At 34.7% G+C, this 70,040-nt stretch overlaps 5 protein-coding genes, 1 long non-coding RNA gene and 1 pseudogene across 13 annotated transcripts in view; 3 read left to right on the plus strand and 4 right to left on the minus strand.

Moving 5' to 3' along the window:
• The window catches only part of LOC105046061 (protein MOR1), a 56,622-nt gene extending 51,394 nt beyond the window's left edge, over window positions 1-5,228 (minus strand). For all 3 annotated transcript variants that reach the window (XM_073258383.1, XM_019850853.3, XM_010924553.4), the window contains exons 1-6: window positions 4,785-5,228; window positions 4,465-4,570; window positions 4,243-4,366; window positions 672-751; window positions 393-570; window positions 250-314 (exon numbers count right to left, since the gene is read on the minus strand). In XM_073258383.1, the coding sequence (XP_073114484.1) occupies window positions 250-314; window positions 393-570; window positions 672-751; window positions 4,243-4,366; window positions 4,465-4,570; window positions 4,785-4,947 (716 nt within the window). In that variant the 5' untranslated portion in view covers window positions 4,948-5,228. The remainder of the gene's footprint in view (window positions 1-249; window positions 315-392; window positions 571-671; window positions 752-4,242; window positions 4,367-4,464; window positions 4,571-4,784) is intronic.
• Window positions 5,229-26,584: 21,356 nt separating this feature from the next.
• On the minus strand, window positions 26,585-28,120 carry LOC105046060 (probable glutathione S-transferase). The gene is made up of 2 exons (XM_010924552.4): window positions 27,715-28,120; window positions 26,585-27,075 (listed from the first exon to the last, which is right to left on the minus strand). Exons 1-2 carry the CDS (start codon window positions 28,027-28,029, stop codon window positions 26,716-26,718), a joined length of 675 nt encoding a protein of 224 aa, XP_010922854.1. The 5' UTR covers window positions 28,030-28,120; the 3' UTR covers window positions 26,585-26,715.
• A 6,517-nt stretch (window positions 28,121-34,637) lies between these two features.
• Window positions 34,638-41,483, plus strand: LOC105046059 (uncharacterized). 5 transcript variants are annotated; one of them, XM_010924551.2, is made up of 5 exons: window positions 34,638-34,783; window positions 35,529-35,694; window positions 38,267-38,318; window positions 38,412-38,478; window positions 41,038-41,398. In XM_010924551.2, the coding sequence occupies exons 2-5, from the start codon at window positions 35,539-35,541 to the stop codon at window positions 41,126-41,128; spliced, it is 366 nt and encodes a 121-aa protein (XP_010922853.1). In that variant the 5' UTR covers window positions 34,638-34,783; window positions 35,529-35,538; the 3' UTR covers window positions 41,129-41,398. The 5 variants fall into 5 exon arrangements, with proteins under 5 accessions (XP_010922853.1, XP_019706385.2, XP_073114485.1 ...); XM_019850826.3 differs by lacking the exon at window positions 41,038-41,398 and adding an exon at window positions 40,329-40,943; XM_073258384.1 differs by lacking the exons at window positions 34,638-34,783; window positions 41,038-41,398 and adding exons at window positions 34,852-35,046; window positions 40,329-40,964.
• A 3,893-nt stretch (window positions 41,484-45,376) lies between these two features.
• Window positions 45,377-51,413, plus strand: LOC105046057 (leucine-rich repeat receptor protein kinase HPCA1). The gene is made up of 19 exons (XM_010924550.4): window positions 45,377-45,509; window positions 46,183-46,306; window positions 46,380-46,451; window positions 46,844-46,918; window positions 47,011-47,082; window positions 47,193-47,354; window positions 47,509-47,583; window positions 47,665-47,736; window positions 47,859-47,930; window positions 48,027-48,095; window positions 48,184-48,258; window positions 48,347-48,418; window positions 48,536-48,670; window positions 48,772-49,244; window positions 49,317-49,472; window positions 49,762-49,901; window positions 49,986-50,205; window positions 50,299-50,534; window positions 50,784-51,413. Exons 1-19 carry the CDS (start codon window positions 45,425-45,427, stop codon window positions 51,285-51,287), a joined length of 2,889 nt encoding a protein of 962 aa, XP_010922852.1. The 5' UTR covers window positions 45,377-45,424; the 3' UTR covers window positions 51,288-51,413.
• Window positions 45,689-53,090, minus strand: LOC105046058 (uncharacterized). 2 transcript variants are annotated; one of them, XR_012141632.1, is made up of 3 exons: window positions 52,913-53,090; window positions 46,181-47,331; window positions 45,689-46,075 (listed from the first exon to the last, which is right to left on the minus strand). It is a non-coding gene; the product is annotated as an uncharacterized lncRNA (long non-coding RNA). The 2 variants fall into 2 exon arrangements; XR_012141631.1 differs by having other exon boundaries at window positions 46,181-52,818.
• A 6,052-nt stretch (window positions 53,091-59,142) lies between these two features.
• LOC114913659 (small nucleolar RNA Z103) lies at window positions 59,143-59,251 on the plus strand (annotated as a pseudogene).
• Window positions 59,252-64,697: 5,446 nt separating this feature from the next.
• LOC105046056 (methylenetetrahydrofolate reductase (NADH) 1) overlaps window positions 64,698-70,040 on the minus strand; it is a 9,439-nt gene continuing 4,096 nt past the window's right edge. The window contains exons 6-12 of the mRNA XM_010924549.4: window positions 69,585-69,758; window positions 69,406-69,506; window positions 69,186-69,297; window positions 67,763-67,843; window positions 67,437-67,614; window positions 65,245-65,579; window positions 64,698-65,022 (exon numbers count right to left, since the gene is read on the minus strand). Of these exons, the coding sequence (XP_010922851.1) occupies window positions 64,939-65,022; window positions 65,245-65,579; window positions 67,437-67,614; window positions 67,763-67,843; window positions 69,186-69,297; window positions 69,406-69,506; window positions 69,585-69,758 (1,065 nt within the window). The 3' untranslated portion in view covers window positions 64,698-64,938. The remainder of the gene's footprint in view (window positions 65,023-65,244; window positions 65,580-67,436; window positions 67,615-67,762; window positions 67,844-69,185; window positions 69,298-69,405; window positions 69,507-69,584; window positions 69,759-70,040) is intronic.

The raw sequence follows: 70,040 nt of genomic DNA on the forward strand, positions 1-70,040 counted from the left end.
CTATCCATCAAGTCTCCTACAATAAGCAAGTTATGAGAACTACAATCCCTCTGCTACTCTAAGATGAAATTAATGTGTGTAGTTGAACAAGTGGTTATCCCTCTGCTATTCATGAATCAAATCAGAACCCGGAATCTCTTACAATAAGCTATCTAACCATTAAAATGTGATTCAGTTCTAGGAAAATGGACAGTCACAAGAGAGAAGATATAGAAAAAATTGCAACTAGCCAAATTGAGATAAAATTACCTTATTTTGCGAGTTGGCTTAGCAATCCCAGTGACATTGGCAAGTTCGGCCTCCAGCTCTTTTTTCTTCAGACAAATAGAGAGAGAAATTCAGCTGCACAGTACAAAACATAATTCATGATACTAGAATGACAAAATCCTCACCATGGTATCTCGCATTTTCTCAAACAAAATTGATTTTACAGGTTCCTTCCCAATCCAACGACATAACTCAAGCGTCAGCCCTTTAGAAGATGCACGAACATTCTGGTCTTGATGATCAAAAAGTTCAGGAAGCATTTTCAAAATTTTCTTGGGAGGAACAACCTTGGCCCCAAATTCACTTGACATAGGAAGAGTAGATACAGAAATGACAGTTAGATTATTGTAAATGACGAAATCAGAAAAATGAAGCCTCAACTAGGAGAGAAAATAAATGCAAACCTCAGAGCTTGAAACATTACATCAATAGCTGGCACAACTGCTTTTGCAACTTTATTTTTTATAGCTTTCTCCATGGCTTCCTGAAATCAAGGTGTAGCGCAAATAAGATTATCTTGCAAGAAAAAAAATGAAAAAAAAAATTGCATACTAGCAACTAAACCACTCACCCAAGAGATATCAGTCCAATGACTACAAAAGATCTATGGCAGTACTTCAAAAATGATTGCTGACCATATGAATATATTTAAAATTTCAGTCAACTGGCTGAAGAATTTTTCTTAGCTGCAATCTGTGATAAAATCTCCTTCTCTCTTGCCTCTCTCTCTCTCTCTCTCTCTCTCTCTCTCTCTCTCTCTCTCACACACACTCATACGCAAACATTTGATGATTGTAACTGGTGTAAATAAGATAAATAAGATATTACACACTCAATAAAATACTCCTTTTTCACATGCTAAACAGAGGTATCACCATGGTCCACTGGTGCAACGTAACAAATGTACTCTCATGTTGCAATGTATCCTATTTCTGATCTATATTTAGAGAACATTATTATATTCAATCCAAGCCATCCCACAAGTCTAACTCCTATGATCCATCCTGTCCTAAACCAACCTATCCTCGAATACTAAACATGACCCAGAATGACCCATCCTGTCCTGACCCAACCGATCCTATCCATCTTGACACACTAGTTAGAAATGAATTCTGATAAAAAACATGAAGAAGGAATGCACTTATAACCAAATGGAGGTACAAACTCGTGAGATAACCTACTCAACAGAAAGCCATTAAGGTGTCTAGATACAAGTAGAAAACTTGTGGTAATTCATGCCACATTGTGAAGAAGGAATAGAACATATGGACAAGATGTGGGCTGAGGTGCCTTTTATCAGGGTTCTCAATACCTAGTTTTGCTAGGATTAAATATCAACCCTAGTTGGTTACTGCAATGAGAACCATACAATCAATGACAAAGTAACAGAACAGCCAAAAAGACCTAACCAAATATGACCCAAACAAACCAGTTGGACACAATTTATAATTATTTCACTCATGATCAAAATAAGGACCAGAGATCCAAAACATGCTTGACCCATTAAAATCCAAGTCAAAGGCAATGAAATGTTTGACATGGAGACAAGCATCAAAAACAGTGACATACATACAGCCAAAACCAAAGGGAAAAAACCATATAGGGGGCAGTTATTTATATGCACAAATAAAATGAATGAACATAGCAAAAAATAATAATAATCACTTAAAAAGATATATGTTTATAAAATGTGGCCAAAATTATTGCTTTATATCTATTTCCACATCATATCAGAAGAAAAGGTAAAAGGAAGAGGTAGGAAATTCATAATACACTGTTGCTTTGTGATAATGAAAGGGCCATTGCCCAGATATGGTCAAGGCAATCCAGGGTCTTGGGAGGGGCAGACTAGGGATAGACTTAACTTTTGGCAATTTTTCTTTTGCACAAAGTGGCTGCCTCAGAACTCAAAACCGCACCATTATTTTGTGATAATGCACTCCCTTAATAATGCCAGCAAAAGAAAGTGAAGGACCATCCAACAGATATTATGGCCAGTCATTACCGATCAAAGCAACAACCAACCATAAAGACCCGATCATCCTTTTCTTGAGCTTTTAATATTGCCAGAATTTTCTTTTAGCGTCACTCTTAGAAGTTTTTGGAGTATTTAGAATGGTTTTCAGACACCAATAATGTCAGGAAAAGGGTCCGACTTTGCTTTCCTTTTTAACAGTCACTTTTCACAAATAGAACAATATAAGTGGCAAGCTAGTCCTTATAGCTGAGGCAACTGGACTGCAAAGCGTCTCATTAAGGTGTACTAATTACAATGTAATAAAGAGCTAATCAGTTAATAAAAGGGTTCAATTCAGTCAGCTGTTTATTTCCTATATTCCCTGTGGCTGAGATTTATTTCTTACTTGGAGCATCTAATCTGTGCTCAATCTTGAGTCTGAAAAACAGGTCAGCCAGACCTTTATTATAAGCCTCAGGTAGCCATTGCATTACTTATTGAAAGTCTCCTTGGACATGAAGAGTCGTAGCTAAGGCTTCTAGCTATAGTTTAGGTTGGCTGCTTAAGGTCCGAGCTATTTCCTAATTGAAATGTCATAGTTGGGTTAGGTTTTTAACCAGTTAACCCTACTAAAGGCTCTATCAACCGGTTGATTAGGTTTAGATTGTCTATTTTTAAAAAGAAAATCCCAATAGTGGCATTAGTTACCCAAACAAAAGCAGGCTGCGGACCTTTTCTCTTCAACACTTTCTTTCTTCCTTCTACTCTTCTTCTCATCTTCTCTTGTTTCCTCCACTGCTCCTTTGTTCTTTTAAGTTTTCTTCCTGCTGTGATAAAACTGCATCCTTTCCTCAGCATTTTACTGCTATAGCCAGATCAGAAACAGATTTGCAATTGATCTAAAGCAGTAATTGTTTTCATTGACTTAGAACATATCAAAGGATGATCTTCAATATTCATGGAGCAGAGCATCAAAAGTTGAACGTAATTCCGACCAAAATCTAGATCTGAATTCAAAGAGAGAAGTTGTTTATTCACCAGTAACCACCACTATGATTGCGTTAACAGAACTATAATAGAAGGTTATTATTTCTATGTTTGGTTTTACCTGGGGGCTGTATGACTATAGCATCAAAAATCATAGAAAAGCAGCCGTCACAAGTCAAAGAGGAGAGGACTGTGGATAAGGGCTGGCAATCTAAATTAACAAACTTTTTTTTTGTCAGTTTGACCGTCCAAGCACTCTCCCAGCAAATATTAACATCATTATGTGACCACTGCAAGGCATTGCAGTCATGAAAGAATATGATTTTGGGGGGAAAAAAACTCTGCTGTAAATTTGAAAGTGGCCTTAACAACATAATCTCATTCGCATTGTGCTCCATGCAGCAACCACTCCTTAATTTGCAATTAAAATATTAAAATTATTATTTATTTTTTTAAAAAAAAATCCCTGCTACATGCATAGCCAAACATAAGTATTACAGTTCCCCAGCAACACAGATATGACTTAGGCACGTATGTGAGGTACTACGACATGCACAAACATCTGCTGGATCATGATTGCAGAAACCTCAACTTAACACATTCAAAGACCCCAAAATAAGTGGCTCGTTCCTCCCTAACTCATATACTAATTAGTGGCATCGTAATTCTCATAACATGTTTCTCAGAAATGCAACTGTTCTCCGGATATTAAAATCACACTATTCTATACTCTTAAAATTAAAACCATACAACAAGGAAACAGAAAATGTGCGATAATTCTCTATGAACCACAAACTGGACATAGTAAAAAGTAGTATGAAAAGAAACTTAACCTTTTTAGCAGACTCTAACAAGAAACTCAGTTCTACGAGGGCAATTATATTTGGTTACTGCACATGTTTGTCACAATGGGTATATTGAATAAAAAGTAGTGGTTTTTAATGGGGAAAGGAAAGGGGGAAAGGTGGATAAACTATAGTTTATGCGAAAATGCCAGGGTTCTGGGTTCATGGATGCTATCATCTTCTTACCAGAAAAGCATCTGCCGCCTCCAGCTCCACCCATAAGAGAAACGCCGCCTGAGATTTCTCCACGGTCTTGGGTCTACCGGTGAGACATTTTGCAACAATTGCATCGCACACTTCCTTCGCGTACCTGCATTCACAAAATCCATCCAACAAACAATCATAATCATCAAAGAAAGCATACAACTGCTACACCACCCAATGCAGCTCAACAGGCACCAACAATACCTCCCGACATCAGCATCTGCGGCCCGTAAGAACGCAATGAGGGCATCCAGAGCCTTCTCCTGTACAGGAGCATTCGAATCCGCGACCGTCTTCTTAAACAACGGCGCTAATCCCCATAACAAAAACAAGAACCCAACAAAATTAGCAAGGCAGCCTCAGATCCAGTCAACAACCAAAACACGAAAACACATTGGGTTTCGGACAGACATTCCTGTCCTAAAATCGGGATTCATCCGTCCAAGCGAACCGATGCCCAGATCGCGGCGACCAAAGGGTCGTTCCCTGAGGGAAAGGGATGAGGGATCGGATCGGGGGCGTACCGAAGTCGCGGAAGCGGGGATCCTTGGGATCGGAGATGGACTCGCAGAGGGCGGCGAGGTCGATGTTGGCGTCGTTCCGGACCTTCCAATTCTTGTGGAAGAACCGCTCCTCCCACGGGAGCTTCTTCGCCTCCTTCAGCAACTTCTCGTCCTCCGTCGCCATCGCCGCCTCCTCTCTCCTTCCTCCCCTCTCTCTCTATCGCTCTCTCTATATATATACAAATCTACACAAGAAACGCCCTTCCGGCGATGGATCGGATAGTGAAGAAAGAGGGGCCTCGTCGTGGTCTTCTTGGGATTTGAGATCTCACTCTGGCTCCGCTGGCGAGTGGGGAACAGAAATAATTAGGAGGATGGAACTTTTTTTTGTTTCTTTTGGACGCGAGGGAGGGGGCGTTGGAGAGCGAAACTGAGGGAGGAGGAAGAGAGAGAGGGAGGTGGAACCGTGGAAGCGGAGATTTGCTTGGGGTGGCACGTGGGAAAGGGTAGATTAGGGGCGGCATTGCGGGGTTGGCACGTGGGAGGGGAGCATGCGAAGTCTGACGGCGTCAAGTGTGAGTGTCGGCTCGGGCATGGGAGCCAAAAGCGGGTTTGAAGGAATTCAAAAATCGGTGACGTTTGTTCTGCTTTTGTTTTGCGTGCCAAGTAAGGCGATTCGGTTGGAACCGTCGGAGTTGGATGGGAGCGGTGAGGAAAGGGAGCGACTTTACGGACGGCCCCCCGCCCGACCGCGATGGCTAACCGGCACGAGAGCTCCACGTGAGTTTTAATGGTGATATTTCTCCTGTTTCGGTAGTGTCACGAAAGATGACGGTTCATTAATAGATTTTATCACCGTACTTCAAAATCTCTCTTAATCATTTTATTATTAATTTTTTTCTAATCATCTATTTTAAAATGGACAGCACCGGAGGCTGGCATGAAAAATATTCAAGTGCAATGCGATAAAAATATGGCTTTGAAGTAATCATTGAAAACTACGTGATCATTTAAAAAATTTGCATGAGAAATAATTTAATCTAATAGATCATATATTTTTAATTTTTTTTAATCAAAAAAAAAATTATTTAATAATTTAATAAAAAAAATTAATAATTTAATTATCAGTTGATACAAATTCAAGCATTACATTATTATTTTTAACATAATTTCTAATAGAATAATATCTAATTTCTATATACTTAAATCTTAAATGCTGAATTAGATTTTTAGTTCGATTAATAGCACTTGTATTATTACATCTGATAGAAATTTTGCTATAAATCATACCATAATCTTCTAATTATTATTTGATCTACAAAAGTTGAGCATAATAACTTTCAACTACAATGTATCTGGCTTCCATCGTAAATAAAGCTATTGAATTTTATTTCTTACTAAACCATAAGATCAAATTTATATCTAAAAATTAATAAGTACTATTTGATTTTTTTTTATCCAATTTATATCTAACAAAATTAGCATCTAATTAACCAATTAAGTTTAAAGAAGATTATTTTGAAAATCATAAGCCAGCATTTTGTATATCAACCAAATATCTGAAAAAAATTTTAACTATTATAACATGTAATTTTTTTGGATTAAATTGACAACGAGCATACATATAAATTTTAATATAATATCAGACCTACTTGCAGTTAAGTAAAAAAGTAATCCAATCATATTTTTATAAAGCTTTGGATCTACTTACCTTTCAGATCTTATCAAGCTTATAACTTGAGCTCATAGGAGTGCCAATGTCTTTGACATTCTTCATATTAAATTTTTTTAAATTTTCTTTGTATACTGACTTTAATTTATGAAAATTCTCTCATTTATTTACTTGATTTAGAGTCTGAGAAAAAAAGTTAATTCACCCATCATGTTTATTTTGAATTCTCCCTATATTATCTTAGCAAATTCTTCACACAAAAGCTCATTAATAACATCAAATATTATTTCATCTACATATATTTGAATAATTAAAAGATCATTTAATTTTTTTAATAAAGAAAGTTGTATCCATATTTTCTCTTTTAAAATCATTTTAAAGTAAAAATTTACTGAATCATACTTTAGGTACTTGTTTTAAACCATAAAAAACTTTGTTTAACTTGAGAATATGATTTGGAACTTCATGATTTTTAAAATCTAGAAGTTGTTTTATATAAATTTCTTTCGCAATGTATCCATTTAAAAGTTTATGAAATATATAAATACTAAGAGTAATCTAGTAGCCTCAAGTCTAGCAACTGGTGCAAATATTTGATCAAAATTAATTTTTTTCTTATTATAACCTTATGCAATCAATTAAGCTTTGTTTCTAATTACAATACCTTGCTCATCTAATTTATTTTGAAAAATCTATTTAGTTTCAATAACAAGATAGTTTTTAGATCTTTCAACTAAATTTCACATATTATTTCTTTCAAATTAATTTAATTCTTCTTGCATAGCTCTAATCCAATTTGCATCCTTTTTAGCTTCAAGAATAGTTTTAGATTCAATGTATGAAATAAATATAAAGTGATTTAATGCATCTCTAATTAAAGCTCTAGTCATAATTCCTTGAGATAAGTCACCTATAATGAGTTATTTTGGGTGACTATGAATATACTTCCATTTGTTTAGCAAGTCATGTGTATCTTATTGAGTAGATGAAAAAGACTCTTGCATCTCTTCAATTTCATCTTCTAGATTTTGCTCCTTATCTTCTTGATCTTAAGAAGGAGGATTTTTCAAAGTTATTTCTGTCATATTTTTTCAAGAATACTTGCATCATCATATACATTTACTTCTCTTAATTTAAAAATATCAGTTTTATCAAAAATAATATGAATAGATTCTTCTACAACTAATATTTTTATTAAATAATCTATATGCTTTATTAGATAATAAATATTTAATAAAGATACTTTCATCACGTTTAGCATCGAACTTACCTGATTTATCTTTTTCATTTATTAAAATAAAACATCGACAATCAAAGACTTTGATATATGAAATATTTGATTTCTTTACTTTAAAAAGCTCATAGAGGATTTTCTTTGAGATAGATCTAATCAATGCTCGATTTAGCATATGATATATAATATTTACAGCTTTCATCTAAAAATATTTTAGTAGGTTGCTTTCACAAAGTATGGTTCGTGCCATCTTTTGCAAAGTCCTATTCTTTCTTTCTACCATTCTATTTTATTGAGGTGTCCTAAGAGCTGAAAAATTATGGTCAATTTTATTTTCAGAATAAAAATTTTCAAATATGATTTCAAATTCTGTGCCATGATTATTTTTAATTTTTAAAACATTACAATTCTTTTCACTTATGATTTTTTTAAAGAGTTTTATAAATAATTCAAAAGCTTCATCCTTATGTACAAGAAATAAAATTTATGTATGTTGAGAAAAATTATCATTAATAACAAAATCAAAATGTTTACCATCAAGACTAATAATCTGGATTGGCCTAAATAAATCAATATGCAAAAATTCTAATGGTTTAGTAGTTGAAATAATATTTTTAGGTTGAAATGAAGATCTAATTTGTTTATCTAAATGGCAAACATTGCACACTTTATTTTTTTTTTAAATTAAATTTTGGCAAACCTCTAACTAAATTCTTTTTTATTGATCTTACAATTGAATCCATACTTATATGACCAAATCTATCATGCTAAATCTAACAGCTTCATTGACTTTAACATTGATAGCAACTAGAAACTCAATGTTATTCTTGCCAAGATCATCAAGATCTATCAAATAAATATTTTTATATCTCTTTTCTATGCACTTAATTCTATTATCGATAGAATTACTTACAATGCAATGAGATAATTTAAATAAAATATCAGAATCTTTATCACATAATTGGTTAATACTAAGAAGGTCATGCATCAAACTATCAACAAGTAAGATATTCTCAATAAAAGTCATAGGAATAATCTTGATATTATTGAAATCAATTATTTTATCTTTACCATTATCTCTAAAAGTTATAACTCCTCCATCTTTAACTTTAAAAGAGATTAACTGAGATTTATCTTCCGTCATATATCTTGAACATCTGCTGTTAAGATACTACTTTTTTGTTAATCCAATGGGTGCCAAGCACACCTACAAAAAGATTATTAGATCTTTTTAGATTCTCAACCTAATTTGAGTTCTTTAGGATTAGTTGGAATGATTCTTTTTGAAACTCATATTTATTTAATTCTAATATTTTCATATTTAACATTTTTAACTTTATTTAGATTGCAATTAATAGCTTTATGACCTAATTTATTACATTTGAAATGCGTAATTGTATGCTTTTCAAAAGAAGATTTTACAAAAAAATATCTTTTAGAAATTTTTATTTAGTTAATATATTAAATCCTAATCTAGTTTTATCAAAAATAATTTTTTATTTTTCTAAAGTGTTTGTAAATTTTGTGAGCTTGAAGTAAATTTATCCATTATAGGCTTTAATTTATCAACTTCATTTTATAAATTTTTATTCATTTCACTCAAATCATTATGCTCTTTCAAAAGATTTTTCTTTTTTTTAAAAGATTTCTTTTTTTCAATTAGTGGCTGATTTAACTTTTTAAATTCTTTATTTTTTATAATTTTTTTTTAAAGTCATCAAGTAATTCATAACAGGTATCATGCAATTCTTCAAAAATAAAATTATTGAAAGTATTTTTAGTTACCTCATCCTCATAAACCATGAGTTAGAAATTTGCTTTCTCTTTCTCTGTTTCTTCCTCTTCTTTGGAGCTTGAGTCTTAATCGTTATTCCAAATTGTAATCATAGCCTTTTTCTTGAATTTTCTTGAGCTTTTCTTGAGTAGAGGATAGTCGGCTCCAAAGTGTTTGGGCCTTTTGTATACATAATAAATAGCCGATTGCTCCTTCTCCTTTTCTTTTTCTTTTTTTTTGTTTCCTTCCACTCTAGTGAAGCTTTTCTTTTTAGGACCAAACATTTTCTTCCTCGTAAATCTTCTGAATCTCCTTGTAATCATGGCCATTCCATTGGTATTTATAGTTTCAATCACTTTCCAAATCTTTTATAGCTGATGATTTTGGAGCAATAATTTTTTTTTCACTTCTTCCTCAGTATTCTGGTTCATACTCAACTCATGAGTTATAAATCAACCAATGAGTTATTTCAAAACTAACTTATTGAGATCTTTAGTTTCTTGAATCACTGTCATCTTGGCCTCTCAATTTTTGGGCAATAATCTAAGAATTTTGCAAATAAGTTTGATGTTAGTATAGTCTTTATCTAGACTTTTCAATTTATTAAGTATATCTATGAATCTAATGAACATATCAATGATATTTTCACTAGGTTCCATTTTAAAGAGCTCATATTTATATACAAATATATTTATTTTTGATTTTTTGACTTGATTAGTATCTTCATGGGTAACTTCAAATCGATCTCATATTTTTTTATAAATGAATATGTAGATATTCTATTAAATTTATTAGTATCTAAAGAATAGTAAAATATTTATAGCTTTAGCATTTAATTATGCTAATATTTTATTTAATTCATCCCAATCTTTTTTAGATTTGGTGAAGACATGTCATCAATTAAAATCATAAATATGTGAGGATCATTTATTATAACATTCCATATGTCATAGTCTTGTGCTTAAATGAATATTTTTATTCATGCCTTCTAATATATATAATTTATGTCATTAAATAGTGAAGGTCTATTGGTTGACTAGTTTTCAATCAAAAATATACTAATTGGGGCTATCATTAACCTTTAACTCTTGATGGTTAGATCAATTGGGCTGGGTACCTACTCTAATACTACTTGTTTCCTAGAGATAGCAACCTGAGAGGCAGGATGAATTAAGTTTCTAAAAAATTAACTTTAACAACTTATGCCCAATAACAAATTAAGAGGTGTTTGTGAAGTATTTTGCAAAAAATAAAAAAGACAGCAAAAATAACTAAGCTAAGCAACATAATCACAAACACAAAAGATTTATAGTGATTCGATGCTAAACTCAGTACTTATGTCCACTCTCTAAGTAAATCCACTTAAAAATTTTAACTATAATTTTTTTAAAATTACAGTCTAATTATTTTCTCAGATTCATAATCTAATCCAGTTAGTTTTATCTAGATCACAAACCACAATCTTACAACCAATTATTTTATCACGGACTCATAATCAACTCCAATTAATTTTTATGAAAATACCAATCAAAATCTTACACCATCCAACTTTAGGCTTGGACCCATCTATAATTTCTAAATCCAAGAAACTTGTTACGATAAAACAAATAAAGATTTATAGAGAATAAAGTTTAAAAACAATAAAACTCATTCAAACTCTTAGATAGAGGAGCCTTTAATGCTTGGACTTCTTCTTTGAATGCTTGAGAGAATTGAGATAGCCTTCAATACTTTTGCTCAAGAGTAGCTGGTTTAGATTAATGCTCTTTTACTCTCTTTCAAACTATATGAATGTGGGAAAGATAAAATTTAATGTGCTCTTGAATTCTTTTCTCTTTCTCTTTGAGCTCCACTCATTAACTTGAAGAGAATAACTCAATAAAACTTCTTAAATTTCAAAAGACTCAAAACATATATTCTCTCCATGAATCCTTCACAATTATGATCTAAAAAATATCTACAATTAATGCTATTGTAGTTGGAAACTTAAAAATAACCATTAAAATTATTTTAGATATATTTAAAAATTTTAAAAAATTAATTATTATTCTGTTAGAATTTTGTGAATCGGCTCATCTAGGTTCTTAGTCGGTTAATCTTCGACATTAAGTTGGTTAAGTGAAAACTCTGAGATGGCTCAATAGCAGATGTCAAAATTTCATCATTCTGTTAGTTCTGTCTATCTCAGACTGGATTGGCTCATATCTCTTCTTAGTTGGCTAACTTGATTGCTTAGTCAGTTAAGTGATTCTCTAGGATGACACAATAGACTTACTAATTTATATTGCCTTTTTGTATTTTTCTGTCTCTGAGATTGAGTCAGCTATTTTTTTTCTTGAGTTGGCTAATCTTCAATCTTGATCGACTAATTTGATCACAGAGTTGGCTTAAAAAAATACTTTGAATCTTTATCTTTCTATTGTTATCCTGAGTTCGAGACTTGATCGGCTATCTAAAAGCTTGAGTCGGCTAAGATTTTATTTTAATTAACTAAGATAAAAGCTTGATCGACTAAAAAATTTTTTTTGAATTTTTTTTATTTTTATTTTTTTTTAAATCGAGACTGGGTCGGCTAAGCTTCTCGCTTGGTCGACTTAATGATGTGTTAAGCGTGCTATTAAATTTTTTAGATAGCTTTTCTTGATTAATCTTATTCTAAGCTAAACTTGGCTTCTTAAACTTAATTTGTGCATATGTAGGTTTGTTGAAAGGTACTTCTAAACTAAATTTTTCTTTGAAAACTTAGTTTATTTACTTCTAACACAAAATCTTTATCTTAATAACATGAAATTTCTTGAGAAGATTTTTTTTTTAATAAATCAATTGAGCATGTTAAGAAATCCTACAATCACCCTCAAAAATATCATTAGTGAATATAATTTGTACTCAAATACCTTTGACATCAAGTAACAATGATGTAAAAAATGGATTTAAAGCCATCCTAGCTTTAAAAATTAAATATTTATATTTATTCAATCCAAAAAAAAATTGACTACTGTGCATGCTACCACATGCAAATGATGATCATATAATATGCATCAATTTTTTTCATATACAAGTATTAGTTATTCAAATTATCAAATTATATTTAAATAGCTATAGGTATTTTGGGCTTCATAACATTTATCTAATGACCATAAAAATCATCAAGTGTCTTACTAGAATATTTTGAAAATCATGATATTTTCAAAATATTTTATTTTCTCTCAATCTCCTCCTTTGTTGCATATCAATTGAATATTTTTACAATCATGTTCCTATCAATTCAGCTATTTCTATCAAGCAAAAAAGTTGTCATGAAAATAGTAAATATTAATTTAGACATATGGAGAGGGTGTTCCAAAAACTATGGGCCAAGAAAATATGGAACCATCTTAGGAACCAAAGAGTGATTGTTATTCCAAAATAAGGCATTCAAAAATTAATGATTATTAGTCACTCATGAAAAAAATAATATGATAATTTATTATTTAATTAAAATGAGAGAAATATCATGATATTACTAGATTATCCTCCTTGATGGTTGGGCAAATATTGAATGATTTTGTTAGCTTGTGTTTTGCCAAGCCCATAAATGAAGGAAAATTGAATGAATATTTAGTTGATAAATATCAAGATTGATATATTCTGTACTAAACCTCTCATAAGTTATTGGATTACTTAATAGATTTTTGATACATAATCATCAATATTTTTTTATCTACATTACTTTGTACCATACTTGTCAAGTCATTATTAACTCTACCATTCTTTTGTCTTTTTACATTTACATCTACATATACACATAAACATATATGTATATATACTGTATTTCTAAAAAATTAAAAATTTAAAATTATCTTAAAAATGTGAGAATCGAAGTGATAGACAATGTTAAATCATTTCTATTTCTCTTTGCATTATGATAGATACCCTATTAAGTGTAAATTGGACCGTTACAATAAGATAATGAGTTTAGAACTTATATCCAACATACGATTAAATTTTGATGCATCAACTAAGTACTCAGCATCTTCATATTTTAAACATGAATTGTATGTCCATCCATCATCTAAGCTTTGAAATATAATGGTAACATTTCAAAAATAAATAGTAAATCCATCTATCAATTAAGATTTGGAGGCATAATATGGTATCTCTTGGTTTATATCACACATATACAAGTATCTATAAATATACTTCATAAATATATCTAAAAAAAATCAAATAGTTATAGCATTTTAGAACATAATCATAATTTAATATTTAGTAAAGTGCATTTTGAGAAGAGTGATTGGCTTGCAGCCATTTTAGTAAAATAATATTTAAAAATCTAAATTTCAATTAGAATGGCAATGGATAAGGTATTTATAATATTTATCCTATTTATACATAGACCTATTTAAAAGCTTACTATCTAAAACCATCCAAAATATAATTAAAAATTTAACCAAAAATTTTAAAACCATCTCATTAAAAAATAGTATATACCTTGGGTACCCGTTGCTACCCGATTAATCTTTATTTGAATCAGATTATTCAGATCCGATCAGGCACCCTACCTAGAAATTTTTTTTTTAAATGAGGGGGAATAAAATTAAGTAAAAATGGTTCTAAATAATTTAGTAAACAATCTAAATATAAATAAATTTTATAACTTAGTGATAAAGATAAAGGTTAGATGAACTTGAGATTTGAGATTGAAGCCTCCTAATAATATATTTATTTTCATATAATATATGAAATTAGATATAACCAGTTTCAGGTAGTGGATATCTAAAGGATAAATCCCAAATCTATGCCAAACTTCATAGGATTTTGTTAAACATGTCCTGTTTGGATTTGAGATGGGTCGGATATCGAAAAAATCTGTTCGACAGCCATCTCTAAATATCAATATCAATTAAAAATTATAGTTTTACTAGATAAATAGTTTTTTAAAGAAACATCCAAGATATAAATATTTGACTTCTTTCAAGGATAAGTTTTTTCAAGAGAGATGCCAATCAAGCAAAAATTATTATTCTTTTCCTTAGTAGATAATATTTCAAACGAATGATGTCAGAGATTTTACTCTGCCATATACTATTTTGACCAACAATAACCATTATGTAGTATGCATAATCTAAGATCATAGCCACTCTAGGTTAATAAAGGCTTTTTTTTCTTTTTATGATGCTGGAAGAGAAGTTCATAGAGGAGTAGAGAAGTGCATAGAGGAGTCTGATTATTTGACAAACTAAACAAAAATACAAAGTTACTAGCATATGATAATAACTGTGTGGACGTCTACTATAGATATACTTCATGCATTGGACTTTATTATTACTTTATTCTATCCAAATTACAAGTTAGATATAAGTTAGGTTAGGTATGTAGGGGGTCAAAATTTTATTAATCTGAATCCTATCTGTTTGTTAAATAAATCAAAAATTGATATTTGAATCTGACTTATCTATTGAAAAGGTGCCTTAACCCCAATCTCACAATCCATTTATCAAATATGTTGAATCAAGTTAAACAGGTTAAACATGTTAAATGAGTTTTTTAATAAATTAAAAATAAATTTAAATAGATTAAATAGGTTAAGAGGATTATATTGTATAGGATAAAATGGGTTCACTAGGCTGTAAATGGAATAAATAGATCTTAAACATATTAAACATGGTCCGACTCAATTATTAGATAGATCACAATGAGTAAAATATGCTAGAGATCCAAACTTAAATCCAATCCATTAAACAAATGGTTCTAGATGGGTTGAGTTGTTTATGATTCAACCTTGTTTCTATCAAATCTAAATCTACTTAAAATAGGTTATTTATGATCGAATAATAAATTGCCTCTCCATAAGAAAAAAATGGTGGCCTGTTAACAGTGAGATCCAGTCCGATAGAAGTACCTCATTCATGTGAAGAAAGATTTGTGTCCGTGTCTCTGATGTGATTTTTCAGTTGGGATGACTAGTGGGAGATGGTCGCTCGATAAGTATTTTGTATAATTTATGGGTTGAAGACCCACCCTTGAGTTGATAGCCGACCTTCATCAGTTCTAAGGTCATTGACTCTACGAGGATTGCTGATCTCCTCCTTGCTAATGGAAGGGAGTGGAACTGGGCAATTGTGTCTGGATTATTTGGAGAGCAATTGGGGGAGTGGGTGATATCTCTTGCGATTCATTTTCACTACAAAAGGGATGTTAGGATTTGGAGACACTCTTGCATGTCATGGGTCGTGATGGCTAATCTCTATCGATACTACATGAGGAAATCGATCAGACACAGAGATGTTGGATAGGTTTGGAGGATCGAGATCCATCTGAGGGTGAACCTTTTTCTCTGAAAGATGGATTGAGATCGGTTCTCGACCAAATCCCTCCTGAAAAATAGATGTATAAATATCTAATTGGCCTGCCCTTGCTGTAACTTGGAGGAGGAGACCCTGGAGTATATTCTATTCCGATGCTCGAGTGTGAGGCTTGTTTAGTCCTTGAGGGGATGCATCTATAGACTATTCAGATAGAGTATCCGACCCATGCATTTCTAGAGCTATTGGATGTAGCACTGGCAATGACATGTCCAGAGTGGTGGGCATCCATGTGGCCTATATGGCCCTCCACATTTGGCTAGCCAGGAATAGCTTGATGTTTGATTCTAGATAGTGCTCGATGAGGTTTATCTTAGAGAGGGTATTAACCATGGCAACAGAGTTCACTAAGGTGATCTTCAGACCTCCGGATACATGAAGCTCCCATTCTACTCATGCAGCAATCCGTTAGATATTTATTTTTTGGAAGCCCTCTTCTCTATTGTACCTAAATGTCAACTTTGATGGGAGTATTAGAGGTAGATATGGTAGGGTAGGATCTGTGATTTGTAGGTCCGATTCTAGATTGGTGGCAACTGGGGGGAACCATTTATTTGAGCCTGTGGTTCTTAGTGCGGAGCTCCATTCGGCTTGGGTGGGGATCATGTTTGTAAGATAGGTCTTGAGGGTTGGCTAGCTTATTGTTGAAGACGACTCATCACTGTGGTGGCCTGGCTACAGAGCTGTGTTCATGGAGGAGCCACTCACCCCCTTCTGCATAATATTATGATTTTGTTGGAGGGACACTCTACTCTGACTATCAGACATATTTTTTCGATGGCAAACACTATGGTAGACTAAGTGGTAGCCTATGGTGAGCATTTAGTTGTAGTTCTATAGACTAAGATAAGGATGGTTCCTGAGTCATTTTAGAATCTTTTATTTTTTGATTCTGTTTATTGTATTCACATAGGTATCATTTGGTTGCTCAATTTCAGATGGAATAAAAGCTTATTCCGCCTTATTCTCCCAAACACCATAAAATCTGATGGTGGGCCATTCTGATTTACTAATTCCAATTGATCATCATTAACCCTCAAATGCAGATTTCATAGTGGACAGTGGAATTGGGTATTCTATGGTCTTTTGCTCCTGAGATAACCGTGTCATTTATGAAAAATAAAGAGAGAGAAGGGGGGCGGGGGTGCAACCCTATCTACCAGACTATTTTTACTCCTTCGTTTTCACGCTGTGGCTGCTGCTCGCACCCTTTCGCCTTCTCAGTTAGTCGATCCCCATCTGCAGCCCTCCTCCCCTCCATCCCTTGCTGCCTCTGTCCTTCTCTCGTTCTGCTCCACTCCGACGATCCTTCTATTCTGCTACTACTACCTTCAGTATAGCATTCATATTCTTCTTGCTTGATTGTGCTATTTTGTTATGAGTAGATATTGCCTTATGTATGTTAATAAGACCTGTGAATGATGCCCATGTTTCTTTTTTGATTTTTTTGGAATGTTGCTGTCATGTGTTTTTTTTTGTTGTGCTATCCTCTTCTTGCATGGTGTTTGTTTCTTATTTAATATATTGTATACTAAGTTATATTTTAGTTTTTCAAGCCGTCTTTTCTCTTACAAGGGCTAATGTGACGTTTTCTCGTGAGGGCTCTTATGGTAGTATCATGTTCTCCCTTTGCTTTTAATTCCTTCTTGACTTTGAACTTATGTTATGTACCTATTTTTTCATTGATATTAACTTTTATACTACTTTTCTTTTATTTTGTTTTGGCAATAATGATGGGCTACCTTAAGATTAACATGGTTGAGAGACAAGATTTAACTATGTCATTAGTTTTTGTATCTTATAGCCGCGATGCTCTAATGACATTGACTTCGCATGTCCTGAGCCACCTTCTAATATTTTTCTTATACTTATAAATATTTATTATTTATCTTATACAATCAAATTGCAAATGCTAAGTAGTGCAGCCTATTTTATGCTAGCAATTGATTGTCTCATATTTTTTGACATCTTTCTTTTATTTTATTTCAGCAATGATGATGGGCTGCCTTGAGATTGAGCATGGTTGGGAGACAAGATCCATCTATGTCATTAGTTTTTATGTCTTATAGCCATGATGCTCTAATGACATTAACTTCATATGTCTCGAACCACCTTCTAATATTTTTTTTATACTTATAAATATTTATTATTTGTCTTATACAATTACATTGCAAATGCTAAGTAGTGCAGCCTATTTCATGCTAGTAATTGATTGTCTCATATTTTTTGGCATCTTTCTTTTATTTTTTTTGGCAATGATAATAGGCTGCCTTAAGATTGAGCATGGTTGGGAGACAAGGTCTATCTATGTCATTAGTTTTGATAGCTTATATCTGCGATGCTCCAATGACATTAACTTCGCATGTCCTAAGCCGCCTTCTAATATTTTTTTTATGCTTATAAATGTTTATTATCTTATTCTATGAATTTATTGAGATATGTTTTTTGGTATTTCTGTATTTGACATCTTCTTTTTATATTATGAGTTATGTTTTATTGTTTTAATGCCCTTTTATTCTTGCCATTATAGGTAGCCTTAAATTGCAATCAATTGTGCCTTAATCTTATATTTTCAAAGTTTGGGTTAATGTGCAGTTAACATGTTGAAAGCCCATACGTCCAACAACTCTGAACGGGAGAGGATAGTACCATCATATAGGAGAGCTCTTAATTAGATCGATGCCCTTGATTTGCTCATGCTTGTCTTGATGAGGCAAGAAGATGATCAAGACAATTGTCAAAATGGTACCTTCTTTTAAAAAATATGAAAGAAGATGACAGATATATTTAATAAGCAAACGAAAAAAATCTTCACCTATAGAAATCTCAAGAATCGATTAAAGGTCTTGAAGAAGAACTTCAACCTATATTATAATTTAGCAAATCGATCCAGATGGGGATGGGACCTTGTGCTCAAAGTTTCTACCCTTGAGATGAACAAATGTGGGAGGTGATCTCGGTGAGTGTTGGATAGTTGTTAATATCATAGCTAGAAAGCAGTTGGTACATGATCATACTTATTTATTTATATTTATAATAAGTAAACAAGGAGTATACTTGCATTAAGGGTAAGCCCTTCCCTGTCTATGATGACATTGACATCCTTTTCTCAAAGAACACAGCTACTGGTAGGCATGGAGATAATATGCTCTTCTTGAGGGGGGTTCTGACCATGAGTACTCCGAGGATAAGGTAGATTGGATTGATGTAGAGTTTTTGAGTGCTAAGAATAGGCAATCTTTACAACCTAGTGGTCGAGTATTTGTCTCTTCTTTTAAATAGAGTATGTCTAATGTACCCCCCAGCCTGACTACCTGTGCTTCAACACTACCCACCGACTATTTTTCAAATACATGTTCATCCTCCTCCATCGAAAAGGGATCTAGGTCAAGCTCAATGACTCCTACGGCACATAGGACTAGAATAAATACTGATACTCTCCTACATCTGGTGGATCAAGGAAGAAAGATTAGAAATTGCCAACAAGATTCTTAGGAGGGATAAGCTTACTAGGCCTACACTGTATTCTATTGATAAGTGTATGATGAAGCTAGAGAGGCTTCCTGATCTTACATCTGAATGCATCCTTGTTGCAGGAGAGGTATTTAAAAATGAGACAAATCGATGGTTCTTCATGCATTACGAGGGGCCATTATTGGAAACTTGGCTTCAAAGATAAATAGCTGACTTCTACCATATCCCACCACCTATGGCAATCCCTTCTGGATCATATGTATTTTTCAAAAGTATCCCTAATATTTTCATGCCTCCTCCCATACATGGTGTGATTCAAGATGGTTATAATCTTTTCGTGGAACATTCCTTTGGGACTAGCACTCATGATAGCCCTTCTTAATGTAGTACTCAATCTTCCATACTTTTGCAAGTGCCTCCTTGCAAGGTGGCCCTCAGACATTCGTTCTAAGTTCAGCTGCACCTTCAATCCAGCTTGATGACTTTTAGAGCCATGGCTGATCTATATTTATTATTTTTAAGGAGTCCATTATGATATACTTGTACTCTGTGCTTTATAGTGCCCTTATAAATGTTTTGAAAATTGTACTTCACATTTAATCTCCATAAAGGAGATAGGTATTTGAGGCAGCCTTATTTTGGTTGTGTACTTGAACACCTTTGTTATCTTATTGAGATATGCTTGTATATAATTTATATTATGAAGTAATGACATATCTTCTTACAGCCTTATGAAGGTTGCATATCCTATGTTTGTATTTTTTTTTGTCTATGTAATTCCTTGCTTCCTTGCTGCTGGTATTAATTTACTTAGGTAGATTATAGGTTCATTGAGTTAATTGTATAAGTGTAATCATGATTTGTTGTACTTTTTTTTAGGTGGATATGTTGTATGAGCTGACAGACTTTTTGATTGACGAGGATAATTATATATCTGATGTGATAATCACACTCTTAAATAGTGAAATCATTCGTGTCGAGGATTGTAGCATAATTTTGAAGATGCATTGTCGGATCCATCCTTTTTTCGGCCATGGCCTCATAACAGACATGCTAAGTAGCCATCCAGATAGGGGTTACGATCACTTTAGGATGACAAATATATAATATTTCTCCAACTAGAGCAGTTGCTTATGTCACGTGGTCTATTAGCTAGCACCCGCCATGTGACGGTGCAAGAGCAATTAGCCTATTTTTTGTACTGTATAGGTCATAGCGTCACGAATATGATTTTTGCTGAAACTTTCCAGCACTCAAGAGAGATGATTTCATGGCACTTTAATAATATACTGAAAGTCATGTGTTCATTGAAGCAGCAGTTTATAGTTCAATCCGATGAGGATGCAGATGTGCACCCACGCATCCATGAAAACAACTTATTCCAGCCTTACTTCATGGTACCCTTAAACTTTTCTATGCTTGTTCATTAATTTTCATCTCATAGTTGATGTCTAGATCACATTATAGAATGCTATCGATGCAGTTGATGGCATGTACATACCTGCACTGATCAATAAGAGCAAACAATCATGCTTGCGCAATCGAAAGGGCACTATTTTTCAAAACATTATGGTTACAGCTTCATTCGATCACTCATTTCTTTTCATTTGTATTGGATGGGAGGGATCCGCAGCCGACATGAGGGCTCTCCATTGGTGTGTCGAGTCGGAGGGGTTCAAAGTATCTAAAGGTATCCATATTCTCTCAATTTTAGGATTTTAAATATTTTATTCATTTTTTAAGTCATTTTCACTTTGTATGATGTGGTACAGAAAAATATTATCTTCTTGACTCAGGATACGCCAACACAAATAAGTTCTTTGCCCCTTATTGGGGTAACAGGTACCACCTAAGTAGCTTCAACAATCCTCAGGCATGACGATATTTCAATTCTTGAGATCTATACAACCATCGACATATGCAATTACGAAATTGTATAGAGAAGGTCTTTGATATTCTGAAGAAGCGGTTTAAGATTTTGAGAAGTCCCATCCCGTACCCTTTCAAGGTGCAGAAGCATATTGTTATGACTTGTTGCATCATTCATAACTTCATAAGACGCAACCAAGGTAATGACAAATATTTCAAAATATCATTGGAATCCTTGCCTGTGGATCTGGAGGAGGATGATATCGATCCCTTTTTGATTGTAGGAGATGATGAAGCCCATAGAGGTGAAGAACTGTGCGGTTCGATAACCAATAAGCTATGGGTTGCTTATAACCAGTGGAGTATGTTTTCTAATTGGGGCCATATAACGAAGTTCATGTGTATACTAATTATAACATAATTTATGTTATTATGTATAATTCTTTTGATACTTGATTGCACATAAAAATAGAAAATTGAGGGAGCGTTCAGTAAGTTGTAATGATGTACTCGAAAAGATTCTATGTGATTTTCGAGAGGCGTACATGAGGAATTTATGACTCCTAGACTGAGTGTCAGCGGGAGATCTCCGGGTGTAAGCATGCCATATACAAGAAGTATATGACTAAAGATGAGACTATTATTGTACTTAATAGCTATCTGCAATCTCTCAATAATCTCTCTCACGAACACATACATGCCAATACGTTTCAAGAGGACAAGAACCTTGTTGGCAGCCCCATGAATCTATGTGTATGTGATGGTACTCTACTTCTGATTGTAGTTATCTTTGTTGTAGGCTTTTTTCTTGGGCTTGTGGTTGGATATCTTTAACTTGTATTGTGTTGGATATCTTTAATATTCGATACCCTCTTTATGGACTTTTACTCAAAGTATTCTATACTTTATTATGATATTTTTGGATTGTGGTTTTTCCTAAAATTGATGATGTATTTACACTTTAACTTGTTGGTAATGGAATGTAGTATTTTGATCTAGTATTGTGGTATTATGGTTTTTGGCAGCCCTTTATGTGCTTTATCTTTTGTTTTATACAAAAGATATATAGCTGCTTGCATAGATAATGATGTAACTTTTTATCCCACATGATGTACTTATGCAATTACACACTGATGGGAATGGTCTCTATAGAGGCTCAGATTAGTCATTCTATTTATGTTAACTGGCACATTTATATTTCAGTTGATTCGAGACTTTATGATCTGCTGTGCTTTCTTGTTCATTTGGCATATTTATACTTCAGTTGGCACAAGCAACTTAGACCAGGTTGCTTATGCTTTCTTGTTCTCAGATGAGGTTTTAATTGATGGGTTATGTCACTCTACTATTTTTTCCCATTTGTTATGGGCTATTCTTTGGCAGTTTATTTTCTTCCCATATGATGTGAGTTCTATGGTTGATACAGATGGAAGTTGGCCCTTGAAATCAAGGATTTATTTTTTTCTCAATCTGATGATGGTTTAACTGATTGGTTATGTAGGTCTACTATTTCTAACCATCTATTATGGACTATTTTTTGGCATTTTATATTCTTCCCATATGATGTTTTTAGATTGTAATTTTTGGCGAACTGATGATATATTTACACTTTACATTGTTGGCAGCTTGATGAAGTGTTGGCTTTATATTGCGTAGGGATTGCTTTTATCCTTAATATGTTTAATGCTGTCTCATCCTTTGGCTGCTATTGGGATTTAACTTGTTGGCAGCCCATTCTTTGCTATATTTGTATGGTTGGTAACCCTTTATCAATTTATTTGTGTAGCCTCTTACCCGTATGATATTTTTACTAATGGGTGTGGTATAGGTAGGCAATTATGGTGCATGGGGTATAGCATTTACCCTATTTCTTATTTATGCAGATGCACTTACTATTCCTATTTTCTCCCAAATGATGTTTTATTGCAATTACAAGTAGCTAATAGGAAGGGTCTAGTTTATGTTTGCTTTTGTGCCAGCCCTCTTTTTTCTTATACAGCATTGTTTTTGGTTATCTGGTAGTCCTACAAATTAGGGCTCACTGTATTATTTTTACCCCATATGATGCTTGTACTGATGGGATTGATATTGATTGTCTCATGTTATGCAGACGAGGCACATATCTTGTAGTCCTAATTGTTGATACGGATCTACTTGCTGGTTTCTAATCATCCCAAATTGTTGTTTCAGACCAATTATTTATCACAAATGGGGTGGGTATTATTAGTTATTACTATCTTTATTTCAACCCAAATGATGGTTCATTGTATCATATGACATTTGATGGGAAGGTCCCTATTATTGTTATTGTTTCATAGCTTGAGCCCTTATGATCAAATATCAGTTGCATATGTTGGAGATGTATATCAAATTTTCGGAACTCTTGTGAACTTCTATATTTTTCAAAGAACAAGAAAGAGAGAATGCAGGCTTTATATTTGCAGGTTTTTCAAATTTTTGGAACTCTTGCGAACTCTTCGGAACTCTTGTGCACTCTTGTGAACTTCTATATGGTTTTTCATCTGGACTCAATTTTGCACTTGGTAACTCTTGGTGCTTTTTGGTTCTTTAATGTCTGTCCAACTAATGTTCGGCCTTTTGGATGACTTAAAAAAAAAAAAAAAGATATTATCATTTACTAATCATTGTTGATGTTCACATGGGTTCTTGCTGTTGGCAACATCACTTTATTTCTGTTGATGGAATTGTTTTGTTGGTGACATGGTATGAGGGTTCTTGGTAGCATTATCTGTTACCACTTACTTATTACCTCATTTGATGAATGGTTGGATGGGAAGTATGTATTCTATCTTCTATCGATGGCAGTAGTCGTCCTATGGTACACCTAGGATGTTACTGGTAATGCAATATAGTTACAGTCAGAATGTTTTCAAAATTTGATGCTTTCATTTTTTTAGCCTGGTTTGATGTCCACGAGATTGTTTTCAACTGTAATATGTAGATGCAGGGAATGGAAGAAGTTCCAGGTGAGCGGGAGTAGCATTTCACCATCCGTACAGAGATATTTACTATACTGTCCAGGGGGTTATTTATTGAGCAGGTTATCTCTCAACTGTTTTTTTGGCCATTTGAAGACCTCAACAAGCTTTGGTAGAAATCATTTTTCATTGTCTTCCTATCAAAAATAACTAACTCTCTATTTTTAGATATTAAATTTGGGGTATTCTTGAATTTTTTAAAAAATTTATCTTCTATTCCTCACGGAAAAGAGGCTTATTCCCGTATCAATCAAATAGGAGTTAGAATCACACTATATTAATTATACTGAAATATCAAATATTTAATCAAATAAAAATCTGAAATAATAAAAATAAACAGTAATTTTTTAAAAATTTATATTTTTATTTTAAAAATAAAATTTTGATATCCAAATCTCACCGTAAACTGCTTTATCAAAAAATAAATAAATAAATAAATTGCGTCTCCCGCCACCCAATCCGTTATGCGCATCATCGTTCCCATCTTCAGAGCCCAAGATGTCTCCGCTTCAATTCCCTCTATATTCGTCACCGTCCCTCCCTCTCTCTTAATTGGGCTCTAAAGAATCCACTATTAATCGTTCTAGGAGAGAAGCTCCAACATTTCGGTGCTCCAGTGCCACAGAATGGCCCAAAGAACTCTGCTCCAAGGAGGTAATCTGTTTGTTTTGTTTTTATCCTAACAAGGGAAAAGATGTTTCATTTCAAACATTCGGTTATTGACAGCATAACAGCACAAGCCCATCCTTTAACTTATGGCTTTTTTCCCCTTTTCTTTTGGGCGTTATTTTACTATTTTTCAACATGTTAACTTTGTATCTTGTAGTGTTTGTTGGAGCCATGTATGTGGATCGATAGAGAATATATGCTGTTTCTCTCTTTCTTGCACGTTAACAAAAGATGGTGATTTATTTTCGGAATTCAGGGGGTAAAGAGCTCGAATTTTTCCGGCTGTGGGATGTTTCATGGGATTAGAGAATTTATGAAAAATGTACCAGAAAATTAAGATAGACGATCTTTGGTGTTCCCTTGGATCCAATAAGATGGTTTTCACGGATTAGCTATACCTATCATTTTTTTTTTCTCAGGTCAATATCAGCAATGCTGTTCATCCAACAATAAACCTAATTCGAATTATAGTGCTATGGACACAAGCAAACCTGGACGAACAAAATGTTGTTATATTGGAGATTCCTGGAATTTTGCGCATAGTCTTATGTGCAATGATAGCTGCCTATGTGGGATTTGTTGATAAGTAGTCTGAAGGTCCTTTTCTCTGACGTAACAATCTTTAATCCCAATCGGTAGTTAACTAAGAGACAAACAAAAGAGTATGAACCAGGGCCCAGATTCATTAGGGAATATGAAAACCTTCAGCGAGAAGCAGCTGGTATGTTAAATCGTAACCTAATTAAGCTTGAGCAGGACTCTTAATAAATATACCCATATTCTGCGTTGATCTTTCGTCCAATAAGAAATTATTTCACCATGTCATGCTTTTAAAGTGTTACTTACTTTAAACTATTATGAAGACTTGAAGATGTTTATCTCTGTATGTCCTGTCAAACACCAACACTGATAAGGCCACCAATAAATTTAATTCTAAAAAGGCGTATAAACCCATGCTACACTTTGATCTTGAAAGCTGTAAAATCTTTTATAACAATATCATGCTCAAAATAGGTAATATAACACTCCAACTAGAAAACATTCTTTCGTAAACATCTAGGCGAACATTACGGTTCTTAATTTTTTCTTTTCATCCCTTCCTGTTTCTGAGAAAAGTCACACTTAAGATGTGATGTGAGAAGTTCCAAATGTGACAATATTGCATGGCCAGGAGTCTAAATGATGTTGATAACAGCAATTTAGATTGCTTCTTGATGTGCTCATCTTTGAAGGTTTGAAGATCAAGCAAGAACATGGTTGCAATAATTTGAACATATCAATCTTAGTCCAACAATCTTCTATTTGCTGGTCAAGAACTCTTTTTGGAACTAAGCGTGTTAGCTTAATTGGTTGGTACTTTCCTCTGGTTCAAAACTGAGTGGTCATGAATTACCACCGAATACTATGAAAAGATTTTTTTTATATAACCATTTATTAAATATATGTCACCATTTTGTCATCATAGGAAACCAACATCACGGAAGTTGGATTCTAGCATCACAACTTTTTTTTTTTTTAATCCATTTTGGTGGTCCAATAGTATATAGAAATTTTTGGCTTCCTACAGAGTGGCATCCCCATGGGAGCCATGAACAAAAATCTGGTGGTTCTCTTGATGTATGCTATGCCCTTGATATCAACTCTCACCTTCTGAGTTCCCCCATAGAGAAAAGATTCCTATTAGTTCACATTTGTTGTGCCCTTGGGCTCTACCAACAATTGGTTACTGTATCTTGATGATTTTTGTGCACATGCAATTTAACCAAAAAAATTGGATTCACAAAGGTTTGGACAGTAAATCTATGTCTTATTACTGCATTCATTTCATTCACAGTATAATAGCTACTAGCTTTGAAGTGTCTACTCTGATACATAAAATGGAGTCAAAATCAAGTTGGAGACAATGGCCATCTGTGTTCATTTATTCCCTTTTGCTAAGAAGGATTCGCGAAGTGCTCGATACTTGAGAAGCAACTTCTCTCCAGGTGGCAAGCTGTCTTTGACGACTGGAGAATTTAAGAAAGCTTCCATCCATGCACAAAGTAATGGAAATCGCTCTGCATCAACCATTTTCAGCTTGGTGATCTCCTCATAGATTGGCATAACATAAGCAAGTGGACCAATTGATATATCTGCAAGTCCAATTGTTTCTCCACAGAAAAACATCTTTCCTTGAAGCTCTTGTTCCAATATTTTCAGGTTCTCAATTGCTAATGCATATGCTTCCTCTTGCTCTTTCCCTTGTGATATAAAAAGACGCCAAATTGGAGGTGACAACTGCAGCATAGATTGAGCATCATTTCACAGTAGAGATGCAAGCAAGGCAAAAAAAAATTGTGGATCACAGGCAGAAATCAAATTTAAAAATTGTTACATTTGTAGCGATTCTTCTGTTCTTTGTAAAGTGAATCCTAACGAGCAGGTAGAATGAAGAAATAATGTGATCAATGTACACTTCTTACAAAACTTTGAGTGTTCAGTTATGAAAACAATCTAGTCAAGTTCTCAGTGTGGTAAATTATTCCTACATCACGGCTCTGTTTTGGTCTCTCTGCTGTTTTTTATGGTCACTACTAGCACTAAATTAGCTAGTTTCTATCTTGGTATTCTATCCAAATTTATGGAGTCTTTGATTTTTTATTCCCCCTGCAAACGTTATTTTCTTGTCCTACTGTATAGCAGCTTGACAAGACCATCTGAACAGGGAAGATATCAGGAAGGAGAAGTCTATTGGAAATTCTTGTATCTGTTAAATCATACTCTCCCCAACCCCACAAAAAAAAAAAAAAAAAAAAAAGCTCAGGGATATAAGTGAGACACAACACAGTAATCAATTTTGTGAGATCTATAAGAGTTGTATCAAATAGGCAAGCACCAAAAAAGCTGCAAGTACTGGAAACTGCAAACAGTATGTACCTTGTCCACTACAAATTTACACCAGAAGCGGGCCATGGCTCTCTCATAAGGATCATCAGGCAAGATGGGATTGTTCTTCCAAGTTTCTTCTATGTATTCAAGGATGACAGCTGATTCAGCTATTGGTTTTCCATTGTGCACCATCACTGGCACCTTCTTATGCACAGGATTGTATTCCAAGAGCAAATTGCTTTTGTTGGAGAGATCCTCTTCTATGTATTCATATTCGACTCCCTTAATTCTCAGTGCCCATTTGACTATGAGCACAAACGGGCTTGACCATATCCCGAATAACTTCACATCTCCTTTCTCCATTGCTTGCTTTGCTGAAGGTTCCCTCTGTGCTGCTAGAGTTTTATAGAGGGGAATGCATGTTCGTAGGAATCTTCCTTCATTGAAGACTTTTTTGTTTTCCTGAGCTCAATCGTTCATTGAAGTGAGTCTTGCTTTCTTGTTTTTTGTAATGACTTTACTTTGGTTCTCATCCATCTTTGTCAGATTGGAGTTCCTCATTTTTTCTGGGAAACTGTGGGTCGGTTTCGTGGAGGGAGCCCCAGTTGAATTAAAAGGTAACCTGCAGGGGTGGCAATCGATTTGAGCCACTCAAGTTTCGAAAAAAAAAAAAGAGGAAAGAAAGGGGATTTAGGCTTGGTTGGAAACTAAACGAACCAAGCTTGGACCAACCATCAGAACTGAAAATTAATTTCAAGCTAAGTTAAAAATCGACCTGGCTCGACTTGATTAACCTCAAAAACATATTATGTATATATATACACGCATGTATATACATACGCATAGCTTAGATGGTGGTTGTTGGATTTTAGATCGGATAACCTATAGTTTAGGGTCATTTCAAGCTTAAATATTTATTAGTTTTCAAATCTATTAAATAACAATTCAAGTTTAAACTAAACTTGAATCAAGCTTTGATCTAAAATTATATTGAGCCTGGCTTAAGCTTGAATTAATTTTCAACTTAACTATTTAAGAATTTTAGGCAAATCAATTGGGCTCATTTTGAGCTTTGTTCAGAATTAAGCTTAAATCGAGCTTAAAAATAATGATAAACAAATCAAGTGTGATTTTAATTTTCAAACTTAAAATTAATTTCAGCTAGGCTTGTTCAAACCCATACGCAATCAAGCTCAGCTCAATTACACCCCTAGTCACATGATCGGGAACATTACCTCAAAATTTCTAGTTGGACATTTGATTTACTAAAAGCTTTTTTAGATGGCAAGCCCCATATAGAGTTGATTGGGCCATGTCGGCTTCACTGCATAAGAAACATATTGAGGGAAAAATTGTAAAAAGAAAAAAAAATATATGAATCTGGACTTACAAATGAATATATCTGATCCAGATTATGGCCATGCAATTTTTCTTTTAATCGAACTTCTACTTTTCTAAATTGAATTTTACATGAACAAATATGGCTTTTTATTTCTCCTCGAGGGTCTAAACCCCATTTTCTACCCTGTACCAGCCCTATGACCTTGAGGGCCAACACCAACCTGGCATGTGCCCCCCATCTTCTACCCCATAAGGCGTTGTAGTTTTGGCCCATGAGAGATTGAAGAAAAAAATATCATAATCGAGCTGCTCTCCTTGGTCGCTTTCCCACTTGAAATTATAGATAATCTATGGCAATTTTCCTTGGTCTCTTTTGATAGAGTAGATCGATGACAATAACATGGTGGAATATTCTTGGTTCTGACAAAAAGAAAAATCTCTTCATGTACTTCCAAATACCAAACCGCATAGTGATAGATTTAAGACCTGGCAGTTTATTTGAACAAATCTTGTCTATGTACAAGTTCAGACACATCCTGTTATAAATTCCAAATTGTTAAATCTCAATAAATTAAAGCCTATAGGTTGGAACTAACTTTTTTACATATTGAATGCATGCAATTAGCAATAAATAAGACCAGTTGTTGTTGGGTTAACCTACCTTTTGTGCTGTGAACCTCACGGATTAGCACTACTAAGATATTGGAAAGTCAAGGATCTATATGAATATGGAGGTCATAAGGTGCATTACTAGCATCCTATTACTTGAACCCACACTTGTGATTGATGGCTTTGGGCTGGTAGGCGAAGGGGAGGTTTAATGTGTAAAAGCTATGTATGACCATCTAGAAAGCAAAGGGAAATGCATGCAGGGCAATGGAGAGTTTGGATAACCATTTGGAATTTAAAGGTTGCTTCTAAAATAATAACTATTGTTTGTACTATGAAAATTTTCTAAGAATCTATTTGGTTGGGGATAATTTAGTATGAAAAAATAAATTTTATATCAGATTATCATGTTTGGTATGAAAAAAAGAAGAAAGAGATGGTAAAAAAAATAGTAAGCCCCATACTTATTTTTCGGAAAAAGAAGGTAAAACAAATGCCCTGGAAGAGTTGGTATTCGGTAAATTTTCAAGTGGTGGCTTGACAAAAATAACCCTAATAAAGCTACTATGTAATCATTGAATTTGTTTAATGTCTTGTTAAATCCATTCAATAGAGAGCTTTTGTAAAAAAATTAAGATGGGAATGGCATTATACAAAGGACTATATAATGATAATTGTTATATTAAAACTGATGGAGATAATAATGCTAGTGTAGTATTAAAAAAATATTTTATATTGGAGGATGTATTGATAAATTTAATCACATTCCCATATAAGATTATCTTCAATCAAATACAGTAATCTTTTTTTAGTATTATTTTTTAAAATAATTTTTCCATCAATCAAGTATAATAAAAATTATTTTTCTCTGTAATCATTTTTTTCAGATAAATAATTTATAGGAATCGTTGAAATACCCCGTAATCTGGAACATCCCAACCAAATGGACCCAAAGAGAAACTTCATACCCAAGTTTGATTGGATAATTTACAACTTTACTCTGATGTTATGTGTTTAATTCATAATTTAAGTACTTAAACTCCTGATTATATATTTTTTGGATGCAGGAGGTCAATTCAAACGTTAAATCTGTACTGGGTTAGAAAAGGTGGCCCAAACTACTCTAGCCCAAGCTCTTGATGGGATCGGTTTAGAACAGTTTTCACGAGGGCCATCCAACCTCATAAGCAGGGGCAAATCTTGCTTGCTTGGCGCTACACTATGGATTATTGGGAAGGCATGAAACAAAACCTCTACCGCGGTATTTGGTGTTTGGATGGTCTATCATGACCTGAACCCACCATACATAAAGACTCAAGAGAATACATCAGGCGTACAAGTTGAATATAACCTCAACAATATTGGACATCATTTCAAAACAATGTAAAATAATTCCATCATTAATAACAAAAATTGTCCAATTATAATGTTCAATTATAGACTGGTACCAGTGATGTTCTAACTATTCCTCCTCTTATCGGTAAGCTCAAACCATAACCGAGTACAGAGTATCTTTGACTCCTAAAAGGAAAAATAGAATAGTATGAGCTAACAATTTAGTAAGAATCCACATGCACTCACATTGATGTATATTATAATATTTAAATGGAATTATCCAGCAACACGTATAATAATTAGAATAGGATTAAAATATCATTAACATTTAATGTATATTTAAGATAATTAGTACCTGAGTTCCTTTACCTTTCATGAGTGAAGATTTATCAAGAAATAATACAACCTCCATTCAACACTCATTCAATGAACATTTCATTACCATTTATAATTCTTTATCAAATATGTAATTCAGCACACATTAGCGTATACAACAAATAATTTGGTTTGAATTCAGCTTTGGGCTAACCACAATTATATTTTCAGTCTGTGATGGAGCAACAATAATGTCATGTTTCTGGCTTGTGACAGGACAGTAATATTATCTTAGTTTGGAGCTTATACTCCTCCAAACAGTTCTAGTGCACATATCAAATTTGTTATTTTTGACTTTACAGGAAGGCAGCTTTCCATTCAGTTACCTTGAATTATCTAGGTGGCAATAAATTATCCCAGTAACTAGTAATGTTGGTTGCCTTTATTTGAAAAGCAAGCTCCTTCATCTTGAAAAGAAAGAATTTTGTTTTAAGCTACCAAGATGGGTTTCTAAGAGAATTGTCCCAATGAGGCACGGAAGGGAAAGGAAAATATCAATGGATTTCATTCTCTTACCAACTAGGATTGTATTTTCAAAACAATAAAGAAGGTAGCAATATCCTAAATTTCAACTTTGCCTTATTAACGAAATGAGCTTGGAAGTTGTTGTCAGGATTGGAGGCTAATTGGAAGAACCAAATGATCAAGGCTTACTATGGCAGAAGAAATCTTGGAATGCAGGTTAGGAGATCCACAAAAAAGGCTTCACTGGTTTGGAAAAAAATTAGCAAGGGTCTTAAAAAATTTTGGAATTGCATATCCTTCAACTTAGGTAATGGAGATAACATTCACTTGTGGGAGGACTTTTGGCTTGTTCCAGTGCTACTTCACTTTTCTTTGAGTAGAATAGCTTGAAGTTTTAGAGGGCCTTATCTTCCATAAAAATTAAAAATTTAAATAATATTTTTCGATTAATCTTTTTGGATGGGATCTTGGAGTATTACATTTCGTATATGTTGGCCAGTGAGACCAAGCTTCAGCTATTGGCATGGCTTGGTTGGGAACATGTGGGTCTTACCTTAGCTCATGATGGGGGTTCACTGGAGCCAGCCCCTTGCGTGCTAGGAAATTTTGGGCTGTGGCCTATGAGTACCTAAAAATTGTGCCTCACACACAGCAGAGTGAAGAGGAATCTTTGGTTCCATAGTAACCTCCAGGTGACCCCATTCATTAACTTAAACACTGATGGTTCTTTCTTGGACGTGGACAGATGTGCGGTAGCTGGTATTATTTGCATGATGCTATGGAGATCCCTCTTGTTAAGGCTGAAGCTATCTGGGCCACATCCTGAATGATGACAGAAGCACGAGGAAGCCTTACTTCAAAGCAAAGCTTAATGGATACTTGATGGAATGTTGGAATACGTGATTGTTCTTGTCGACAGGACCTTGAATTAAGATTTTTATGATCCAATATTTTAGTTATAATATCCTATTGACCAGGGGGATGGCTTTAGATTGCAATGTGATATGACCGTGATCACCTACTTGATGTCAAACATGTGGTTACAAAGAAAATCCAATATTCCGAAAAAAATAACTCTAGTAGGATGTAAATTTAAGAAGGGATTAGTGGCAAACATGGAATAGTTGTGACTGAGAGAATCCAAAAAAAAATTTAAGCCACCTCTTCATCCCACCATCCACTGTATATTGAGATGACATAAATTATTTCCCTATTAATGATTAATTAGTATTTATTATGGTAAATGTTCTCCTCCTTCCCGAGTGGGTTTGGTTGGGGCAATTGATATCTGAAATGAGAATCGAAATAGATAACTCCTATTTCAACTATTTGATTGGAGGGAGTTCCATTCCGATTCTCATTTTAGAGAAGAATGGAAATGGCCCAATTCTTCTATAACTGAATCCGGACCATCCCTACGAGAGTCAAAATCTCATTCCACCGGAATGAGATAAAAAAAAAAAAAAATCTATCAGGGTCTTTTGGATCGGATGGTGTCGGAGATCTACAGAGTGAGAGAGATCGAGGTGGAAGGTGTGGCCGACTGCGAGATGGTGGGGGCGGGCGCCGATGGCATGAAAGCGGGCAGAGGAGAGGGTGACGGAGGCGAACGAGCGGAGGAGGGAGGGGGCGGCGACGGAGAAAGAGTTGATCAGCTTAATATAGATCAGGACGGAGATCTAGAATGAGAGAAGGTCGGGGACAAGGATGGCATGGTCCGAGGAGGGGAGGGAGGCGGTGAAGCCCTTGCGGAGGGCGGCGGAGAGGGTATGGGAGGAGTTGTTAGCCACAGAGGATTCCGACGGACCTGATTGGCGAGGAAGATATTGATACCAATAATCAGAAACGGGGACGAAAGGTTTGCAGTCGCACGAAACCAGGTGCGGTGTGGACGACGGTAGGGCGGGGCCGCAGCAAGGGATCTATGACATTTAGTTCATAAAATATTTCATCTTTTATTATTTATTTAATTTTTATTTAATATTAATTTTTAAAATAATTATTTTTTAAAAAATTTAATAAAAAATATAAATAAAAATTTAAACTGATCCCTCTTTCTATCTTTGAATGAATTAAGGAACAATAATGGAAATCATTCATTTCTATTCTGATTCCAATCATGAATTAAATATTTTAAAAAATTTGATCATTTCGATTTTGATTTCGATTTCGATCCATTCTAATTTCGATTCAAATTTCGATCATAAATTAAATATTTTATTATTATTATTTTGTTGTTGTTACTGTTATTATCGAATGACCGAGAGATAAGGGAATAAATAATCTCGTCTAACGGAAGAAGGATGACCATCGGCAAAACCTAATTTATTATTATTTTTTACAATAACAATGATTGTTATTACAAACATTATTTATTCAATTTTATTTAAAATTATATGAAATATAAATATTGACTACATCACGCCTCTTCATCTCTATATCTATTAAACTAATACGAGAGAGAAAACTCCATCCTCTCTAAAATTCAAGAAAAAAACAGTAAAATCATTAAAAAAAAAGCCGAGTATGGCATGAATTTTAAGTTAACTGAAATTTTATTGAAATAAAAATTTTCTAATTTACCATCAGTGAGCTAAAACTCTTTTTGATTAAAATGATGCTTCTATAATTAGAGAAATTCATAGATTAAAAATATAAAATCAATATATTATTTTTTAAATTAAAATATTTTTCTATAAAATACTAACCTTTGCACGTGCATCAAAAATGAAAAAAAAAAAAAACCATGTTGTTCGTCAAAAAAAAAAAAAACATCATTTCTTTACATCTTATTAACTCATTATATATATTTTTTATTTTTATATTTTAAAACAGGTTACGTCGACCCAGGCCAAAATTCCATCTCCGGGCCGTCAAGTCGCACTCGGGGGACGGGACGTGGAGGAGCCACTCCTGCTAGGGTTCCGGAGAAACATTTTTCTCACGCTTACCGCTGCGGTTGTTTCCGCCCCCGGCAATTCTTCCACAGAAGGTATGCCCGTGAGATCAAATGTTTACTTCCTTTTCCTCCTCCTCTCTCTCGATCGTCGCTCTATTCGATTAGAAAAGTGGGCGTTTCTCGTGATCTGTGAAGGCGAGCTGGGGTTTCGGTATCCTTTCTTTCTCACGGGATCTCCGTCGATCTTAGGTTCCGAGGATGCTTTTGTTTACCATTGATCGATGCATTGCGTGCTCCAAAAAACTCCTTCATGGATCAATTTCACTTGTATTGGTGTACATCATTCACCCTTTATGGTACCTTCGCTCACATTACTGTAGATCAGTCAGGCTTTATGGTACCATAGGTAGGGCACAGGGAGACTGGGGTTTTTAGGTGGAAATGATTGGCGCCTTTTACTCTGAATCTCTGATCCTTTTATTCCGACCAAAATCCGATCTTTCGACAAGAAAGGAACCTTTTTCTTTCAGCATGTTTAAAAAATTGTGACTTGATGTGCATGCAACAACCTTAGACATAGCGGCACCTCAATGTTGACAACTTATGGACTAGAATTATATACTGGTTTCCAGATGGAAGGTTTTCGTGTTGCCTAAAGTTTTTTGGTCCTTTCAAATATTTTAAACTTTTTTGTTATGCTTATGATTTCTGGAGATGAATGCATCTTACGCATCCAATTGCTGCTGGTTTAATGCAGTTAAAATGTCTCACTATTTTTGGAGAATTCGTTCTTTTCATTTTAGAGTGGATCTATGTCTGACATGTTTTTGTTAATCAGGCTTGAAGTCATGGCAGGTCCTGGCAGATCCATGGTGTATTCGCTACTTCTATTCGCCACTATTCTCTCACTTCTTGAAATGTATAGAGGGAAGTTGGCATCTTCTGAGTTGCTGACGATTTTTGGTGGCTTTATCAGCTCCCTTTTATTTCTTGTGCTGCTAACAGTGAGTTCTAAGTTCCTTAGTCGCTATTTTATTTTATCCTCTGCATGCAACTTTTTGCTGATACTATGTGCGTGCCAGTTTTTTTTTCTTCAGTTGTTATTGTACCATATTTTTCTAAATTGACTATCATTCCCTTCTTTTATATGAATCACCTCTCTTCACTCATGTCTATAAGCTATGATCTTTTACAGCAGAGCATCATAGTTGAATGTATTAGCATAAGGCCATAACAGAATCTCCTTTTGTCAGGTACATGTCTGAATAACAGATAAGGTCATTAGGTGTCAAGAGTGGTCAGTGATAAGTATATCTTAATTCTTGATTTTAAATTCTGTACAAACCTTGAAAATGATAGTTCTTGTTGGAAAAGAGGCTCACAATCTATAGGAACATTTGCTGTATATAAACATACATACCTTTTCCTTTAGAGTGTAATAGCCTGTTTTTGTATTGCTGCACGGATGGAGCACATGGGAGTTTGTCAAGGAGGGATTACAGTTTGAGACAATTTGTTTGAACTCCGTAGCTGTTATTTGATATTGTAGAGAATGTGATAGGATGGGGTACAAATCATTCTCTTTGAGTTGGAACTCTATTGCCTCTCCTTGCACTCTTCAAGTTGTTTGCCTCTCCTTGAACCAACATTGAAACATATTGTTTCTGTTTTTGGTCCTCAGTTTGAGTTGAATATATCCTGATAATACACTGACTTCCTTGTATAACTAAGTGCATTTGAGTAGAAAGAATGGTGAATGATCTGGCTGATAACATAGATTCTCATATGCTGTGATTTCTAGCCATCCTATTACCCTTAAATTTTTTATTCTCATTGGAAGCAGGACATTCTTTGAAAGGGACCTCATTTCAACAACTCACTTGTTTTATCCTTATGCACTGTTAGGCATGCCTTCGGTTTCATCAAACATGACGAGCTGGCTACTGGGTCATCGGTACAGTAAGGCCAAGTAATTTGAATCTCTTACCTAGGGTGCCACACCCACCTTGGAATGTCTATTTGCATTCTTCTACACTAGCTTACTAAGTGCTTTTTACACAGTATTTTGAGAGCTCTCTTTCCCAACTCTTGCACCCAAATCCATGCACAGTCCAAGCATCATAGTAGATCAATATTTTGGCATTCTCCACATGAAAACCCACATATAGTCTAAAAGCTACCTAAATAACAGTATAATGTTATAATAATAGACTTAGGCCTACATAGTCTCAAATGTAAAGTAGATCAATATTTTGGCGTTCTCCAAATGAAAACCTTTGTAAAGTATATATGTTACCTAAATGACAATATAACTTTATAATAATAGACTTAGGCCTAAGGTTGGCTCCCAAGATTGTAGGATTTTGAGATGGATGTAATCTAAGAAGATCAATTAGATATAATTATCCTATCATGAAGCTAAGAAGTGATATCGGTAGAGGATAATGAGAAGAGAAAATGCTTGAGATGGTTTCTGCATGTCCTACATTGGCTAGATACTAGCTATGTCTGGAAGGAGTCTCTAACATGGGCTGAATGGTTTTCAACTGAAAACGGGACAAATATCATATGGGTAAAGGCTTAAGGCTGATCTTGGATGCAGACCAACATTGATTGGGGACTCACTTTCTTACTAGAATTAATTCTTGTCTCGATCCATTCCTTAATAGTTTTAGTTTCTCTTATGAACCATGTTTTTGTTTTTGTTCTGACACTCTCTGCAATTTCCTAAAGCTTCCATGATCAACCTTCGGGAAAACATCTAGATTTTGTTAGAGATTAATGTCAGTTATCCAAACATTTATCAAATCTTCCTCATATAGTATTATTGCTCATAAGTGTAGTTCTTTTAATTTGGGGCCATTATGACTGCGATAAACTTGGGATAAATCTGGAGGGAAATGGAGGAAGAAGCAAAGAGAAGGAATCAAAGGGAAGGTGAATGAGGGTGTCTTATGACTGCTATACAAGTTGGGAAGACTAAGCCTGAGCTGTAGCTCCCTCCATCCAAAATATATGTTTACTGATTTGACTAATCTTTTTGGTGTTGGATAAACCAATAAATGTGTTAATTTTGATCCATCATTTTTCTAATAGCCTTACATAAGAAGTGATCGAGCCACTTAAACCTGGTGTCAAATAGCCACAGAAGTCTTCAAAATAGGATAAGATGGAGCTTCCATTGGGAAACAAATATGCCCATATAACCGATTTGCTTATGAAGGCTAAACTAACAAACTTAAATGTCCAACCTTACTCCACACTTTCTAGCTTGGATTGAATTTTATATAAATAATAAATATGAAAAAAAATGTGTATGACATGCAAACAGAAAGTTCTAGTGTTGTGTTTTTCTGCTGTCAGTTATCTTAAGAATTACAACCTGCCTGACTTGAAGTTGTTAACTTCTAACACATTTTTTTTTTTGTAAAAAAATGATAATTTCTCATTAAAAGATCTAATAGAGAACTTTTTGTTTACTGGTGTTATATACATAAAATTTCAGTCGTCAAGCAATGTAGCCTTAGCTAAAGAGCAAGGACCTATCAAGTTATGTTGACTTCACTTTTTCTGCAGTTCATCGGGAATTATCAAGAGTCGAGTGGGATGAAAACAGGATGGGGTGCTGGTAAGTGTAATAACATTTTCCAGGCATTTCTATTTAGTGACCCTCTCTTTTTCTTCTTTTTAAAAGAAAATTTCTTTCTTTTTTTTTTGGCAGTTGTACTGGCAGAAATTGTTGCTCTTATTGCTGCTAGCACAGTTCATCGTGTCTGTGTTACAACATGGTATTGAATTTATATTATCTCTCGTTGCAGCACTTTATTTTTCTAATATTTTGATGACATTAAGGTTGTAGGACAGATAAATCTCTGACAATTCTTTTAGATGTTTGCGTGATAAACAAAGCATATATACTGATAGATTGCTTAGTTTTAGTTGTCAAGACACAGATAAATGAATTTCTAGGGTGTATCTTCCTTTATTTCCATAAAAGGAATTCCTGGCTGGAAGTTTATGATTGCTCTACAGTTCTAAGTATTCCTGGTTGAGAAGGTTGGTCCTGTTCCATAATGCCAAGGTGGATTAGGTTAGTGATGTTAAAGAAGGAAGCAGAAGAATATCTATTTGGATTTCGAGTCCTGGGAATCTACCCTATTCTTTCTTTTAGATCCCCCCACCGCCCCCCTCTCCCAACCGTGCGCTCCTTTTACATTTCTTTGATTGACTACTTCTGTCATTTAATTAATCTACTTTCATAGTGGTCTCACCATTATAGTTTCACTCAATTTTTGGTGTTATCTACAGCTCACATTTAAACAGAAATTTCTTGTCTTCACCATTATGCACTTTCACTGAAAGATAACGTTGCCATCATGCCTGGTCATTTGAACTATGTACTTCCATTCAAATAGTCCTCCAGTTATTTGTGAACTGAGGTATATTCTACTGCACTACATGTTATAGACTAGTCACCAATGCCCATTCGTGGTGGCTGTTCACCTAATAAGGTTTCTAGGAGGGGCTTCCATCTATTATTGTCATCGAGCTTTAAGTTGTTTATGAATGTTTGTAGGGATAATCTTTCATAGCAGATGTGGTTGAAGAGGGGATTACTATTTATTTCTTGGATGCTGTGAATCTGCACAGGGTTTTGTTGCTATTTTAGAATATGTGACATTTGATGAAGATTATCCTCTTTATCCCACCTTCATTTTAGACTGTTACTAATGGATAGCACTAACAGAATTGTGAGTCAGCCAAGCACGATGCTCAGACATCATCATATCATCTACCTGATATCACAACTCTTCACAAGGCTTACACAGTTTCAGCTATCAGCCCCTGTGCTGACTTCATGGCAGTTCCAATATGCTTTTACCTCTATTGAAAGTGTTTGCAAGAGACATTTAATAATTCCCATAATGATAGTGTCAACACACTCCTTTTGCTCTATTAGTAGTGATGCTCATATAAATAGACATACACAGGTGAAAGTAAATCTGACATTTCGTACACCCACTCGAAAGGACTATTTGTGCTAGATTAAAATCAAGGCTTAGGAGTTAGAGCATTGTTCTCATCCATCAAATAGAGCATTACCAGCTGCAGCTGGGTGTACATTATCAAGTCTACACTTGTTGCTTTTTTTGGGTTGATGCAATACAGTAATAAAGGGGATTCATTATGAGGATGCCATACGGTTCTACTCGAAAACTTCAGAATCAACCTTGCTCAGGAGTCCTGTACATATTTCCATGTGGCCTTTTTTTAGTTTTTTGAGATGAATATGTCATATTGTTGATGGTGTATCTTAGAAAATTTTGATGGTCAGCTCACCAGTTTTGCTGAAAATGGCATCTGACCTTGATCGAGCAATTTATGGGTTAAACAAACTTCCCAGGAATGCTTGATTGTATGGAAAGTTGTGGTGCTCAAATAAGCCCTATGGGTCATCCCTTTCTTCAAACATATGCATATATTTTTTCTATTATGTATGGATAAGTTTGTGGTCGCATGAGTATACTGCAAGTGGATCTTATTGTTGGTATCAAGGTCCTTTAGACTTTTAAGGATATGTTATCGTCTGAATGCAAAAAAATCAAGTTTCTGAAAAGATCAAGTTTGCTTTCGGGAGGTGGACAGCGCTGTGGATTGGGTTGCATCCTTTGTTGCCGAGCATACCGGAGATTGAACCTGGCATCAAGACGATGACTGCCTTCATGCTCTGTGAGATATTTTGTATTTTGATTTCCTGGGCTGTACTCACACTAGAACGGTGTGATGGGCCGCTTGTACCAAAAAAAAAAAAAGAGATCAAGTTTGCAGAACAGATTTTTGGAGTACGAGTCCTTAATCATCATCTTTTTTTACAAATTTGATAGTGACTGATCCACAAGCCACATGGCAAGGTTCTGATATTTTATTATCTATCTTGTCTATTTTTCTTTCTTGTCATCTTAAGCTAACCAAATGTAGGGGCAGTTCTGACCTTTATAGAGATTGTAGCAGGTCATGTCTTTCTCACTCATTTTTTTCTTGTGAAAACAACCATGTATGACTTTATCGTGCTATAGCAATGAATTGCATTTTCAGATCAGCTGACCCAGCTAAATGACAAGTTGTGACAGCAACTCAATGTTCTTACCATTTTATTTTCTTTGTTTGCATGTATATCTCTCTCTCTCTCTCTCTCTGGAGTAAAAAAGGGAAAGAGAAGAGTTTTTGCATCATTTCTTTTAAAACGTACTGCTAGTTGTTATTTATTTGTTTTGGTATATCTCAAAGGGTTGTGAGATTGAACCTTAAGTTTAACACAGTCTTTCCTTTGTTCCGGATGCTTGCAGTTTCTTATTTTCAGCTGGACTTCTTTATGAGGTTAACAAGCTTTCAGGGATGATGCTCATGAAAAGTGAATCAAAAGGGCGGCGCCATTGAATGAGTGGCTCATCAATTGTGGATCAGTAGAGTGAAAGCCTCTAATTGCGCAAATATGGGCCTTTGTTAAGATTAGACTCTTCAATTTTACATCTGGATACGCAGATTATTGAGGATGATGCCTTTCAGAAAATGATGTTTTGTCTAAAACAGGTGAGATTTGGTACATTGCTGCTGGTCAGGGTTCATGCCCTCATTTAGGGGAGACCATAAAGAGGGCACGGTTTTCTTTCCATAAAGATGAATCTTGATGCTTTTTTTTCGGCTGAATGATGGTGTCAAGCTTGTGATTTGAAAAGGTGGGCTGTGTACATCTTATTTAGTTTGCAGCATATCTGATCAATTGGGACATCAATACCTTTTCAGAGATAGCAGGTTGTGATTGATACATAGAGCGTGGACCCAGGATATGATATGGCCTACTGTAGTGCACGGGTGATTCAAATGACAAAGGCCTGTGCATGCCAAGTCGCATGGGTTGAAATGGGAGGGCATTATGTTGGCACTAAACTATCTGAGGCTGATCTGGTCATGATTCATGAATAGCCGTTGCATGAGTCAAAGGTTAGGGATTTTCCCATAGAGTCCCTGTGAAAATTCTCCCTTTCTGGTAATTACATGCATGCCCTTTGCGTTGCCTGGATGCACACGAATCCCATTCTTCCAGGTGATATTTCCATTAAGATTTGTGGCTGGATTTCTATGTAGTATCTACCACTGGATGCGGGTTGTATCTTCCATGCAACAGAATGATTGATCTTCGTTCGCAGCATGAATCATTGGATCGTGCATTGGACAGCTTTTAAAGCATGATGTCCATCTTGTGATTGGTGTTGATGGATGGTAGGAAGAAGTTGGAGAGCTTTGAAAGCTGTATAAAGTGCAATCCAATTTTTGACATTGTCAAAGAAAGTCGATTGTTCTTTTGCACGGAAGGTACAACCCGAACCCTCTACCACTTACAGTTGAAGGGCATTTTTTTTTTTTAGGATCCTAACGCCATCTATTTGTTGATTTGTTGCCAAGCGCCTAACAGCCATCAGTGACCTTTGAAATGTCCGGCGAGGCATGATGGTCCTATCAATTAATTTATGGCATGTAATTGTCGGAGGCTCAGTTTAGTTTGTGGGAAATGCTTTGTGCACCGCGGGAAAAGGCTCTTGGACTTATTGAAGGGCTGTAAGTCCAGGTGCATCCAAATCTTGCTGGGATTACCAGCCTCCGCATCTGCCGTCCTCCTTCCCAACTCTTTCTCAAGACAAACTGGGACCAATATAATATATGAACCGGCTTTTTTTTTTTCCCTTCCATTTCATTTAAATTATTGAAGCAATGGACCTTCTTAATTTATTTGAATGCACGATGCTTGCTTGGAAACACAACCATTTAAAATGCTTTAGGTTTCGTTTGCGCATGCCATTTGACATCTTCAATATTCTTAGAAGAAAACTTCTTGAACATAGCGTCCAATAATCTCAGCCTCATGCCCTCCCTCCAGAGTTTACATTGCAGTCGGTCAGAAGTGCAGAAATAGGAAGCTCCCTGTGATATTTTATGTATTTGGTGAAGTCCCGTTCCTCTCCCACTGACCATGCACATTTTTTAGGCTACGCCAACTTGCGGAGGAGAAGAATGATCAATTTGATAAAAACGAATGGTTTTTTTTTTTTTTTGGTGATTGGTGCTTTCTTGGGGCTGCTCAACAAGAAAAGAAAGTAAAAAGAAGAATTATGATTGTTTCCCTCTTACCCCTTCTCAGGGATTTCCCTAGTTTACCCGGCGTAGCATGGGTGACAAATTCGAAGATTAACACCCTAAATCACAGAACTGGTTGATGTCTGGGGACAACAAGCAACAAAAACTATCAAGTTTTAAAGACAAGATTGCCCCAAAGAAGGGACATATACCATGTAACCGCTATACTAGATCTATATTACTGTTGAAATATCCCTGAGCTTAACTGCGGTTGATGCCATAAGGAACATGTCAATTTGATATTCAGCTGATTTACTCGAGCCAAGTTTGCCATGTAGTTTGCATCCATGTTTTTTTTTGAATTTGCAGATAGTGATTTGAGAAGCAAGATTGAGAAGAGTCTTGGCATATTTTCTGTTTTTTCTTGAAAATACCAAGTTAGTTCGTTTTTGTAATGTGAGCGGTTAATTAAACTTGTTTTCAGTTGCGATGATGAAGAATATTATTCTTAAGGTCCATTTTTGGTACCACTTTGGAAGCTCATATAAAATCTTAGTAATTTTCTGCATGCATTTTGTGCTTGTATGGCTGAGGTTGGTTCGTGGCCATGTGAAGAGGACATGTTTCAAGTTAATTGACCGCTGGCACATCCCAAAGTTCACTTTTCATGAAGAAAATACGCCAATCTTTTCATCCGAATTCAGTGAAGCATTGTCAGCTATGACTTGAGGTTGGATGAGAACCACACAACACATCCAGCTTTTCTAGTGGCATCCGTCACAACCGTCACCCCATCAAGTTGGTATATAGGTTAATGAATCCTGGAAGGACGCTGACGCTGTACGTTTCTAGTCTCTTTATCTCCTTTGGAAACAACATAAAATTATAAATTGTTAACCCCTAAGGGATAACCAGGAAAACATCTAACACGTTATTTGCCTTCTCAGGTAAATTCGACATAGATTTTGGTTGTTCGGACCGACTTTCTTTAGTACCAAGGCTTCGTAGCTGAGTATCTTGAAAAACTTAAAAATAAATAAATAAATAAATAAATAAATAAATAAATATTTAAAGATATTTTTGTTTTTTTTTTTTTTTTTACACGGATTCAATTTTTGAATGAATACATCCAACAACATCATAAAACAAAATATCTTCTGGAGATTTAAAAATTCCGCTGATACCAATGATGATCCCAAATGCTCCGCCATAAAAATAACCGTCTAATTGACCGTCGAGTTCGTCTTTTAAAAAATATGCCTAAAAGACAAATCTACACAATCGAAGAGTGAAGTCACGATGTCCCGTGGAAGGGATGGCCGGCCTCATTCCGCGTACACCTCCGGATCCAAACGAGGCATTCTATTAACCGTACCAGATTGGATTGGAGTTTGTCGCAGACCAAGATATGACGTCCTTCCGTAAGTAATTCGTGCTGATTGAGCCCACTTGTTGTGTTTGTTAGTAGTTCTGACCAGCCAGAGAGAGACGGTACTTTAATGTGAACAGCTTTTGATAGCTTCCATCCTTAATGGAACATTAAGGACTGCTTTTAATAAGTGGCCCAAACTTTTAAGAATTCTCTCAGTCTGACCTTATGAAGAAGTAAGAGGTGGTTGTATGATCTAACCATCCAACAGCAGCACTTCAAGGAATCAGGCACATTTTTGTGAATCAAACAGCAAGTATCATTCCTCTACGGATGGGCAGATAACATACAATAATAGAACTCATGATCCGTTCACCGGAAACAGCTTGCTGTTTGACGGCATCCCTTATTTTTTTTAAACCAACCCTTCGATATCCTTCTAGTTCTAAGTCTTCAGCTTCTGTTTTGTAGCTATCCACGAACGGCTGATCCCTTTTCCCTTCACCTCTTGCCAAGCCTTGACTTCGTCGCCTCGTGTACCAAAGAACCCAACTGGCAATTCCTTCAATTTTTTAGATCCAATAGAGTCAATGACTTAGAAAATTAAAATATATAAGACGACAGAAGGTTGGGTGGGACAATCATGAATTTATCAAAGGAGTGCTACAGAAGAATAGCTCGGGGTCCACACAACCACCCCTGCCAATAACATGTATTAGAAGCTAAAAAAAATGGCACCAAACACTTAATTCTGGATGAATTCAAACATCCTTGCAATTTTATGTGACACACTCCATTTCTTTATTCACATCCTCTTCCTTGATTACATCCTGCATCTTCTACTGTGGAGGGCGGCAGCCTATCAATAATGACCCAGCAAATGGTAAGAAGTCCCCTCTGGCATGGATTCAACATATTGGCAGTTTAGGAGAAGCAACCAACAAGAGACCAGTGATTGCTGAATTATGGTGATTGCTGCACCATACTGATCCATCATTGTTTGGCTTCCAAGATAAGGCAAGTCTTTGGACAGACTTCCTTTTCTAACTTCCATCCTCATGATTCACGATCCCAGAAGCATTGATGAGGGTGAATTATGGCAAGTTAGCTGCTACCCTTTTTTCTGCTAACCAACAAGCTTCTAATACCAGGTGCTGATTGGAATAAGCTACTCTGGTGGTTGATTTTGCTGGCAAGAGACCGAGCGTGTTCATTATCTCCTTCAGGCTAACATGGGGACGGCTGTGCGGTTCTTGCTGTTGTTCATGTGGCTATCAGGTCTTCAACTTTGTTCATGCGACACCGATCAACAGGACGGTAATTCTCATCCTGCTGTTTCTTTGTCCACTGAATTGAAATGGATTATAGGAAGAGATTTCTTCTTTGTTAGATGAAGCAGTTCATAGAGGTATGAGGTGGTTGGAGGTCCCATAGAAATGTGTTTTGATGAGCTTGGTCATGAGTATCATGATATTTTGGCCCAAAAAATCAGCATGTGGAATGAAAATCGCAAGTGTATCAATGATTTCCCAATCTGTCTAATCTAAATCAATATTCATTGTCCTTTCTCTACCTATTAAAATCCCCAAGAAGATTAAATTCTACTTAATAGTTCATCACATCTCTAATAATATTATGTGAGCCACAAATTTTCACCTCTCGATGCACAAAAGTTTAGCAGCAAGATTTCTTTCCATTCTTACATTCTGGAGGATTGATGATAATAGACGTAAGCCACGAAAACACGTCAGTTCCGTTTTAGACCATTCATTGTAGAGAAACTCTTCCAAACTTTTTGTTGTCTCATCTGATCTCTGCTCCCTTGATGCATAATTGTGTTATTCTTTGCTTTTTCCCTGTTATCAATATTTGTTTCTTCTGATCTGTAGGAGAAAGGAAAGAAATGACTCAGAAGATAGGATCTAAAATTAATAAACAGAGTCAATTGTATTCTTATTGGTATAACAATGAAGTAATTTAACACTTACAGCTGCTGCTCTCCGATCACTGATGAATCAATGGCAGGCTGCGCCACCAAGTTGGGGGCAGTCAAATGATCCCTGTGGGGTGCCCTGGGATGGAGTTGTCTGCAGCAATTCCAGGGTGACAGTACTGTAAGTATTTAATCTTGTCTTCTGACTGTTCACTCTCATGCCATTCTCTACTTAATGGTTTCGGTATTTGCAGGAGACTATCAACAATGGGCATCAAGGGTACATTAAGTGGTGACATAGCTCAACTCACTAAATTGCAATCTTTGTAAGGCTTTTTTTTCCTCTCAAGGTTTCCTAGAATCTGGACTTTATCATGATACAGGTGTGGCAATTCCATGTAGGGAAAACTTCTTTCAGGAAGGAAAAAAAAAAAAAAGCTGTGCAACCTCATTACAGTTACACACAGCACTGAAACCAAGAGTATCAAAAGATGTCTCCTTTATTTGTGTGACCAGTTAATCTTTCTCCAGTAAAAACAATGAATTACCTAAATCAAGAACTTTGCAAAAACACTGCACCATCTAATCTACCTGGCAACTCTTGCTACTCATGTCTGAATTGCCAACGGATAAGCATAATGAAATCATGCATCATAATGAATATAAGGTTTAATCGTATTTTCTGGATAGAGTAGAATCTAAACCAAACCATCTGCAGGGACCTGTCCTACAATGGTGAACTTGGTGGTCCATTCACTCCAAATATTGGGAACTTGAAGGAGCTGACCACCCTGTAAGTCGAACAGCATGATTACTTATTCTCAAAGATCCATCTTTCTCTGACTAATTCACTTGACCAACAATACCGTCTGCTGTACTTCTCAGGATCTTGGTCGGTTGCAGCTTTAGCGGTACCATTCCATCAGAATTGGGCAATTTAGCAGAGCTCTCATTCTTGTAAGACTTGCTTGATTGGACTTAACAAAACTGCATCTTGTCACTCCATCTTAATTATTCATCGGTAAACAAGGATCTGATTTTTCTTTTCCACCAACCATAATTTCCAGGGATCTGAACTCAAATCAGTTCACTGGAAATATACCTGCCTCCCTTGGGAATCTCTCCAATCTCTACTGGCTGGACCTGGCAAACAACAAGTTGACTGGGACGCTCCCCATTTCAGAGGGAACAACCCCTGGTTTGGACCTGCTCATCAATACAAAGCATTTGTGAGTGTTCCTTTCCAATTTCTTCATCATCTGTCCACAAAAAGAGGGAAGAAGACGATTTATGTTGCATTTTTTAAAGTCAAGCAATTTAAACAAGTGCTGCTATATGCTTCTTTTCACGTGAATGATTCCTCTCTCCTTTGGGTGATGACAGCCATTTCAACAAAAACCAGTTATCAGGTCCCATTCCAGAACAACTATTCAGCTCACAAATGACACTGATACACATGTAAGCTGCTATTTCTTATTGTCATTGTCAGACTTATCATCTTAGCTCTTCATTCTGACTGCTTTTAGCTGTATGTTGCAGACTCTTCGATGGAAATAAATTTACTGGGCCAATTCCAAAGTCCTTAGGACTTGTGAAATCACTCGAGGTCCTGTGAGTATCTTCTAACCACCAAGTGGCATAGCTCTACTGTCCTGTTCACTAAAATGTTTCTATATATTTACCTCGTATCATAAAGGAAAGGTTCATAACCATAATTTACCCTGTTGCAACAGTCGTCTTGATCGGAATTCTCTGTCAGGTTCAGTTCCTTCTAATATTAACAATCTTACAAGCATCAATGAATTGTAAGTGATCCCTATATCAATCGCAATTGAGACAGGTCCATAACAAGTGTTTGTAAGTTCCATCTATATTAATTTTTTTATGGCCATCATTTTCAGGAATCTAGCAAACAACAAGCTGAGAGGGCCCATGCCAGATTTGACTGGAATGAACAACCTAAATTATGTGTAAGAAGCCATTCAAACTTCACTGCTAGTTAAAAGCTTCAAAGTATCATATGACTGTTAAAGGGCAATTCCTTAATCTGGTCTACAGGGATTTGAGCAACAACACTTTTGTTCCTTCAGAAGTTCCAGCCTGGTTTTCAACAACACAATCTCTCATGGCCCTGTGAGTTTTCTTAGTTTTCACTAGAAATTGTGAAACACTTTTGTTTAGTATCAAGTCAACTCATTTAAAATGTGTGGTTTTTATCCAGAGCAGTAGAATCTGGAGGTCTTTCTGGGCAAATCCCAACAAAGCTATTCAGCTTTCCTCAACTGCAGCAAGTGTAAGTGCGTTGCAAAGTGATCTTTAATAAGAAAATAAGAGAAAAAAAAATTCTACTGATGGACCAGAGTAAAATGGATCCTCCTATACCAATCTCATTGCTGTAAATCTTTCACAGGATGCTAAAAAACAATGAATTCAATGGCACCCTTGATATGGGCAGCAGCATCAGCTCCCAGTTACAGACTGTAGATTTCCAAAATAATTCTATTGCTTCGGTCACCCTGACTTCCAGCTACAAAAATACTCTAATGTGAGTTCTTTCCTTATTCCAATTCACTATACACTAGAATCTACATTGCATTTCTATCCTGCACATCCTCATCTACAAGTCATTTTGCTTTTCTGTTGTAGACTTGTCGACAATCCTGTGTGCAATTCTCAGCTATCAAATACCATATACTGCCGCCTTCAGCAACAGACATTAACACCATATTCTACCAACCTATCCCAATGTGGCTCCACATCATGCCCCAGCGATCAGAGTCTCAGCCCTCAGAGTTGTACTTGTGCGTATCCATACCAGGGGTCGATGATTTTTAGAGCACCTTTTTTCCGAGATACGACTAATAGCACACGGTTTGAAGAACTGGAGATGAGCTTGTGGACAAAAATTAAACTTACTCCGGGTTCAGTATATCTTTCAGACCCTTTCTTCACCAGCGATAACTATCTGCAACTGCACGTAGAACTCTTTCCATCTACTGGAATGTACTTCAACCGGTCAGAAGTTCTAAGAATTGGATTTTATCTTAGCAACCAGACTTATAAACCACCAGACGTATTTGGACCGTATTATTTCATTGCATCTCCATATACCTTCCCAGGTATATACTCCATCCTCATCTCAATATATGATATTTCATTATAGTAAAACTGACAATTACCACACATTGCAGGTGCTTCTAGTGGGAAAGCCTCAATGAGTACAGGTGTTGTTGTTGGTATAGCAGGTGGTTGTATTGTTCTTGTTGTTGGACTCATTGCTGTGGGGATCTATGCCTTACGACAAAAGAGAAGGGCTGAAAGAGCCATGGAACAAAGCAGACCCTTTGGTAATGCTCAAAATATATAACAATTATGAACGTTGAATGCCTAGTTTAATAAACTGATTTAGCATTTGAAGTAGTCTTCAGAAGGCAGGAAACATGAAATGCTGTCCACATATCAATACCACCAAGAATATGCATATATGCTAAGCATATGGGTTATGAAGAAAAGGAAAAAATGGAACATAGAAAGAATAAAAATAATAATAATAAAAAGGACTTCATAATGCACTGACATAGAAATGAACAATGAAAACATTTCTTAGATTGCTTTTGGTATTTTTCAACTTTTCAGCTTCATGGGCACCCAGTGGTAAGGATAGCGGTGGTGCACCACAGTTGAAAGGAGCAAGATGGTTTTCATTTGATGAGCTCAAAAAGTGCACTAACAATTTCTCAGTAACAAACGAAATTGGATCCGGAGGCTATGGAAAGGTAAACAAACTGGCAAGTCATCCATTAGTACTTCTAGGAAGTACACAAAGTGCGAGTGTTGTGACTTATCTTTTCCCTCTTCAGGTTTATAGAGGAATGCTACAAAGTGGGGAAATTGTTGCAATCAAGAGAGCAGAGCAAGGATCCATGCAAGGTGGACTTGAGTTCAAGACTGAGATCGAGTTGCTGTCTAGGGTTCATCACAAGAACCTTGTAGGCCTTGTTGGTTTTTGCTTTGAGCAAGGGGAGCAGATGCTGGTATATGAGTTTATTCCAAATGGAACACTAAGAGAAAACTTGATTGGTCGGTACTCCATCTGCATCTCAAAAGGTTTCTATTCAATTATGTCTTACTTTACATGAAGATGTATACTTTTGCTGTTATTTCCAACTGCAGGAAGAGGTCGCATACAACTGGACTGGAAGAAGAGACTAAGAATTGGTCTAGGCTCAGCTAGAGGATTAGCTTATCTTCATGAACTTGCTAATCCACCAATAATTCACAGAGATGTCAAGTCTACCAATATCCTTTTGGATGAAAATTTAAATGCAAAGGTTGCAGATTTTGGTCTCTCAAAGCTGGTGTCAGACAGCCAAAAGGGGCACGTTTCTACTCAAGTTAAAGGGACACTGGTGAGCATCTTTGCTCCACTAATCAGCATTTATCAATGCTTCCAGCTTCTTTTGCAATTATTACATGCCATTCCTGCATGTTGTCACTCATTTGAAGGTATTAGAATATATATAATTGATGATTTGCATAAAGATCCACTTTGATCTCCATCTAGTTCAACTAAAATAAGTACTTTGAATACTAGATTGGCATCTTTGGCGATGAACATCGCCGTCTTTCTCAATTTTCTTCTTGGTTATTCTTTACAGGGTTACTTGGATCCTGAGTATTACATGACCCAGCAGCTCTCAGAGAAGAGTGATGTTTATAGCTTTGGTGTGGTCATGCTAGAGCTGATAACATGCAAGCAACCAATAGAGAAGGGCAAGTATATTGTTCGTGAAGTGAGGATGGCAATTGATAGATATGATGAAGAGTATTATGGCCTAAAGGAGATAATGGATCCTGTCCTCCAAAATACAGCAAATCTTATGGGTTTCAAGAGGTTTGTAGAGTTGGCAATGCAATGTGTTGAAGAATCGGCTGCAAACCGTCCAACAATGAGTGATGTGGTGAAGGAAATTGAAATTATGTTGCAACAAGATGGATTGAACACAACCTCAAATTCAGCATCTTCATCTGCCACAGACTTTGGGAACACAAAGGTTACACGTCATCCTTATGATGGTCAACTATCAAGAAGAGATGAAAGCAGCAGCGCCTTTGAATACAGTGGTGGATACTCATATCCAGCAAGAATTGAACCCAAGTAGCTGTCATTCTTTTTGTTTTATTTGTTTTGCCTTTGCCATATTTGTTTGATACATTTTTCTTGATGTCTACACAAAATCTAAACGACACTAAAAGTTATTGTATCTTACAACTCTAGAATTTTTTTTTTTTGGCTCTTTGTTCTTTAATATATACAGGGTTTCGTCATAGCCCGACTGACCAATATTGTGTTGTAAAGGAAAGCTGCTGATTATATCAAATAAACAGCAAATCCTCACCATAGCAATGATAAATCATAGACTCAGGAAAAAAAAATGTCTCCCTTTTTGTTTCAAAATCTATACTTTTCAAACCATTTTACCAGGAGATTCACTTGTTATGACACTATGATGCTCCTAATATGTCCAAAGGAACATTTGGTAAATTCTGCTGCTGTTAAAGTTCATAACTTCTAAAATTTTCCAGCCCTTTGCAATGATGTATGATACTGAAATAGTTCACATGCATGTGGTTAGGTGTTCTTTGGTGCCTTTTTTATTGAAGTAAAGATGGGGAAATTCCATCACCATTCACTATGGTTATGAGAATGGTAGAGATACATTAAAAAGGAGAAATCTTTCATTCTTTTTGTTTGTGAGATGTACCTTTCTACTTGAGGTTCCCATTTTTGGTTGCATGTATTCCCTAGCTTAATTGGTAACTGATTTTTCTGTACTTTCTTATCATGATGATCTCTCAATGGGGCCTTGTCTTTTTTTCTATATGATTTTATTCATGAAACATATCAGCAAATCTATGGTCTGTGGCTTTTCTACCACTGTCTTGTGGTCAGAAACACCATCTCTCTTCTCTATAATGTGCAATGATAGGATCATCCTAGTGACAGTCCATAAACTTTTCTCAATGAAACCCTAAACATAACATATGTATTTCATAGAGGTATTCCATTGAACGGTCAAATTCCCTCCTTAAAAAAAGTTAAGCATTATTAGCTGAGACACCTTCAGAAAATATTATTGGCGATAAGGAGATTACAGTCTAGACTTTACATAGATGAAGCAAGAGCATCAATTCTTTGATACATGATCATGATTCTGAGTGCAAATCAGGTGCACCTCCAATGTAATCAAATGCACAGTTTGGTTAACACCAGAGAAGAAATGTCGGTGCCAAAATCCTAGCATATCAACTCTTAATCTTGGTTCATAAGTACTTAAACTAGCAAGACATAGAGGCATAGAGCATGCCTTGCCTTCTATAACAATCTAATATTTCGCCAGAAAACCACTTCATCATGGATATAGCCCTTTTCTCAAATTCCCAGCGCAAGAAACGAAGACCTAGCAGGTAAACTTTCTACTGAGGTTCGAAATTGGGTAAAGTATTTCTCTAGGAGCCATATCTGATTGGAATTTGCTTTTAAATGGCAGAGTGGGTGGATTTTGGTAGAGCAAGATACTTTTAAGCATTCATGCATTTCTAATTCTTGATTAAAAAAAAAAAATCAAGAAACTGACATGCTAAACTGCCAGGTGTTCATAAATACCAGTTTGCTCTTCCATCACCTTTGTGCTGTGATCAATAGCAAAGATAGATTAAGCCTAAAGCCTTCATGAATCCTACAGAACCACAATAACTATTTTATCTCAAGCTTAAAGAAGGGAACCTTTTTGGGGTTCAGTGCCACGACGAAGAGGGCTTCGGTTGGGGTTGGCGGGCCGGTGATCAACATGATGGATCGCGATCAAACATGGGTACGCCGCCGCCGTTTTCGTTTTTCGGCGAAGCATGAAAGGTGTTTTCACCGCCACCGAGCGATAGCCAAAGAATACCGGTGTGTTTCTGTAGGCCTCATCCATCGTGCGCTTGCGCTTATCTGGATACATTGGTCATCATTAGATATCTGATGTACGCCAAGTAGGATGTAATTTCTCCCTGTAAAATGGTATCGAGCAGGGGTATATACGATCTGATTTGATCTAATTTAAAAATATTTTTAAATTAAATCAATAAATTATAATTTATCAATTTTATAAATTAAATTAAATTATTTTATCACTCAAATCAAATCAGATCAGATCTGTGAACTATGGTTTGGTCTGATTTGATTAACGATTTGACATATTACAACATGAAAATTAAAAAATTTTGAGAAAGAAAAATATTTTAGCCAAATAAAGATTAAAATTATTGTGATAGCTTTCGGACCAATATATAGCTCTGATTTTTAAAATTATTAAAAGTGAAGATTACGCCTATAGCCTACCAAAAGCGAGACTCTATTATAGGGTTTATGTGTTAGTATATATATACGAACATGTTACGGTTTAGTTTGACCTAATATCTTTGCAAAATCTTTGTTGACGGAGATGGACCTTACTCAAGAGGCCATTAGAGTGCACTATGACAGCCAGAGTGCACTTCTATTAGCACAAAACTCAGTCTATCATGCAAGGACAAAGCACATCGACATTCGGTATCATCGGATCAGGGAGCTTATAGAGGATGGCGAGATGGAGCTGGTAAAGGCACACACCAAGGAGAACCCAGCTGATGCACTTACGAAGGTACTTCCACGGGACAGCTTTCAGAGATGTGTTGAGCTGATTCGGCTGATGGACAGAGTGGAGCTGGTTGAGGCCTTGGGACACCAAGGTGGAGATTGTTGTGATCCAGGTGGTGTGCCCAAGGCCCAGGGGACCAAGGCTAAGGCCAAGGTCCATCATTCATGAGGGCTTCATGGAGGCTCTAGGGCTAGTTGGGCCCTAGGTTGAAAGGCTATGGGCCTTTCGGGTTCTTGAGGTCTAGGTTATGTGGGCCTCAAGGGACCAACTCTTTATGGGCAAGATCTAGGCCCAGGATAGGTGAGATTAGGTCGAGTCATGGGTGTACATGGGCTTGGGTTAACCTAATCTCCCATAGAGTTGGTCAAGGGAGTTTTGGGTTTGCGTCACTTGACCCTGTGTTTATATATACATGCACTGTATAGGTTTGATTAAGTCAAGAAATATGAAAACTCTTTCTCCCAAGTCTCTCTCTCTCTTCTCCCTCTCTCTTCAGTTATTCTCCACACCCCAGGAGCAAGAAACCCTAGGGTTTCTTGCCGCCAGGTCCATAAAAGGCAGGAAAAGCAGGGGAGGCGCTAGCCCCTCCCCCTGTGTGCCGCCAACCAGATTGCCCCCCCTCTCTTGCAGCCATCCAAACATCAGGTCCAAAACTTGAAATCTCTTGCTACGAGGTTGGTACAAGTTTCTCTCAGATCTGGAGTTGATCTGAGGTCGTTTGAGGCGCGGGTGAGATCTCCATCAACAGATCTACAGAAAAGGCTGCAGCAGGACATATCTGTAAGGTCTGGTTCTATCTACCTTTTTCTCTATCTAGAATATCCTGATTCGAGATCTATGAATTAGAAGACTTCGGTCCAGGCCTGTTCTGGTTGGGTACCAGATCTTGGATTTTTTAGAGATGATCTTAGAGGCATTCTTCATCTGGAACGAAAGACTGACGAAGAAGACAGCAACCAGGCTGATTTCGTCAAGGGCCTTCAATCGAGTCCAGAAGTCTCCAGATTTGTTCGTTGCTGGTTCCGCTGCACCCAAGGTCCGTGGGAGGAGCCAGAATCATGCTCCAATAAATGATATACTCTTTGCATGGGAAGGATTTAAAAAGATCTTTTACAAGATATATTTTGCTAATAGTATCTGATTCAAGAAATTTTGAGAGTTTGATCGATTAGAATAGGGCAGTATGACGATTGTCCACCAAAGTTTGAAAAAGTATCTATGTATGCTCCAATGCTGATAGTCGAGGAGGGATTTCGAGCTAAAAAATTTAAAAATGGACTTATAGGTCAAAACTAACAGTGGATTACTGTATTTGAATTATCTACCTTTAAGCAGATTGTTAACAAAGCCCTGGTGATGATAGAGTCAAAGTGGTAGATTTTTTGAATCAAAGACCAATAAATTGAGCTCTACTGTGGAAGGCAAAGAACAATCTCAAGATGGGATTAAGTATTATCAATGTGGTGGACCTTGTTATCTAAGAGAGTGCAAGTAATTCCATGATAGTTGCTTCATATATGGTCAACAGGACCACAAGAAAATTATTTGCTCTATTAAGAAAGAACAACAAATGTAGCAAGAAGTTCTAACAAACCAAGTACCCCAAGATGCACAGCAGAAGCCTCTATCCCAGGGTTGGGTCTATGCTCAATAAGGTGATAAAGTTTTTGACTTGATGGTAACAAGTACGTAGATCCATATGCGATCTCAAGTAAGGTAAATAGCATTATCACTGATTCTATTGAATGTGCATGGTCTGTCTTACATGTCGATGTGGATAAAGTATATTGGACTTTTAAGTATGTGATGGTATTTAGAAATTTATTGAATTTTCTCATATGAATTTGACCTATGGTGTACCTAATGTAGAAGATAGTAAGAAGAGATCAAAACATAGAGAGACTAGACTTTTCCTTATTAATATTTTAATGGACCACTCATGCAGAAAGGGGATGCTGTGTGAAAACTCTAAGGTGAGATTAAGGAGTTGTGTTCTTAATTATTCAAAAATTTAGATATATTAATTTTGAGGATGAAATTATTTTTAGGAAAGGATAATGTAAGGACCCGATTCATTGACCAATGGGGTCAAGATTTTTTTAAATTTACATGAATTTTAAAGCATCCAAAAAAAGAAAAAAGAAAGGGGCTCACACATTTTGCATGTGAGTAGAAGAAGGAAGACTCCTGATGAGAGTCTTCGTCTTCTCTAATTTCGATTGGAAAAGAGATCCTAGGGTAGCCAAACCCTAGGATCCTTAGTTTATAAAGGGTCTCCTCCTTCTCCAAGCCACCTTACCCCAAAACCCAATCCATCATCAGTGAGAAATACATGGCAGTTGGATTGCCATCATGAGTGATATTAGACAATTTATCCTTGAGATGCATCACTCGAGATCTAGAGTGATTTACAAACAGACACCCAAGTTTGTGCCTTGCTTTTTGAAATATCATAGAGAAAATAATGAGAGAGATGATTGATTCCAAAATTGAGGCAATAATTGCATTGAATAGCAATTGATCCAAATAAATCTGTTGTTAATAGGCTGGGTTGAGAGGCTTTTTTTGCCATCTCTTGAGATACTTTTCGGTGGAGAAGGATCAGAGCCATCAATAGAAGCCATTAGATCATAACCAATCAAGATGGAATTGAATCGGACATGCCAAGCTGGAAAATTTGAGGTAGTATGTTTTAGGGGAAGCTGAGAAGTAGGATTAATAGAAATAAAATTGGACATATTTGATGGTGAGTTAATTGGGATAAGTTGAGTGGTGATGGTTGACATAATTAGATAGGAAAATTTGGGATCGATATGTATTTAAGCAAGATACTCTGATACCATATAGAAGAAATAGGAATGCTGATATTGAGAGAAAATAAATCTTTATATTGATTTATTCACTGGTATGAATACATACACAAGTTCCAAGTCTAGAAGGATAAGATTATAAAGCCCCCTAAACTAACTTAGGATCTCATCACGAATTTAAAATCTCCTAAACTAACTTAGGATTGCAATAAGAATTTGAAACCTCTTAAAATAAGATATGATCATAATAAATACTCCCAACTTAGTTACCTAAGCTTTAGAGATAGGTGTTAACTATTGGGAAGATCAAGTGGGAATCGCTGGCTCCCAATAATGCCAAGACCCCTTGCCACCACTGCCTCTCCACCACTGAGTTTGTATCTTAGTCCCCTAAGACATCAACATTGTCCTCTCTAACCCCCTCTCATTTGGAACCTTCCTAGCTGTGCCGACAGCCAGCAACAATAGAGGGGGAGGATCAAAATGTTCGAGAAGTTCTTGTTGCTTTGATAAAGTCATAGACAATAATAAGTATGTGGGACTGCAAGGAGGTGATATAGCTAAAGATGCTGGAGGCATCAAGGTTATGGCCGAGGCTAGCATGGGTGACGAAGGTGGCAGATCATGCATTGCCATGGCTGTAAATCCCATTGATATCATACATGCTCTGATCATTTGAGGTGCTATTTTGATATGAGATATGAGGTGTTGGAAAATATGTCCTAAAATCAATTATTTAACGATTGTGCTAATTATAAATATATATAAATTAATCAATAATAAAAGTTATTTGGTCTTTTTCATTAGAAGGTTACATCTTCTAATGAACTCCTATATTATGATGAATAGATCATTAAATTATTTTATATAAAAATCATAAACCAAACTAAACCATTTTAGCTTTTAAAGCAGACTATACCAATAAAAATGGTTTAGTTTGGTTCGATTTAACGGTTTAAACCATTTAGTGAACACCCCTAATATAGAGAGATGAACAAAACGATAGCATCCTCCGTGGCTAATTATATAGGAGAAATTTTTTATACGCTTGCTTTCCAACATGTATTTAATGCCTGCAGCTACTTTTTCGTTCGAAATTTTGAATAATAAAAATATTCTTCCTCTTATGAAAAAATTATGACATCCCGTGGCTATAGTATGACATCTTACGGTCAAATTATGACTTCCTGTACAATAGAAAATCATAATTTTTCTTCGAAAGTCATAAAAAGGAAAGAACATTTTCGTCATTAAAAATTTATAAAATTTTTAAATGACGAAAATGCTCTTCTCTTTCTTATGATATTTTATGATCAGATTATGATTTGCTGTTGTATAGGAAGTTATAATTTGACCATAGGATGTCATACTATAGCTATGAGATATCATATTTTTTTCATAAAAGGAAGGATATTTTTTTCATTCAAAATTTTAAACAAAAAAGTAAAATTATAGATATTAAATGCACGTTGAAAAGTGGAGGCTACGTGACCCAATAAGATGGGACGATATATTTTTACTACACTGCATGTGGTGCATAAAGAATTACTTAATCAACATAGAGGCTGTCTCCTGGAAGTTGGCCCAATCAGCCCCATTTGAGCTTCGTAATATTCTTCGTATTGATGCTAGAGGTGGCAAAAATTGATCCGACCCGCCAATCCAATCGACGTTCGACCCACCTTAAACAGATTTGGATTTGGATTAAATAGATTCGTGTCAAAAATGGATCAATCTATTTAACTTGTTTAATAATCGGATCGAATTTAAGTTTCAAATAGTTAACCCATCTAACCTGTTTAACCTATTTAATAAATGGGTTAGAAGGTCGGATTAGGTAATAACCCATGAACCTGGTAGCCACTAAATATAAAACTTAAAAGCTAAAACCCTAACCCATTCGCATGCCATTCGCTCAGCTTCTCTAATCTCTTCCGGTCTTTCATCTTCCCTCCCTGACTTCTAGATCTAGGGTTTCCTCTGTCTCCTTGGGGGCATTCTCTTGGTTGCCCTCCATTCCAGCCACCACTTTCTCCTTCATCCCCTTTGCCTTTCGATGGAGAGCATCGCCACTCCGCTCTGCAGCGATCATGGTCCCTGGGTATTGCCTTTGTCCCTCCCATCGTTGGTTCCTCCTTGGCCGCCTCCAATCCAATAAAGCCTCTTTTTCTCCCTAGATGTTCTTGATGCTTCTGAGCTGTTTGATATAATTCTTTGTGCTTTTATGTTTTTTTTTTGCTCGGACTTTATGTCTTTTAGGTTTTTGTAGTCTTTTTTTTTGGGTGCATTGGAGAACTGATTATCGATGGCGGTTTTTTCTTATGGCCGTCGCGTATGGGTCAGACGTTAAACTCACGTCTTCTTCATCTTCTGCTCTTTTCTCTTCTTAACTCAGGCATCATGGCGTGATCGTAGATCTAGAGATATTTTTCAATTTTTTTAAAATTTATGCTGATTTTTTTAAAAACTTCTTGGTTAAATCAGATGGATATATCTCTTTTAACGCGATGGATGGGGTTTTTTAGGGGGGTGATGATCCTTTCCCCACATGACCAACTATGATTATATCATGCTTTTTGTAATTTTTTCTTCTCTAATTCGAGAAGAAATCAAGCCAGAATTCTGATCCTAATTTACCTCTACCATCTCTTATCCAGTTAACAATAATTTTTTTTTCTTTTAATGATTATATCGTGAACATTTCTTGGTCTCTCTTTGATGGGAGATGGGAGAATTGGTCTCGGGTTTGGCTTATGTGATTTTTTAGGGATTGTAGGTTATTTTTTAATTTCTGGATACTAGTATTTCAAGAATCGATCTAAAATATATCTTATTATATTTATTTATTTATTTAATATATATATTATTTATTTAGTAAACAGGTTAAATGGGTTGGATCGGATCAGTTAAACAGGTTATCTGTTTAATAAGCAAATTAAACAGATCGAATCGAATTATCTATTTATTAAATAGGTCAGATTCAGATTTAAAATCCGATCTATTTAATAAATAGATCAGATTCAAATATGATATTTTTTGATCCAATCGACATCTGATCTGATCCGTTTATAATTCGATCCGATCTGACTGCCATTCCTAATTGATGTCAGTGGCTTTATTTATTTTAGGACTGTTTAATTTGAATGTTTTTTTTTTAAATGGAGAGATAGAACTAATGAATAAATTTATTTTATTTATTTATCTATTTATGTATTTATTTATTATATATATATATATATATTTATTTCTTTAGATTTCCATCTAGTGCCTGACCCACGTCCCTATCCCATTTATTCTGGAGCCCAAGTTCGCTAGTAGATTGAGTTATAGCTCGCTGAACGGGACTTTACTAATCGGGGGACCGATGCCATTGCGAGACAATTAGATAGACATCCCACCTCTGAGGCTGTGTCTCAAGGAGCAAGCTCTTTTGAGTCCTTTACCTAAATAATTTTAAAAAAAAATTATTTATAAAAATAATATAGTTTTTAACTTATTTACTAAACTAATACAAATCCTATAAAATGCCATTCAAAATGGCATTTTATAGTAAACACGTCACCACCCTTTTTCTCCTCTTTTTCTATGTGGACAACGAAAAAAAAATCAAAAACACCATTTCAAATGGCGAGTTTAATTATTAATTCTTCAAAAAAAAAAAATTATAATTTTAAATTTTTTAAAAAATAAAAATTATAATTTTGAATCAAATAAAAATTATCATTTCAAATTAGTATTTCCATTTTAAATTATTAAAAAAATAAAAATTGATGTAAAAAAAATAAAAAATACCATAAAAAAAGAAAAAAGGGAAAAGAATTGAAAAAATAAATATTGTAATTCTAAATTTTAAGAAAATAAAAATTTTAATTTTAATTCAAATAAAAATTATCATTTTAAATTACAATCTCCTTTTCAAATTAATTTTTTTAAAAAAATATCCCAAAAAAATACCTTAAAAAATAAAAAAATAAAAAATATCATAAAAGAAGAAAAAAATGAAAAAAATAAAAATTATAATTTTGAATTTAAAAAAATAAAAATTCTAATTTTAATTCAAATAAAAAACATCATTTCAAATTACTTTCCCCATTTCAAATTAATTTTTTGAAAAAATATCCCAAAAAAATATCTTAAAAAGTTAAAAAATAAAAAATACCATTAAAAAAATAAAAAACAATAGGAAAAAAATAAAAACTAAAATTTTAAATTTAAAAAATTAAAAATTTTAATTTTTATTCAAATAAAAAATATCATTTCAAATTACTTTTCCCATTTCAAATTAATTTTTTTAAAAAAAATCCCAAAAAAATATCTTAAAAAATTTAAATAATATAAAATACCATAAAAAAATGAGAAAAAATGAGAAAAAAAATTATAATTTTGAATTTAAAAAAATAAAAATTTTAATTTTAATTCAAATAAAAAACATCATTTCAAATTACTTTCCATATTTCAAATTAATTTTTTTAAAAAGTATACCAAAAAATATCTTAAAAAATTAAGAAATAAAAAAATATCATAAAAAAGAAAAAATGAGAAAAAAATAAAAAAATAAAAATTATAATTTTAAATTTAAAAAAATAAAAATTTTAACTTTAATTCAAATAAAAATTATCATTTCAAATTACTATCTCCATTTTAAATTAATTTTTTATTAAAAAATCACATAAAAATAATTTTAAAAAAATATGTAAAATATAATATAATATATCATAATAATTATATTATTATTAGGTATTTTTTTCTTTTGTTTGAAATATTTTTTAAAAAATTTAATTTTAAATGAGGAAAGTAATTTGAAATAATATTTTTTATTTGAATTAAAATTAAAATTTTTATTTTTTTTAAATTAAAAATTATAATTATAATTTTTTCTATTTTTTCTCATTTTTTATGATATTTTTTATTTTTTTAAGATATTTTTTCAGATATTTTTTTTAAAAAAATTAATTTGAAATATGGAAAGTATTTTGAAATAATATTTTTTATTTGAATTAAAATGAAAATTTTTATTTTTTTAAATTCAAAATTATAATTTTTATTTTTTTTCTCATTTTTTCTTATTTTTTCTTTTTTATGGTATTTTATATTATTTTAATTTTTTAGGATATTTTTTGTTATATTTTTTAAAAAAATTAATTTGACATGGGGAAAATAATTTGAAATGATGTTTTTTATTTAAATTAAAATTAAAATTTTTAACTTTTTAAATTCAAAATTATAATTTTTATTTTTTCCTATTTTTTCTTATTTTTTCTTTTTTATGGTATTTTTTATTTTTTTAGCTTTTTAAGTTTTTTGGATATTTTTTTAAAAAAATTAATTTGAAATGGAGAAAGTAATTTGAAATGCTATTTTCTATTTGATTTAAAATTAAAATTTTTATTTTTTTCTCTTTTTTTCTTCTTTTATGGTATTTTTTTACTTTTTATATTTTTAAGGTATTTTTTTGGGATATTTTTTTATAAAAATTAATTTGAAAAGGAGATTGTAATTTGAAATGATGATTTTATTTGAATTTAAATTTAAATTTTTATTTTTTTAAAATTTAGTATTACAATATTTATTTTTTTAAATTCTTTTCCCTTTTTTTTTATTTTTTTTACACCAATTTTTATTTTTTTAAATATTTTTTTTAAAAGATAATTTGAAATGGGAATATTTTTTTGAAATGATGATTTTTATTTGAATCAAATTATAATTTTTATTTTTTTAAAAATTTAAAATTATAATTTTTATAATTTTTATTTTTTATTTTTTGAGAATTAATAATTAAACTCGTCATTTGGAATGGTATTTTTGAAAATGCCATTTCAAATGGCGTTTTCAAAAATATCATTTCAACTGACGTTTTAAAAAATGTCATTTGAAATGATGTTTTTGATTTTTTTTTCGTCGTCCATGTGAAAAAAAAAATGTGGTGACGTGGACACTATAAAACGCCTTTCAAAATGACGTTTTATAGAATTTGCATTAGTTTGATAAATAAGTTAAAAATTATATTATTTTTATAAATAATTTTTTTTTAAATTATTTAGATAAGGGACTCAAGCTCTTTTTGCGCTGGATTTTATCCCATTGAATCTGAAAATACTTGATTTCTTAATCAAAAATTTATAGAAGGGCTTACTCTATACCTCCCACTGGATGGACTATCATTTTAAGTCCAATAATTAGTTTGTAATCTTGCTTTAGGACTCCATCCTAGTTAAAAGCCAAAAAAAAAAAATCTATTGGGATATGTCACGAGCCCCTGTTTTAAATCGCATCGATCATGTGAATCAGCGAATCTCATCAATACACTCATCCCATATGGCGCACAGTTTTTATTTATTTGTTGTTTTTATCATAGTTGACGATTTTGATCCCTTCTAAAGCGCACAGAACACAGGCGAGTCGGTATCTACAGAAATCTAATTTTACGTAAAATACCAAGCTTAATTGTATACAAAAAACTAATGCTATTTTTAGTTCACTGGAACCAAAAAGAATCAAAATACGGATCCGATAAAATGGGAAGAGAAGGAAATGGGAATCATGGTTTCAATTCATTCTTTAGGCGCAATCGAAGGAATGGGCAGAAAAGCAATAGTGATTAAATTTCTAATATTTAATTTAGCTAGTTATAAATTAATTTCTTTTAAAGCATTTTTTGATTATTATGATTCGAATTTTCTTATACTATTTATCTCTATTTTTTTTTAGTTGATTTTTTGTTCTATATGTATTTAAGATTTTTTTTTAGTTTAGTTTTGCATATTTACATTTTTATTATATTTTTTTTGTCCTATTTATAATTCATATTTTATATTTTAGTTAACATATTTTCTTTTATTTCTATTTTATGTAGTTAGGTATTTTAATAAGATCTGATACCAATATCTATTTTCTATTTTCTAAATTTATATATTACCTTACTTGATTTTATACTATTTATCTAATACATTTTTACTTTTATCCTCAATACCATTTAATAATCAATATTTATATTTTTTATAAATTTTATTTTTAACATGCATTGCAAGGCTCATTTGTTAATATATTACATAGCAAACCTTTAAATCATAATCGATATAACATTTTAATACATACAATATACGTTACTTGATAATTTTATATTTTAACAAAAATATTTTTTAATTAAATATTATTTAAATTATTTATTATTATATCATGATTGGCAATAATTAACTCACATCAGATATACTATTTGTTACTATATTATATAATAAACATTACTAATCAATTTATTTTCAAAAATATTATTCATTCCCATTCTCATAGAATGACCATTCTTCTCATGTAAAAGAGGAATCACTATTTGAAGGAATGATAATTCCAAAGATAATATAATTTCTGAGATTATTGCTGCACTAAACACGGGAACAAGACCATGGTTGGAATTTCCATTTTATTTCAGCACTCATTCCGGTAAACCAAATGAAATGCAACTGTGTAACAAACATGCAAATGAAACAGGGACAGAGTGTTGGGTCAGACGAACCACTTTGATTTGCACGGAGGCAATCTTGCTATAAACCAGCGAATGATGATGCGTTGAGTGAATGACCAATTGACCATCCGCTGCAACAATCTTCTCATGCCAGGGACAGCATCGGTAGTAATGTCATAGTGTGGTACTGTGGTCCCATGACATTACTCCAAATCAAATACAAGCACAGATTACAAAGGTTCAGAAACAACAGGCGAACTTCTTGGATCGACCGACTGGAGCAAACCTTCAGGAATAGAAATCACAAATTCTCTTCGGATGTTCAACGCTACCTTCATGCCCCAAAAAGATTTTACCAGGCTGCTTCTACTGACAAAATAATGGATGACCAACGGTGTAATCCATGAATGACAAGCTTGGATTGGCATGGTTATCTGTCATCCCACTGTTACTAGTGAAAATGTGGAGAGTAAAAGCAGGGTTGCATGGAAATTTTACGTGACCTTACGAGTATTTTTTTTTTAAAAAAAATAAAGTCCGCAAGGAACAAAAGCACCTGACACAAGAAAAATATATAAATATTCACAGCATGCAGCAGATGGAATGACATAAGAGACCAAAGAAGCAAACGTGAGCTTATCTGCTCATTGAATTTATTAATGAATTAAACAGCATGACTGACATGAACTTGTAAGTTCTCGAAAATTCAATTCATTCCATTTGCAGAAGAAAACCGGATATTCAAACCCAAACGGTAAGGGTGATTTCAGGCATTCAAACTGCCTTTCGATCTGTTATAACTGTAACGCAACATGGTAACTGAAGGAAGTTGCTGGGCCTCGAGTAAAAGAATTGTCCTAGTTCATATATCCTTGAAAGCAGCAAACAGATCTCCATGAACATAATCATTGTCAACAAGACTAACCAAAAAGTAATTTCTCTGCACCTGAAAACGTGAAATGATCAATTTGTTCAGCACCTGATGAACTTCCAAAAGAATAACTAATAATAAGAGCGTGTGTTTATGTAGAGAGAGAGAGGGGGAGGGGGGGGGTGGACGTCTGAAACTGCCACTTGAAAGTGAAAAATGGAAGGTGTTTAGGACAAAAAGCTCTACAGCCTTCAAACTAATATCTCGTATACAAAGATGATTGTGTGTCCAACATACCTGCTCTAATAATTCGCTTGATGGGTCACCGTCAGGAAACAAGCATGCCCATCCTTTTGTCCAGATCTCAAATGCCTCATCCTTCCAAACCATGAAGCTTGCAGGATCAACAACAGTTGGTTGGACGATCTCTTTGCCAGGGAAAACACCCCATGTCACTGCATTGACAGCATTTGGGGCAATATTGGAGAGACATTCCCCTTCTCTGTTCACAGCAACATATGTGAGAGATGGAAATCCCTTGCACTTTTCAATCAGTAAATTTAACTTCTCTTTTGAACAGAAGAATTCAAGATAAGCCTTCTGATAGACGTATCCCCCTGGTCCACCCCACCCTGACAAACACAATAAATAAAAGCATTATTAGCATGTCTCGTAGAATAGCAACATCTCTGTGAAAAAAATGTTACTCAGAAAGCGAGGACTTTACATTGAAACAAAAATCTTGTTGCAAAGTTAACCAACCTGGGAAAGAAAGGAGAATGACCACTATACATGTTACTGGAAAATAATTTATATATACTCAACTAAGCCTTAATCCCAAACTAGTTGGGTTGGCTACATGAATCATTTTCCTCTATTCTGATATGTTTAGGACCATACTTCCCTCCATGAATCCTTTATTAAAGCAGGTTGGGTAAAATGAAAAATAATTTATACACAACCAAAATTCAGAGCGATACTTCTAGTGCTTCGTTCTGGAACCTTGGAAGTAGCTACAGGTTTAAAGTTTTGCAGAAACCCTTTCTGTTGTAACTAACAGGAGTCTCCAAATTGTTGCTGTTAGCTATATAAATTTGCCCAGCTACCTCCATGCTCATAAGCTCTATAAGTTTAGCTATATACAGTTTCCCTCATTTCCAACACTAGCAAATCCAATCCCCTTCCTCAAGTGAGGCCACTTCTGATCTCATAAGAAAGTGCTGATCCATGACTGCGGCAAAAATACAAGCATTTAACAGGAATATGTGAAAGTCAGAGTACTTGCTTGGTAATCATAACAAAACTTTGCTCCTGGTTCTTCCAACCAAAAACTTCTAAAACCTAAAATTTCACCACACATTAGCCTTCATATTCTAATTTTTGTCATGTTAATAATAATGTCTTGCAATTCATCCATTGCCCACCTTCTTATCAATATGACAAGTTTCAGTCTGATGTCTGGTGAATTAGTCCCCTTGGTTCCCATTATCTTGTGGTTATCCTTGAAAGCACATGAGCACATCTCCTCTTCCACCAATGCAGATCTGCGTATGCAGCATAATTGTCACTTATATTCTCATTCTTTATGATACCAGATCCAAGGTGAAAAAAATAATTACTCAACATCTTAGAAGCAAGGATCACTAAAATTGCTATCGATCCTCATTCTTGAACAAGGTCACATTCTCTCTTCTGCTATGCTTCCTGTCGCACACTGAATTTTGAACAACATAATCATTTCCTCCAAATATCATTCCTCTTTAGGCCTTCAATTCTAACATCATTCCTCTCGAGGTCCTATTTTCACAACACGTGTCTCAGAATAATTAAGCATGAACATTCCTAATCCCAAATATCAGGGTTAGTTCATCTATCGTAACTGATAAGTGCAAAGAGAAGATGGCTTATGCCCTAAAGTAACCTATGGCTATTGCTTATTCTCATAATTTTATGTTAAAGAAAATTTTTAAAAAAAGTGCAAATATTTACGTGTTTATGTTAAGAACTCAAACTGTACTAAGAGCCATTCATATGCAAGTTGCATGTGCACCATTGCTTTGAAGTTTGAACAATCTAAGTATGCACAATTGCTTTGAACAATTTAAGTTAAAATATCATAAATTATATTGTTTCATAGAAAACAGCAATTCATTTGCTTGCAAGCAATTCAAGCCTTTCCTCTGACAATTTTATCTTGGAAAAATAACAGAAAAAATGGTGTTTGGCCTATAGTCATTATATATTCTCCTGCTAAAAGAGGTCGCAGGCCACATTCCAGCAAAAACTATATTAAATATCTCATTTCTCAAGGTCATGAAAATAGATGAAAACAAGTCTGATCAAATAAAATAAATTGAAGTTTATATGCAAAAACATGATTTTGTTTTCATAAAGGAAGCCATGCTTTCCAAGTGGGGGACCAGCTCAGAGATCATATAAGAACTAACAAATACTTGACCTTGAAAACCTTTAGAATAAATCTCACTTACCAACAGTGGGAGAATCGGATTTCTCTCCATTAATTGCAGGTTGGCTATTGATGGTGAGAAAACCTTTTAAGATGATTTCTCCGAGATGTTCATCAATTATCTTTGTCTCTGGCTGAAGCCCATCTAGCTCTGACCATGGGCTACTTCTAAGTTTTCCCAGGCAGAAGTTCATGAACCTCTGTCAAATGTATTGTGGGAAAAAGAGTAAGATCAGCCTTTCATGTCCATAACCATGCAGATATTCTTCAATTAAGAAAGATGTAAACCATCTGAAATAATTCATAGATAAGTGTCCAGAGCAACAATAACCAACTATAGAGAAAAACCTCTTTGATGTCATTCAGAGATTTCAATGGGATTGCCCATTCCTCTTGAAGTTTCTTGTCCCGTGCTCGTGGGCGCATAAACTGTCAAACAGATAATAAATTTTAGATATAATTACCTTCGCACTGGCATACAGTGTAAGCAAGCAGAAAAAGCAAAATATTAATCACTTAAATAGCCCTCAGGAAAAAAAACAATTTTAAAAATAATAGGCTAATCTAACAGCTAAAGAGCATTACGATCTACCATGAGCTAAAATAAAGAGATGCTATCTTGAAACAAGCTTTAGCAATGGTTAAAATAATAAGCTATAGCAATGGTAGCTTGAGCTGGTGTTGTTATCAAATCCCTGACCAAACAAGCGAAGAAGAAACATGAACATTCTGAAAAAAAAGGACTACACTAGAATGGCCGCCATGCCAGTTCGTTCTTCTTAATCCTAGTAGTGGGAAAATTTGAAGGAAATAAAAGAACTACCTAATAGTACTGTAAGTCAAGCAAGTGAACCATTCTTTTAAGAGTGGCATGTCCAGAAGTTTCTGATTTATAAAATACTAGAACACTTAAGTTTAACCTGAGTCAGGAGACTCACAGGCTTCGATCAGGACTGTCAAAAGTTTTAATGGTGAACTATGAAAGAAAGGAGAACAAGTGGAGAACATAACCAGGGGTTGAGTTATGTATGGTTGGTGTCTGCCAGAAGTTTTAGTGCTTGATCTGGTCTCTGTTTAGGACATTTGAATACTGTCAGCAACAGTTTTCAGCATGGTTATAACTGATCTGCATAAGATCTCTCTAATACAGATAAGGAAGGGAAAGCATTAATAGGAAAGGACTTTTGACAGTTAGAAATGATAAGTCATACTATAGATAGACTTTTATTGGGTTCTGGAGGATCTATGGGGGTTTCAAAAGCCAGTTAAAAACAGGTCTGCTGTTCAATTTGGTAACAGCAGACATATGGAGAAAAGTTGGAGAAGAGAATGAAAGGACCTGAAAGCAAAGAAAGAAGAGATTATAGGATTCCTACATTTATCTTTATCTGAATCAACTGAACCTGTCTATACAAGTTACCTTTGATGGGACTACCACTTTGGCTAACCTAATTCAGTCCATATAGGACTAGGAAGACCGGAAACAAATAAGCAAATACAAGTCATTTCTTTTAATGTTACAATTTTTTCTAAAGAGCCAAAAAGTCCTCGTCTAGTAACTTGAACCCTGTATGAGGACAATATTTTAAGTTTTTTTGGACCCTCTGTCAGGTCAATATTTGAAGTTTCTGGGGCCTAAGCTCTTGTTGGCTGCACTATATTCCTACCTATCACACATCGGTTTGACAAGGCAAAAGTCTACAAATACCATACAGATACATCCTAAAAGTGCAAAATGTTGTGATTGGAAATCTAGAGATAATTTGATGACCTGATAGTCTGTAAGGGCTCCATATGATGGGTTACGAGAATCTCCCCACCTCCCATGTGGGTACTGTTCCCAACCAAGAGTCCTTGCAATGTAGCTTTTTGGACGATTAGCCCTGATCCATGGTCCAAAGAAAGTTAGGATGCGATCATGACTGAAGAATATCATTACTATAACAATCTCTGTTTACAACAACCATGAAACTCTGAAAAGAAAAGCATACCAAAAGATAGGTCGAACATCTTCTTTAGCACGAAAAACATTTGTTGGTCGCCTCCATGGTAAGGACCTTGAAATCTTAGATTCCTCAATTAATCCAAGGTTCTGTAAAAAATATTTTTTAGTAACTCAAAAAAAAAAAAAAAAGGGAATATGAAACCGTGATATCAAACAAAATATCACCATTAATATGGCCAACGCGGACTTCTCCATGTTTAGTGTGTAAAGATGCAATGTCTTGATCCCATGAGCTAAAATCTTCTTGCACATCTCAGTTCCAAGGTGGATTCCATATGCCTTGACAGCCTCTTCATTTTCTTTAATAGGCTCCAGGGCAGCTGTAATCTCAGGTGGTATCTGCAGGACACTATTGTCGTATCATCATCCCGGAGAAAAAAAAAAAAGTTTACATGTACCCTAAAAGGCAGTATCCATATATGTTGAACGAGATCACTTCAACATATGATTGAAATGCAACATCAACAAATTTAGATATCATGCAATAAAAGATAGAGACAGCATGTTGAGGTGCAGAATGCGAACTTGTAGGCTTGGCTTGGAAAGAATGAAAATGAAATACCTCTAAAACTCAGGACTCAAAATGATTTATTGTGCAAAACATTGGTTAGGTTGTTATTT

Source organism: Elaeis guineensis, chromosome 5 (genome assembly GCF_000442705.2).
Source record: "Elaeis guineensis isolate ETL-2024a chromosome 5, EG11, whole genome shotgun sequence".
NCBI lineage: Eukaryota > Viridiplantae > Streptophyta > Magnoliopsida > Arecales > Arecaceae > Elaeis > Elaeis guineensis.

Coding starts and splice junctions, on each gene's coding strand:
- LOC105046059 (XM_073258384.1), top strand. CDS start 34,949: ATGCTTTTGTTTACCATTGATCGATGCATTGCGTGCTCCAAAAAACTC. Junction 35,047..35,528: donor TACATCATTCACCCTTTATG/GTACCTTCGCTC, acceptor TTTGTTAATCAG/GCTTGAAGTCATGGCAGGTC. Junction 38,479..40,328: donor CGTGTCTGTGTTACAACATG/GTATTGAATTTA, acceptor TGCTTTCGGGAG/GTGGACAGCGCTGTGGATTG.
- LOC105046057 (XM_010924550.4), top strand. CDS start 45,425: ATGGGGACGGCTGTGCGGTTCTTGCTGTTGTTCATGTGGCTATCAGGT. Junction 47,584..47,664: donor CAAATGACACTGATACACAT/GTAAGCTGCTAT, acceptor TGTATGTTGCAG/ACTCTTCGATGGAAATAAAT. Junction 48,419..48,535: donor TTTCCTCAACTGCAGCAAGT/GTAAGTGCGTTG, acceptor AATCTTTCACAG/GATGCTAAAAAACAATGAAT.
- LOC105046060 (XM_010924552.4), bottom strand. CDS start 28,029: ATGGAGAAAGGAGATGTGAAGTTATTCGGGATATGGTCAAGCCCGTTT. Junction 27,076..27,714: donor GTAAATTTGTAGTGGACAAG/GTACATACTGTT, acceptor TCTATGCTGCAG/TTGTCACCTCCAATTTGGCG.